Source organism: Struthio camelus, chromosome W (genome assembly GCF_040807025.1).
Source record: "Struthio camelus isolate bStrCam1 chromosome W, bStrCam1.hap1, whole genome shotgun sequence".
Lineage (NCBI taxonomy): Eukaryota > Metazoa > Chordata > Aves > Struthioniformes > Struthionidae > Struthio > Struthio camelus.
Window position 1 is genome coordinate 26310903 of NC_090981.1, and position 72089 is coordinate 26382991.

Genomic DNA, 72089 nt, shown 5'->3' on the forward strand with positions numbered 1-72089 from the left:
ACCAAGCGTTTTGCTGCCTGCGGTGTGCAGATAGGGAGTTAGAAAGGATATACAAGCATCTTGCTGGCATCCAGAGTATCGAGACGCCTCCTGGGCACTTATTTGCTGTGGGAGATTGGCCCACCACTGGCAGGTTGGTGTCCCCTCCATTTGCGAGCTGAGGGTCTCCTTGTCCCAGAGGCATGTGGGTGTGTGGAGGCAGCCGACTCTTTCAAGAAAAGCTCTGTGCCTTCTTGGGTGTACAATGGGTGGAAAAAATACTGTGTTTTACATGCTGTCACACAAAAGACCCATTAGGCGATCACGGATCAGAGAGTCAAGTCTGTGTCTGCTGTCAGTATCACGAGACCTCTTTTTACACTATAATAAACCGCATAGATGAGTGGTTTGAAATCCAATTTATAATCAACTCAAAACTAAAATACTACCAGATAAGGAAAAAGCCTTTTTAGCAATGTTAACGCTAACCATTAAACTCAGTTGTCATATTTACACCCACTGTTACTTACTCCAGTTTATGTGACTGCAACACCCAGACTCGATTAGTCACTTAATGGGTACGCATAGATCTTCTCAGCTTCCAAAATATGAGCATCTATGACCCTCTCACTCAATGCATCTTGGGCAGTAATCTTTGAAAAGAAAAACAAAGTTACTAAATATTTGAAGCCTGACATTCCAAAACTACTTACGTCGGTGATAAGTTCCTTGGTTAAACCCTGGAAACACCCCTTAAATCTCTAAAGCAGATATTAAACCCCATTTTATACAGAAATAAGACTACTATTTTCCACTACAGTGGGCTGAGCAGAGCTCATATGTGCCTTCCCCATCAAAACAACTCTTTTGCTAAAGAAGAAGGATTCTTTGCAGATGGCTAGGGAAATGCAGAGGCATAATCACAATATTGTTTGAATAACCATAGACTGTCCTTTGGCCTATTGTGGATGGAAAGTAGCCGACAAGAGCTAGTCATAGACTAAGCCAATTTTTCCCTTCATTGATTTACATATTCTTTGCAAATTGCTGTTTATCTGGGGGTTATAATTCTCCACCCCATGAAAATATTCAGGCAGGTTGCTTGTTGTGTGGTTCTCTTCCTCCTCCTCTTTTTTAGCCCTTCTTCTCTGTGGTAATACTCTAGCCGCTTCTCTCTGCTCAAAACACAAGTGTAACAAGGTTTATACATTCAGCCTTGATCTGTGTCTCTCTCTCTGTTCCTCTGTAAATGTGGTCTGTTTGTTCTGCAGGAATTTACCTTCTGTACTTCTCTTTGTTTAGCTGTACTATCACTCAGAGTGGTTTATAGTGGTCCTATGGGTTAAAAAAAAAAAATCCTGCCCCAAAACCCTCTCAATGAAACAAAACCCAAATACTTCCAATCTTTGACGGAAAGAGGAAAAACTGAATGAGAATGCGTAGGATTTCAACTGCGGCTTCACATCATTTTTCTGATTTTACATTAGTATCACTATTTACACCGAAACCAGTCTCACTATTTACACCTCACTATTTACAGTGAGATGCTAGACACCTCACACACAAACTTGTGCGGCCGAGAAAAAGTCACTAGGCTTTCTTAAAGGCACATAATGATTTTATGAAATGTTTTAATCAAGGAAATATCAAAATGAATCTGAACAAACTCTCAAAATTATAGCTGTCCTACAACTTCAAAGGAAGTCCCAAGGTTTACCTGGAATGTTTCTATAACAGAGTTTCAAATGAATAGGTGCATCCATCTCATGGATAAATCCTCCATTATAAGGCGAAGTTATCAGAAGACAGGTTTTTTTAAAAATAACCTCTTACAGTATTGAAAGAATATTTAAGTTATTGAAACAGAACATTGAACACTGAATTTCCTTTTCCCCTTTAAGCTATTCACACTTACTCTTCTGACATGTCTTCTGACATTTTTAAGTATTGTTTGTCATAGTGGGAGCACAGAGCACTCACTTTTGGAAAGGAATTTACACAGCCTACACTTGGTGTTGGATCCAGAAAAAACATGCACCCATGGACATCTTGACTGTTGTTGGTTTTGATCAGAACCTTAACATCTATTTTTTAATAAACGTTTGCGCCTTCAGGTTTTGTTCCCTTTAGCGTTCACTAAAATCAAATTTTAAGAGCTCTTTCTTGAATCACTACTAAAGGCATGTTGCTTTAAGGAGACAAAGGTTCTCACCAGAGATCATGAAGGGTGGCAACTTGTGCTGTTAGACACCTGCTCTTATCCCCGAGCTCTCACCAGCACAGCATAATTTCCTTCTTGAAAGTCGTTCATAGCTGCTCTTCGTTATGTAACTTTCTTTTCGGTGAGATCCAAACAGAAATCGTTGAGATGATACTAGCTTCTCACACAAAGCAGTGTGCAACCTTCTGACTGTTCACCAGTCCTCTACCACCCTAAAAAGGTTGCTAGGATGATTTTTTTAATCCTTGCCCAGGATTTTGCTAAAACTATTGAATAGCTTTGGATGAGGGAGAAAAAAGTGTGTACGGTCACTGAATAGACACATTCGATCAGGGTGATTCCAGCTTTTAACTTATTTAGCATCATCTGCATCAACCGATCTGGTGCTAACTTGGGAAGCGTGTCAGAGCGTTGGGAGGGGGGAGCAGAGCATGTCAAACGCCTTAGAAATTCAAAATTATTACACTGAGGAGTGAGTTCCACAGCATCTACATTTTAAATTTTGCCTTAGGAAACACATAAACTTGGCTGAGTAAGACACTTATTTTGACAAAATTGTATTGGATTACATTAACATGGACAACAGTTAATAGTGACTTGACATTTTTCTATCGGTCTGTTTACCGATAATATTATATTAATATTATTTGACTACAGTTTAATACACTGCTATGTTATTTGTTTTTCCAAGTTAAAAATTTATCTCACAAGCTTTTCCTGGAAAACTTGGACTGAATGTGCTGTAAATGGATGGAACCAGACAGAACCACTTTGAAAAAATAGACTTTAAAATTTTACAATTCAAAAATTACCCCCCTCTACTGAGGGAAAAAAAAAAATTATGGTTGCAACATGTTATCTACCATTTGCTGAGTCTTCTGCTCAGCAACACACAATTACCTGTAACAGAACAATCTTTGCAGACTACAGATCATCGATCAGCTGCTGTTCCTTTAATGGTAAGGAAAGACCTACAGCAAGCCATGGCTGCAAATATTTGACTGCCCATCCTGCTTTAGCATGAATAGCATTCGTATCATCAGCATGGTACCCATATGGCGTAGGGCCTACAGATTTGTTGAAGGTGCTAGGTATAAACAAGGAACAAAAAGAGACGAAGCTTCCATCCCGCCCCTTCTCATGAAGAAACCTTTAAGCTAGCATCTAACCAGCTTGTATTTTTACGGCTGTGCCGTACTCAGGGAAGGTATGTTGATAGCTCGGAAACTGAGTTGCGTTATACAGGGAAATGCATCTATTTTGAATGGAGATTAGCATGTACTGATCTCCTTGGGATCATGGTCAAGTGAGAGGTGGATCTGATTCTGGATGCAGAGGCTCATAATGAGGAGAGGAACGGCTGTAAGGAAAAGTGCTCCTAGCTAAGCTCTGATGCTGGTAAGGTTCTGCTAAAAGCAGCCGCACTCAAAGTAGGCACATCAGTCAGAAGAAGACAATGAAGCTATCCGCTCATCTGAGGGTAGCAGACTGACATTGGAAAACAGTTGTCTCAATTTCCTTTTAGAAAGCCACTACCAGGATATCAAGCAAACAAGAACACACGACTGTAACTACAACCTTGTCACAGTATATGAATTACTTCACTAGCAGCGAGGCAAACAGGAAGGTAAAACTTCGGGGTACACACCTTGACCTTGCTCGAATCCAAACCTAAGGCTGGATCTAGCAGCTGCACCAAGAAGTAGGCACCAGGAAAAACGCACCACCCATTGCACATAGAGCAATGGGAGGTGTTGCACACTGCCACTGTACACACCTTGCATCAGTTACTGTGTACATGCGTACCCCCACAGCAGTCTCCTTATTTTCGGCTGCAGAAAGGCTGACAGAACCTGTATTACGTTAGCTATCCTAGCTGTTGCATTGAACTCGTGGCACAAGCCCACTTGGGTCTTCAGATCATTAGGGAAGGTGCTACTTTCACACACACGCTCCACAAGGGCCTTTACCAATTGGCCAAGACTCCTAAGCCTACCCTCCAGGCTGCTGGAGCAAGCTCTGTGGCAAGAGCAATCATTGAGCACCCTTTCAGCCACCTATGGGCAACATTAGCTGGCTGGAGCTGCAGAATAAGTAATCTCCTAACAGATCAATATGTGTTTGAACGCCTTTAAACTGAGGCAGTTATACTACAAGCATGCATCCCTCTGAAAAGAGTATAGACCCTGGCAAACGGCTGGTAGATGTAAAGGTTGGTCTCTGCTCCTCGTCCCACTTTTGTCTCAGGCTCCATTTCAAGACAAATGCCTATGCTAGGCCCAAGCACCCTTCGAACAAACTAATAACACAGCAGTCTCTAAAATAGGCTACAGACCGCCTCCAAAAACATCTCACTCCCATGTCCTGCTCCACCCATATGGTTTACATGAGCTTCATATATTTGCTTTTATCTTTGCAAATGCTCTGTTCTTCTACTGTGAAGTACGCTCTTCTACTGTGAAGTAACATTGATGTTAATGTGGACCTCATGTGGCATATGTTCCGAGTAGGACAGTGTTTTGAGGCCCTCTCTGGAATTTGAAGTAGGGCTCAGGAAAGAAGCAGTCTTTGTACTGCAAGGAGAGACAGTTCAGCTCATCAGGGTTGGTCACAGTCATTTTGTGGCATTCCAGTAAGCTGACCAGGACTGAAAAATTACGTACTTACATGCTTCTCTGAACAGGGGCTTTGGCTTTTACAACAACGGAGGTTAGCTACACTGCCCAAATTATAGATCTGGGTGGGTTCGTAGAATTTTTTCATGGGAAGGGGCAAGAGGCAAGTGTAATTTCTGAGCAAGTCAAAAAAAGAGCCAAGCGTTGTGTTTTGATGCGTAGTGCAGTCTGCCTGCAGCCAGGCAGAGTGAATTATCTCAGTGTGCTCATGTGCCCTGAGGAAAGAAGCTGCCTGCAACCTACTCGAGAGAAAGCAGAGCTGATGGAACCAAAGAAGTTCTAGCAGATGCAGAGGTAAGGGTAAAAGTCCTTAAAAAGATGGAGTGGAAGACACTGCAGCTGGAGAAAACAAGATTGCATGAAACTCAGGAACAGGCATTAGAACAAGATGAAAAACTGTAGTAGCAAAATCTTGCTGATGCACCACTTTTAAACACTGGCAAAGTAGGCAGTTGCAAAGTTCAAGGTCACAGTGAAAAGAGAAAGCAGCTAGCAAACAGTGCTGGGTCTCCCAGAAGTAACTGCAGCTCTATGCTCGCACTATATTAATTCAGAAGCAGCAGCAGAGCGGCCCTTCAGACACGCTCTCCAAGCAGCTGAGAGCACAGAGACCATGTAAGGGATGGCCACAACACAGCTATCTGCATACTCATCCTTACTCTTCACTTTACTGTGAAGGACACCACTCTCCGTTCTGCCCACTGTGTTGTGAAGTTTTGAGACAGCTCTGACACACAGAAGTCAGCTTGCGCAGAAGGGACCATAGAGGAGCGACATGCCATGCCATGCCATTTCAGCAGACAGATAGATGCAGGTAAAGAAACGTTGACTATTAAGGAAACATTGCTGGTAAGAAGTCTTTCCATTTGATACAGATTTCTCTTCACAATCATGTTTCAGAGAGAACTATAATCAAGACGTGTGACCAGAAGCGACTGGATTGTTCAGTCCAAAAAGGAAAAGAATGAAAAGGGTCGTAAGCTTCCAATTTCCCATAAGCTTATCACGCTCACAACGGTGATCCTCAGGTCTGAGGATGTCAAAAAACAGCCCTCTTTGGAACAATTAAAATCTAGAGATTGGAAGAACTTTTCAGTGGATATAACTAAGCACTGGAACGGCCACGAAAGGAAGGTTTAGCTTCCCATCATTTGAGGAACAAAAAGAAAGGAACATAGAACATATCAGGGCTGAACTAATCAGTCTTGGATCTGTCTCAGATCTGAAGGGCAGACATTACGTCTTTTTCCAGTTCTACATTGTTTTTATTTCTGCATTTCTAGCACAACAAAAAATTAGACTTGAGGGACTCCTTATCTTCCATTCTTTTTTTACTCTTTATTTATTTTACATGATTGGTATTCAAGTAGCTAAGGGATAAGAAGTACTCAAAATCCTAAAGATTAGTTCTTTCTACACTGTTTTAAGGAGCTATGACATCCTATCATATGAAATAATCACCTGAATATAATGCTATCAAATACATACATGGAGGCAAGTGTTTGATGTTTTCTATTCAAAAAATACTTCAGTTAAAATTAAATTTTCTCCTGAAAAATGTAACACTGTTTATGAAAGCTCCCATAGAAAAAAAGATTGTTGATAGCCAAGCACATGCTGATTGTTTTTTTTTTAAAACTGAAATGGGAAGAATTCCAGCCCTGAAAACCTCTGCAATGCTGCCTAGATGTTGTTATAGGGATGCCAGAGCTCAGGCTAGCCAGGAGGAGCGGTCATTAGGCACTGGGTAAGAAGCGACCGAGAACTTTTGGGGCTTGAAGCTGCAGTTTTCCATGATAAAAAAAAAAAAAAAAAGGAAGGATAAAAGCAAGCAAAATACAACTGTGAGTCACCTTAGCATTCTCTGGCAGAAGTGACTAAAGAATGGAAAGTGAGTCTAAATTTTTCATAGCATACTCATTGATCTTCCACGTATTTCGGCTAAGCCTCTTAAGTCTAAACAAGTCTTGTCAGATTTGGATATAATGGTTTATTAAATCTGTTGTAAAAAACAAAGGCTCACAACATTAACAAATAGTAGTATTTCTAGACTTTTCATGACTTACTTGTCTTGACATGATTTGTCCACTTTTCTTCAGTAGAGAATGTTTTTTAACGTTCTCTTGAAAAGCCAGTGATATTTTGAACCAGCTCAGCACATTTGCCAAAGAAACTCTAACTGTACTGGTTTCTAGTTATTGCCTTGCTTGTTTCAAAGCTTCCAACCCAAAGGGACAGAATAAATGAAAGAAAATCAAATAGATGAAGCCTTACGAAGCCATATATATATATACATGTATATGGAGAAGTGAGCAAGTGGTACTATGCAAGTAGGGGATGGAAAGAAAACAACTTCATATAAATGTCACAATGCAGAGCACAGATGTATCTGAACAACATAACTTTTTTCTCATATTGCAAAAATCACCGTGTGGTATAGTCGTTGCATGTTTTTTTTTCTTGAAACGTATTTCATATTATTCAATTTTAGCACTCTTTTTTTTTTTTTTAAACCAGCTATGTAATCAATGACCAAGGCTATCATTTTTAAATCTAATTACTATGAGTCATGTCATAATTAACTAGAAACAGTTGCCAAAAAAGTTACCAGTGTGGCAACACTATGCAGTTGCTCTCCTTGGCCTAATTAGCTGATTTGCTTATACTATTATACTCCTCCTGGTAATTCTCCAGCAGTGATTTAATCTGGACAAAGTGCTGCGTTCATGGTGAAATATTGCTTCTGGTACCTGAAGCAGTCAGCTGCAAGGTGCTAAGCCAGAACTCCAGTGAGAAAAACAGAAATGGACATGGAAGACAAAGCACTGCCTCAGCAAGGCCAGGAGTGCAACATATCTACGGCCACACTGCAAGCAGTGATGAGCCAAAAAAGACTTGGTGCTAAATTCCAAGTTATTAACAAAGATACTCTTGCAGAAAAGTCATATCTCAATGCTAGACCTCAAAAATCAACCACAGACAAAAAAAAAAAAAAACACACCACCAAAAAAATCACCGCACTTAGTACTTCTTTCTACTGTGTGCTTGTTTTTCACAGGTGCAGTCACAAGAAGTAACTATTGATTTTATGAGCAAAATACAATTGTGATGCATCACAGTTGATGACACCACTATTACTTCTCTTAGTAACATCTATCCAGAATTTCACCAAGTGCAACAACTTCTGGCAAATCAGAACTTTTATCTTCATCACTGAGGGCACAGTAAATATTTATATGCCACAGCCACATTTTTGTAACCCCAGATGCAAATCCATTCCTACGATGGCTACATGCCAGCTCTTGGAACGCCTAATTCCCTCTCTAATCAGGAGTTCTTTATCAAAGCAAGAACCGTTGCAGACAAACACTGTTAATAAAGAAAGTTAGGGACCTTTTAGAAAATTGCCTCAAGAGCTACAAATAATGGGAAACAAAAACTTTCTAAGTTCCACCACCTGCACACGTATCCTTACACAGTTATGATACACACACACATATATAAAAGCAGATCAAGAACTGCCAACAGAATAAGAAATATTTCAAATTGGCTGATCTACCTGACTTTCAAGCTCATCCAACTGGACGATTAAGGGAAGATCCATTATCCTGTGAATTCACTGATGCAGAGTCTAAGCTACAGCCTCTTTAATGTAAAGTTCCATTTGTAACGTCTGGTGGGAAGAAAATCTCTGCCTGCACTCTGCTGCATGCACTGAGCAGCACTCCGCACGCTGCTGAGTACCCAGAGCGACCTTCAGTTACGTGCTCATGTAACACAGGTGTACCTTTGTATGGCTAAGAAAATACAGAAGAGAACATAACATGTGGAGTACAGGGGATGGAGGTTTCACGGGAGAGACATAACGGATAAAAAAAAAAGATGGAAAAGGCAGATAAAAAAAGCAAGGAGAAAGAAAAGAGAGGGTAGAAAAGAAGCAGGTGGAAGGTATGAACCAAATACAGAGTAGACAAGCTGTTAAGTAAAGAGGCACAGATATAAAACTAGGCGGAACATAACAGAGGAACCCTAGAAAAAAAGAGGAGTGCGAAACTCTACTTTCTTAAAAGCATCTCCTGTCAAGTGCTACCTCTAAAAGAAGGAATACTTGAGATCAGGAGTAGTTCAATAAATCTGCGGCTTACCACAAGGAGATTTTCCTGGGCTCTTAATTGCCAAGGTTCAGAATTAAGACAATTTGAAAGTTTTCTTTAAAAATTCAAGCAGTTGACAAAATACTATACTGAGCCATGGTCTGCAGAATCCCTGTACAAAGCCATCCTGTGCTTCCATGGAAAAAGGAAATAAAGTTCACTTCCACAGAGAAGAGCAGGTAGCACGTTACCAGTGAGCGTGTATGAGCAGTACGGAGAACACAGGGGAAAACATTTTCGACTACGGAGGGTACGCAGGAGACACAAGAGGAGGAAAATCTAGGATTTGTGCAAATTGGAGAAAAAGTACATTCTTGTTCCTCAGAAAGTTCTGCTGCACCAGGAAAGCAGTGTCAGCATCTCCCACCTCACCTCCCACATCACACAGCTTTGCAACACAATCAGGAAATGCCTCCTGCCTCGCACCATCATTCGCTCGGCGATTAGTAAACCTGGATAACTCTCCGTAGAACTTGCACACAACTCCTCAAGAGCTGAAAAGTAGCTATCGACGTTTTTATTTGGTAGCGAACAAACTTGCAGCTACAGAGAAGACCAAGGCAGGCACGCTTCCCACGCGGCGGCACAAGCGCCATGCTTTCTCAGTGTTCCCTCTTGCCTCCAGGATAGGGCCAAAGCGCTTGTGGTTGTTTCACTATGGAAATGGCAGCATTACTCTAGCCAGCACTGTCAGCTACAGGGCTCCCCAGTTAGCCCTTAGGTATATGACACTAGATTTTTATATCCCAACCCGTAAGTGTATACCAATACCGCATACTCCCTATTAGACCAAATTCACAGAGATCATTTTAGGAAGTTCAACAGCTTTTAACTTTTTTTAAACCTATCAGCACAATGCTTCCTTTGTGACCTAAAACGTCTGTAAGCATTTCCCTTGAGAAAAGTGCTGAAATTAGTTTAAAACATGCAATTATCTTCCCTTCTATAGCATAGAAAACGTCAGCCATTTTTCAGCAGCAGCACATTTTCGAAGACTGGGGAAACTCCATTATTAGAGAGTGTTTATCAGATACAAAGTAAAGTTACCAAGGGAAAAATATACACACAAGTTTCAGCAGAATATATGACGCTGACAAATCAGTGAAATCAAATGGCCAAATAGGATATGACACGTTCATTTTCTTCGTAATAGTAAAAGGCTTTAAAAAGGTGATGAGTAGCTGCTTTTTATTTACAAATTATACTAGGCAGCTGAATGTAATTCAGCACATTTCAAAACATGCCAGAACGATTATGCAACTGTATCAGAGCAGCCTGTTTGCTAGTTTTCTGTTTGCAATGGAAAGAAAACTGCCCTTAAAACAGAACACTGTAGGCATAGTTAAGTTTCTGAAACACTTGCAGCGACAGGAGAAGCTGCCTCCATCCCTCCACTATGCTCTAATAGCCGTTACAGCCACGTGCGCTTCCCTGTCCAAGTGCTCGCACTGCTAAGTGCAGACTTTAGTAGTTTCAAGCATTCTCTTACACACTGCTTTTTTCTGCCTCATTTTGCTTTACATAAAGTTAGGCCATGGGTAAGTGTCTCTGGAAATCCTGCCTCTGCTTGCATTTTTCTACAGGTTTAGACTGCTGCTTGTACCTGTAAAGACCACAAAAACATCCATCGTCCGTACAGACATCAAAGGCATCACACAGATTTTGAACGTCACTGAAGAGAGCTGTCATCAGCTCGGAGCCAGGAATTAAGGCATCTCTGCATACTGGTGCTTCTGGAACATGCCCTAGGGCAGTAGGGCACACATACTATGCCTGACGGCTCACATACCGCTTACATAAATTCAGGAGTCTGCTTCAGGAACCAAAGAGTTTAGTGTGTTATGTTCACTGTTGCAGGAATAGCAAATCTACTCATTCGCTTTTCTGGATGTGCCCTAGGATCAAGAATCAGGAACGTCCGTGTTTAAGCCAGTTGCCACTAGAAACTTAGTCTGGACAAAGACACAAGGCTCCTACTGAGAAGAGGATAAAGTCCAGGTGACAAGTCCTTTCGCTCAGAGAGCTTGCCTTAATGCCAAGCTCAAGACTGCAGAACGCAAGACTCAGAATTTCAGATAACAGCTAACTCACCTTTCCTGATTTTATTACTTTGCTGGGTGCAGGTCACATTCCTTCCCAACAGTTTGCACCAGTCTCCTCTCGTTTTTCAATACCTCACCCAAATCAAGCTGCCACAGGCAACACGCTCTGCAGCCAACTCATTTGCATTTTGAATTTAAAAAAATGCATCGACTGCAATATTAGCCTGCTATACTGTTGCATGATGGTGTTTACACCCATTGAAAAGGTGTGTTGATTTGAAGGTAAGATGCAGGATGCTTTTTTTCGTATTGAAACAGCAGTTAAAAGAGTGACTGGCTCTTCAGTTGAGTTAGTTTCCAAACGTTAGAAGAAAAAAAAAAAAAAGATATGTTGAGCTTAAAATGTTTTGTGACTTAAACTTATCTTCAGAATATTTTTTAAAGATAAAAACCTAAATAGACCTCCAAATGGAACCCTTCATGAATATAAACATGTGGGTGTTTCTACTTTTTTCCTTTATTAATTTGGTGAAATTGAAAACCTTAATCATTGACTGTCACAAATCTGCATTCTTGGGCAGTTTCTACATTCCATTGTTAACATTCCTTCTTTCTCACCCTCACATTTTGTTAAATCCATGGCGTTGACAATCCGTCAAACTTTCTGTGAAAAGGCTGGAGCGCTGAAGGTAAAGAGCAAGTGATCTTTATGCCATCCAAAAATCAGTCTTTAAAACACATAGTTTTATCCAACTCCTTCAAACCAGTAGATTTACTTTGTAAAACACAGACGCCACCAGTTCTTCATTAAATACAAATCTTACTTTCTTCCACCCTCACTGGAGATTTCTGTTACATCTTGTAGAACAAAATTAGGCAAATAGTTTATTCACTTTTTACTACCGCGCTCCCTTCCCTCACACGTGAAGGAACGCTGCCATTACATCCCACCCTCTAATCTCTTGTTAACGATCATTTAGTCCAAAAATTTAGTATGTGATCTCTCCTTCCTGGAGTTCACAGAAACGGCTATAATCATAAGCAGCCTGGAAGTGACCACTTTCAGCCCTGAGTTACACCAACAAATATCTTACAGAGTGCACCAAGAACTTGTACGCTAACGCAAAGACAGGCCTCTTTTCCACCAGGCTTACTGCTCACGTCAGTGCCTGAAGGACTGTATCCATCTGAACCACCTCAGATGGAACAAGCAGCAAAAAGGACATTAGCTGGCTTACTTGCCTTGCACTTTCCATTACATCGCGGTTAGATTCAGAAGGGCTAAGAAAAGCGTACTATCAGTTGCTATGCAGCGTTACTAATTCTGCACAAATCTGGAAGAACACACACAAGACAAACTTTACATCTCGAGTATTACAGACAGAAACCAGCGCTAGATCAGCCTAGATCAACTCATGTGAAACAAAGCAGAATTTTAAAAAGAAATAAAGTAGCTGAAACCTTGCTGAAGAATAGTTACTGCTGCCTGACTTAGACCTCTCACTTCACCACTGAGTCTTCTTCTAAAAGCTCTGTTCTGAGTCAAAAGTTAGAAGTCTGACCCACAGAGCACTTTGTGAGACAACCTGGCCAGATAATTGCAATGGATTGCAGCAGGCCTAACCTCAGCTTCCTGCCTGGCCTATTGCAAGGTACCTCACATCAAAGCTTGCCTTGAATTCTTTGCTGGGTAGGAACATCACACTGAGTCTTTCTTCAGTAACATTTATCTTCTTGAAATCAGCCTTTTAAAAAACAAAGAAAAAAACCCTCCCAAAACACAGTACAGATTAAGTTTGTATCAGGAAGAGTGGAGTACACAACAATTTTTCATATTCCAGAAACTTCTGCTTGACTTTCTACAGCAATGAAGAAGTTCTTGTCAGTGATATAGCCTGTTAAAATCACCTACTAATCACTCGTTTAAGATGAAGATTGTTGACCTTTTCCCTTAGATCTAGATTAAGATCGAAACGAAAATAGAAACGCATATGCAGAAGACTTGCAATTAAAAGGTGACCTTCCTCGCCCCCATTCCATTCCCCCCATCCATTTGCATGGGGAAAAATTGCAACTCTAGACACAGCAGAAAATTACTTTTTTTGATAAGCAGAACGAGTATACACAAAGACTCCAAACACATTCATTCTAACTGATGGGAAGACGACCAAAAACAATAGCCCGGAGCAAACTGCTTCCCCACCACAGCAGAGTTGCTGTAGACTGACAGCATTCTTCTTGCCACTGCTTAGCCTTGCCGAGGAGAATCGTGGCGCAGAGCAGAATTGGGAAACTCCTGGCAGTGAAAGCAGGAGTAAGCGTTTAATGCAAGTCAATAATCTAGCACAATATACAACACCATTCTGAGAACTCGTTATCTTTCACAGCGTATGTAAAAGGCAGGTTTTTATGTCCTCCATTTTGTATGACAAAATATCTTTTTTCCTTTGATTGCTAGAAAAATATTCTCGGCCGGTTTCACTGACACATCTGCAATCGCTCGCCTCTAATGTGCATGTAGTTAACTATTTTAAAGCAAGTACGATGAAATAGCTGGTTTCAGTTTACACCTTTGGGAAAAAAAAGGTGGGTTTATGTACTAAAAGATAGGATTAAAAGCCTGTCTGGACAACGTCCTGGACAATCTGGTCTGAAGTCCATGCTGACCTTGCTCAGAGCAGGAATTTGGACGAGACGACCCACCAAGGTTCCTTCCAACCTGGATGATCCTCTGATATGGATCGCTCTTCATACTCATAGAAACTTTTCATAGTCACGGAAATTTTAAAAATACAAACTAAAAATTGAATATTTTACCCCTGTTCTTGAATGTAGCTTAACTGGACATGCTGTAGTCTTTAGAAATTTCAAGACTTAAAAAAAAAAAGCCACTGGAAAATCTATACAACAAAATACCACGTGGATCAGGATGATCCCTCTAGAAGCCTCTTTAGTGAATTACTTCTTCAGAATATTTACCATGTATTTTCCACTTTATTTGATTGATTCCATTCTATACACTGAATTTGCAATTAACAATATTTCAAAATAAAACCAGTTCCCAAGTTCACTATACTTTCCAACACTTATGCATTTAAAATACACGAAAGTTCGTTTAATGATAGCAAAGCAGACCTTCAAATGATATCGTTGGAAGGTATGAACAGCAACACCTTTTCATTATTTTGCCATGACTGTTTTCCATAAATGGAGACTGCTATACAACGCTCAAAGATAGCTAAATGCACATCAATTTATAGTATTCACAGAGATAAAGACTTGCCACATAGAAGTGTGAAGATGACAACAGTCTTTCATATAATTTAAAAGTGATTCTCCACACACTTCTTGTACTTGCTAAGATCATTTTCCCTCCAAGCTTTCATTAAATTCACCGATGAAATCAAAAATTCTGTTACTGCTTGTAAGTTATTTAGAATGAGCAAAACTCATTTTCAGACGGAAAGTCTTGATCTACTGGGGAAAGAGGGCAAAGAGTAGTACATTTCAGTAGTCAGCTTACATGTTAACAGACTTAATTCGGCTTCACAAAGTATCCAATCCAATAGAGATTTTAAATAAGGGACATCAGTGCTAAATCATAAACAGACATTATATATATAGCTATTCAATACATGTGTACATACCTCTCCAATCTAACAAAAGAGAAACTTTAGAAAATGCCAATTAATCTTTTATGCTTTCAGTATACTTTGAACACTGATACTAAATCCATTTGCATGATTATTCTACTCTTATACAACGTGCCAGAGTAAAACTAAACTCTCAAGCTCTGAGTGGAAAGCTGACTAAAAATGATACTTATACATGCATGTAATCAGCTTCTAATTCTCTTTAGTCACGCACTTCAGTTACTGTCAGCCCTGCTAACAAACTGCAAGACAACCAAGCTCTGCATTCTGCTTAACTTTGTCCAAAACCAAGTTTTTGTTGCAGAGTATTTTGTTGAAAGCAAAGGACTTCACCTCATCTTCTCCTGCCACGCTGCAGCAGTGAATGCAAGAAAAATCTTCTGTGTATCTGGAAATTATGACATTTACATCTAGTCAAATTTTACGGTTTCCATTTTGCTCACAGCTCCCTCAACAGTGATGGTGAAAACATTTTTAAAATAAGATCAGTAAACCCATCGGTCTCCCACTTGCAAGTTCTACAACTTATGCAAACAAATCCTTTGAACCGCCTAGCAGTCCAAATTAAGTATCAGATACAATGTTTATAAAGCAGAGATGAAAAATTCCTATCCATTCCTCATGCCAGTTAACTGGTAAGAGGCAAGATAAAACCTCATTCCAACCAGAATCTGATTCCCTTCTGTATGACCACACATTGGTGTTAATCATTTTAAGTATTATTTTTTCAATGACATTTAGGAATTTAAATTCCAATTTTTAAAACAAGTTCTTTTACAGTGTAGATAGAATCCATAGAGTGTATTCTTCAGTGTCATTTCTAAGCCGCTTTTAACAATAATTAAGTCGGGAAATAACTAGACCACTGTGCTAAACCCACACTTGAACAAGTTAAGAAACATTTTGAAGCAGTGTAGAGTAAATAATTTTGGTGAGCTGTAAAACAGCTACATGCAAGGTATACTGTACTATAACAGCTCCAAATCCTTTATAAAAACCTAGCATTCCCTCTTCCCGTTTTATAGTATTTATGCAGTCTCTCATGCCTTCGTACTGAGTGTTGATGGGAAGCACTTCATAGCCAAGGTCTGTGTTGTCAATTATCGTGCGTGTCCCTTGAATATGAAGGCGATGTAAAACTGTCTCCAGAGGGTAAAGCATGACATCAGCACAAAGGCTAGCAGCAAAGCTAGCAATAAGTTCTGGAAAATATGCATCCAGCATGCTCTGCACAGAAGTGGAGCTCTCTGTTGGGAGGTTGTGGGCATTCGCCCTTTTCAGAACAAACAAAACAAGCTTCTGGACGATGGAACTGATGACGTAGTGAAGAACTCCGTGTAGAGCAGTTGGAAAAGTCAACACCATTAGAGGAAGGAGACGCTTGCTATGGGGTACTCCCATGCCTACAACTCTGCCGATCCCTTCTTTCACGCAGTCCAGAATTCCAGGATTATCTCGAATGATTTCACTCTACAAACACAAGGGAATAGTTACAACCTGTGCAGCTTGTTTCATAGCCACAGTGACATCCACTTCAACTTTCTGTTTACCTCAGCTCGATTTTTTTCACCTTCATAAGATAGTTACCTATTTATATGCTACTATATCTAAACAGCCATACTGATGTTACAAATTCATTGCTCTAATACTCTCAATAATGTTCAAGTAAACTTGCTTTTAAGAGTGAAGCTATGCTTAAGCATCTTTCATTTAATCTATACTCCAATTACTTGTGTTACTACCAAGATATTAAACTTTCAGCATATGACAAAAAGTAGCAGTTTCCACAACCACCATTATGTACCGAAATGCCTATTTCAGAATCCAAATGCTAGGAAGAATTTATCTAATTCAACAATCCTGTTCTTTAGGGATTATAACTGAAGTCTTTGAACTTTGATGGGCATAATATAAAGATTTCCATAACTAAATTTAAGATAAATGATCATTTTTACTTGGAATGGAATAGGTTCAGCTATAGATATTTTCATTCCATTCTTAGTGTCTAAAAATAGCACTCTTTGCTCATGCTGCTTCTTAGAAAAGATAACTATTTTTTAATGAAAAAAATCACATAGTAATTCTCTTGCTGTATTCTGCCTATGGCTATGGGACTAAGACATTTTTCCCTTTCTCATGCTTATACAGATTTAATGTTTCATCAGCACCGTTACATCCAAACTTAATGATTTGGGAGTTCTTCTCAGTGCCCAAGTCCTTCTGTTCATGTCAGCTGCGTCCGGACCACATGCCAGGATGAGACCGTAACATTCCCCATCCTTGGGAAAACGGCCTGCAAAGCCCTCGCAACTACTCTACACAGAACAGAAACTGGTTCAAATACTTGAAAATAATTTGCTCTTCCTGACTCCAGGCATAACTATTGCATTACAACTGCAACTGAGCCCTCATCTGCCTCATATCGTTACAGCTGCTGCACTTCAAAGCTACACTTAATTTTGTCAAACATGCCACCGTGTGGTTTGAAATATTAAAGATGAAAACAAAGTAATGTGACAGCTACATCCAAATAACTTAAGTGGTAGAAATTTGCAGTATACTTACTTGGAGAATATATATATACTTATAATATATACTTACTTGGAGATATATATGTGTGTGTGTGTGTATATATGAATTATATTATATACAAGAAGTATCAAATTAACAATGTTGAATAGTATATCTAATCAGAATTAAGATATTCAAATAAAGTTAATATAAAAAGCTATTAGTAACAAGACCCATAATCTTTAACACTACAGTTTTCAGTTGCTCATTGCCCTCTTGCAGTACAGGAATATAATGTAAACCTGTTAAGTCAAGTTGCTCCCTTGCACTGATTGATACGGCATAAATAAAGTCTTGACAAATGCTCATATTACTTCTGTTGTGTTTCTAATAAAATCTATGATGATGTTTTGAGGAGCTGGAGAATACATTTCATGTTATAGATTTACATTCCGTAAAGCACTCACACATAACTGAGCTCACTAAGCACCACGTCCACAACTAGTCTCTGTAGCCTAAAATCCTCTAAATTCTCACGGAGATTACTTTCATAAATAACTCTTTACAAACGTAATCACTTGTTTAAAAGGCTGGGGGAGAGGCTGTTGGGTTTGGTTTTTTTTTTTTTTGCTTGTTTTTTTAATTAAGATGCTATGTAGCACAAATAACTTACATATTTTGCAAATTAAGACTGGATTTAAATCATGTCTTCTTCTACCATTTAACGGTAAGTATGTTCCCATTTCCAACCACACATCCTTCCAGAAAAAAATATATGAAATGACAATACCTGAAACAAAACATCCCCTTCTGTGGCCACCTGACTGCCACGAACTCAAGAAACTACAACAGTTTTCTGTTACTGTTTCTAGTTCCAAGATCTTAATAACATGCTCAGCCCTGTCCCTAGGATATGACAGGGCTTCATAAGTCAGCTTTCTATCGTCAAACTGGTTAAATCTCTCCACCGCTTCCATGAACTCTCAGAGATCCACACAGGCTGGATTTCTGGAATGTTATTTTCAGAATAATTCAAATAGAGAGAAAGAGGAAAGGTTCTTAAAAACTTAAAGAATGTGAGCTTGTCACTAAGACTCTAACTATAGCCACCCACCTTTAATCTCACCCATTCCGTTAGTCCAAAATATGGCCGCTTCAGGCAGGACAGCCTTCGTACTGCCTTTTGGCTCCTTGGAATTTGGATCCTTTGCATAGAGCAGAATCCAGTCCCTGCCTCTAGAGTACATGCTGGAACTAAGAAGCTGTAGAAGTCAGCCTTGTTTGCCTCTTGCCCTTACAGGCTCTCATGCAGAAAACCCATCAACAGTTGAACTAGAAGTTTAAACAGTTGGCTCTAAATCAGGACTTACAACTTGTCTACACTGTGAATGAAAATGATTTTAAATGAGTGACAGACATGAGAACGACTGTTTTGCACTATCCTCCATGTAAGAGTTCACTTCACAGTAAGAGTTCCATTAGCTGCTCAAAGATGCTTTCACATTAATTAAGAGAAACTCATTATATGGAACTAGCTGGAAGAATAACCCTGGGCTACTTCCCCATAGTTACGCTCCCTCCGTCTGCTTCTTCACAAAGGGATGCAACAACTCACCTCACTGAAAGATAATCTGCAATACAGTGCTGTACGTTACTTTGTACAGTAACAGAGCAAGTTAAGCTATATCCTAGTGACATATCCAGTTTTTCCTGAAATTCATTTCCATGGCTAAGGAAGAACTACATTAAAATTTAAAAGCAGAAAGTTGACCAGATGAAAGTAGCCCTGGAATAGTTGAGTTCAATATTTTAACAAAACAGAGCTGAATTATTACAAAACCCTTACAGTTGGTATAGGGGTAGAGTCACTGCAATAACTATTCTAGGAGCCTTTTAAAGCCTTTACATGACAAAGACTTGTTTATCCAAAGATGGTTTATCTGCTACAGAACATCTAGCTGTAACTTGTTCTCATTTTACAGATAATGCATTCCAACTCTGTCAAATGTCCTCTCCTATCCTAGGTTACTACTTAAGATAGTACAACTAATATACCCATTGTAATAAATACTTTTCTTTTTATCTAAATTCATAAGCCATGCAGCCTCAAGCAAAACGAATATAACTGCTGCAACATACACCTGAATCCAAAGCCAAGGACTCACTTCTCCACTTAATCTAACCTATAAAGAAAAGGACTGTATCTTTTAAAATATTGTAAATATATGTAAATTACCTGCACAGTTTCAATCAGGCTTGCAGAATAAAAAGGCATCGCTATCACATGTGTTAAGCTGCAGAAATTAAAAAAAAAAAAAAAAGAATTAAGGCTTGACAATACTAGAGTATTAGCCAAATCTGTAACTGAAAGTTGACACAAGTCATCTATCAAATCGTGCCTGAGGGAAACTAACAAACCATAACTCAGTTACTAAAGCGTACATTAAAAAAGTCAAGATACGCTTCAGTCTGAACTTCAGTAAGCATTAAATTCTATTTCTATTTGACTGGATCAATTGGAGTTTCACAGAAATCAGAATTTAATCATTTAAAAAAAATGATCTTTTAAATCAGTGAGGCTCCACACAGACAAAGGGATCTAGTAACAAAAATAATTTGTGAAACTAGCACATACAATTAAGGTTGTTCACAAATCAAATTATGAAAATTAGCATTAGTACCCTGTCAAGTAAACATAGCTGCAGATTAAACTGCTACACGTTTGCTGCTTGTACTATGTGGTTTGTGATCACTCATACAATTTGAAGTTTAGATCTGCACGTCAGATTTTGAAAACAAAAAACTAGCATTAATGGTAAGTGGTAATAAGACATAAGGTAATAACACATGCTACACTTACCCTTTGAGAAGAAGGTGGCCACCTATCTGCTTCAGGTTCCATTTATGTGAAAGCTCTCTAAAAAAGAAAAGTAGTGTTTCCCTTAATATTGATAGAAACAGTTACTCTCATGCTTATAAATGCTTATTTATTTTATGGGTCTCTATATCCAGCTTTCACATTGGAGTTCTCCTAACAGTCTACATATAACTTATCTTTCTACTATGGGAAATTTTGCAGTCAGATACATGTATCTTAACAGCTCATGCTTAACTTTTAGAAGTTATTCAGGCCTGTTGGCTATTGTAACAAAAATACCTTTGCTGATTAGTAAGGTGGCTGTAGCTCTCATAGCTACCAGCTTTAGAGATTTGCATTTATTAGTAACCTTACATAACATCTCTTAAAGTCATTTTGGAGGGAACGCTGAAATTTTTCCATCTCAGTAGTCTTCCCTTACCAACACATATTTTTTATTATGTTTTGGTTTGGTTATACGCTTTCTGTTCTTTGAGGTTATGGTCATCCAGTTGCTGTTTCTTTTCTGAAAACCTAAACCACACTGTAATACAGTTACACAAGTCCAAAAAGTACAACAGGAAAAGGTGAGAGACTAGGAACTGCATAGTAACTTTGTACAGACTTAACTCAAGTGTTTTGGCTTATGACTAGTCTTTAGCATATCCTGTTAAAACAAACAAACAAGCCTGTGTTGTATACAAAGGTGGTTTAAAGAATCCCTTTATAGTAGTATTTTCCAGTTGCACACTTCTAAATACGAGCAATGGATGTTAACTACAGTACACTTGCCAGAAAACGTAATCCCACACTAACTCAAGATGACATCAAACAGCCATACATTTGGTAAATACTCCAGCTATAAGGAAAAGATGTTTCTCTCTGAGAACGTTGAACATACTAGACTCTGAATTTTTAATAATAAGCTTTAAAGTGTTCAGCTTCAATTCTTGCCCAAGAATCAAATTCACCCACGCTGCCTGTAGTTACAGCAACTCTAATCCAAGAAAGGAAACTCTTTTACTCTTTTCTGAAAACTTGTGTGTTACTAGGAGGTATCACTTTCCTAAATACATAGGTCAGCCACTAAAGAGGAAGGGAAGATCGTTAGACATTAGGTATTATGGATACTTGGATGACATCTGCTGAGCCATAACACTTAAAAACGTGGAAAAGGAAACCAGTCAAACAGCCAAACTAAGTGAACTGTGAAAGCCTGACCTGTCAATCCGCTAGGCCCAACTATTCTCGCATTAGAGGAACAAACGCAGAATGAGTTTGTCAACTTCTGTGGCAAGTTGGGGGTCATTCTGTAATCTTAATGAACGCTTCTGGCCCCCTCTCCTAAAACGAGGGATGCTTTTATTGTACTACAATAAGGAATTGGAATCAACATCTCAAGCCCCCTTCTTGTCTGCTTTGGAGCTTCATGAATCTTTTAAATCAGCTAAGCTAGCCCTGGCTGCTACAAGTAATAACCTTCATCTCCCTGTGCCAGCCCAAGGATGCATGCTGCCATTAATAAGAAAGGCAGTTGATCCAGTAGAAAACTGCACAGGCTGGTACATGTAAAGACAACCCTTTCAGCCAGATCATTTCCCCAACCCAGTTCATGATGTAACTACTCACATGCTGTGTTGGTGCAAGGATGGGGGTAACACTGAGGAAGGAATGAGCAACTACTAGCAGGTAGGATTGCTTCTTTCAGCAGAAGCATCAGCTTATTTTTCAAATTGCTAAACAACTGGCCTACAAGAAGAAAATCCTTGCTTACACTGGATAGAAAGCAGAACTGTGAAAACACACACACACTATATCACTACTCATGAATTAAAGCACCATCTTCAGCAGTATTTAGAAACATGACTATCCAGTCACGCTCAGAGGAAAGTGCATTCCCAAGAATTTCAGTTACCTATGAGACAAAGTTGATCAAAAAGCTTAAGTACATACCACGTATAGTTTAAGCATGAATACTGTAATGCTTATGACAGCTGCCAGAACCTGCGAGGACTTTCTTTCGTTAGTATGTACGCGTGCTCTGTTGTCTTCCTGATTCAGCCTGCCCAAACTTCTTATTTTTAAGGACAGGTCAATTTCCAGTTCCCCTAAGTACTTAGCGTCCACCCACACATTAAGAATTCAGTCACTTGTCTCCTCTCAAACCTGATCTGCTTCTCAGGCCCTCTGAGCCATTCAAATTTCAGCTCAGAAAACCAGCCTCAAAACCTAAACACTTGTCTGCCTTCCTAAAATCCTTTCCGAGAAAGGTCTTTACCAGCCTCAGTGTTTGCCTTGCAACTGTTAAGTATCTCCTCCTAACTTCGTGATTATCTCAGAATCAACTTGCATTTCACTAAAGTTTTTGTGACTTTATATAATAAAATCTCTCACATAAGTACGCTGTTTACACTTAAAATAGATATAACAAAACTGACAATATATATTACTACAGTATCAACCACTACTGTCAGCTCTTGACCATTATAAAATGAAACACTGAGGAAAGTCTTCAAACAAAAAGGCTCACACTTACGTCTAAAAGTAGAAAAACATCACAATGTTTTGCCAGAATCCTGGAATTATCGTTCAGCAAAGCGGAGTCACAAATCAAAATAAAATGATTATTACTAGACTGCTATAGCGTAAGATGGGCACAGTGAAGTAGAATGGTGAATTCCTCTTTAAATGTAGTCACTCATATTTTTAGTTGGACCCCCTTTATTATTATCAGACTACTAACAACGTACACATAGCTGTTGGTAAAGGAGGACAGAAGGCAAAGCTGACAGCCACATGGACTCATATTTAACATGTCTTTTAATTTAGTAACGCAGGCCATTTTATTTTCTCACCTTTCAAAGACAGTGAAAATGTTCAGCAAGATGACAGTGCTGGCTCGTTAACCAAGCTTTCTGTATTTAGAATAATGAAACCAGGACTTTTTACTTTAGATATGATATCTGTTAGTACCACACAACATAAACACAATATGGACAAAAACAAACTAATATACTTATGAGTTCTTTCACGCCAGTAGAATTGTACTGAATACTAACTTCCAACGTTATTTCTAACCTCAGACTGCTAGGTAGACATACCCAACATACAGGTTACTAGTTACAATTGCTAAGACAACCATACTGTTCTGAAACCACCTATTCAGCGCCCGACTGCTCTAAACAATTCAAGCTTTTCAAACAACCTCACATTTCTAATGCTTTGAACGTAAGTCAACAACTGATAAGTGTGTCAGAAGCCGTAAAAAAACCCAAAAACATGCAATACCTGGGCAAAGGTGTAAATTCACTGATGATGCCTTCTGTTCCAAGGGTTATGCCCTGAACAATAAAAGTGCTGCCCATTCCTTTCCAAAGAGCTCTTGGACCCTACGTTTTGAGATATGCAATTAGAATCTAGCAAAATGAAAACAATCTTTTCTTGTTTTTGTAAAATTTCAGCAAATCCCAGCTACCTAGGGTTACAAATATAACTTTAGATTTCAGTATTCCCAAATTCAGAAGACAATTAACTTCTCTCAACTCTGAGGACATTTTTATGTTATTACATAATTTCAAATAGTTGTCATTAATTTAGAGACCTGTATCTCTGTGTTGATACTTTGTACCATAAATCTAACACCATTTCCAACAGACAAAATGAGTTTGAGATATTAAAGTATGGCTGTAAGAAATCCAGAAGCTCTATTCCCACTATTTTCTTATCTTGAGTTTCAGGATTTTTTTTTGCCTCCAAGAACTATGCAGGGAATTGGAAATTCATGCACTACTGTCTTAGGAAGTAGTCATTTAACTCTGGATAATCTCTTTACCTGCAAAAAAAATTTTTTTTTTTTTAAAAGATCTTAATGAAAGATATTAATTTTTGAGAACTTTGTTTTCTAATATCTACAACCTTTCCTCAGTAGATATTAAGCTTGATAAAATAATTTTACAGTCATCTTTTTGAAACATTTCTATAATAAAAATAACACCCACTTATAATACCCATGCTTTTTAACTACCAATTGCATGAAGTTAAAGACACTGCAGTATACATGTGCTCTAGTAACCTCCACTGCACAGATACAGCCTGACACCAAATACTGACCTGTGTCTTATTGATGCTGTACATAATATTGACAATAGTGAATGGAGTGAGATGATAGTTCCGAGCATGATAATTCACCTGTTAAAAACATAAAATTATAGTGTTTTATACATCCTTGCAGATGGTACAACTCTGAAGGAAAAAGCATTTGCAAAATAAGGACTTTTTTTTTTAAGCTCTGTAAAGATCAGCCAAAGTGACCAAAACATTAATAAGTTCTCCACTGAAGTTTAAGCAAACACAGGCAGAACTTGTTTACATTTTAAGCATACAAACACGTACAACAAAAAAGCATTAAACAAAAAATATGAGAGAGAAAGCATCTGAAAGCTGTTCCACAGATCCCGAGGCACTTATTTGCCATAGTTTATTTTCCATTATCCACATGAAAAAGAAAAGAAGGCTGAAAGTAAATTAAAATTCAAAATGGAAAATGTGTATGCTACAAATAAAGACATACCACCTAGCTGTGTCTTTTTAAAAATCGTACAGCTTTCTTATGAAAGCACATAGAAATAGAACTGAACAGAGGAGATCTGTCGGGGAGAAGTAATATAAAAGATATACCTGACACTGACGACGCAGGACAATGCAAGGATGTGCCAACACATTTTCTGTAAATAGGCTTTAAAAGAAAAGTGTATTTAAAAGCACTGGAAGTAACTGTAAATTTTTTTTAAAATGCTTGTTACTTTTCTCTATCTAACAACATTAGATCAGTGTTTGGAAAAACTATACATTAGTTTTATACCTAATGAAAGAATGAAGCATCTGAGAGGCCTGCCACGTAGCCTGCCAATAATACAAATGGACAAGTATTAAAAAAAAAAAAAAAAAAAAAGACATACACATTCACTAAGAAAAAGCCCTTGGCTTTATATGCACTTTTTTCATAGGCAAAACAAAGTACTAAAATTCTTAAACCCTCTCTCCTCAAAATATGAGGAAACAAAACCAGGACAGAGCCAGGATTAGGAGGATTATTTTCCAGTTTTATGTTAATCCTACATACCACACATTATTAATCAAGACCTTCCCTAGTAAGACTAGAGGATTGGTACTAACAGCTGGTTTGAAATTTTTCAGCAATACAGATTTCATCAGAAAACGCTACTGGCTGAAACCAACTCCTCCCCTGGTCCCAAGAGTGTTTCAGTGAAACTTTCAGAGGAAAGTTATGTTAGTTCTAAAACAGGATTTGTGGTCACAGCCATGTAGAGAAACTCATTTCATCCCAAAGCATCCAAGTGAGCACTTATCTGAATGTGGTTCAAATCTGTGACCCGGATTAGAAAAAGCAAAACCTCCAGATTCTGTCTCAAGCATCCCAGGTAACAGTTCCGACTCCCAACCTACTGGGGCATCTGCGGTAGCTCTCTTACTGGAGAGATTTTACTCAGGATAAACAAATATTAATTGGAATAGAAAAAGTATTAAGGCTGCAGTTTCACAAACTGCTGAGCTAATTAGTAGTTTGCTGCTACAGAAAGGGGTGAAGCTTCCTCTGTATTCCAGCTCTCTTACCTAATAAGCTGTTCTTATAGCTAATTTCCCCCTTCAGCCCTGTTTTAATAAATACAGCATGCTCATCGGGAGGTCTGAACAAGCAGCAGAACCAGTGCAAGGGAAGCAGTAGGTACAGGGGGGTGGGCAGTTTCATGAGACGCGATGATCAAATTTAAGCAGCTCATTACTTGCTGAAAGCAGCCATTCCTATTCTTTATCCCTTCCCTCCCTGGCCTCCCACCCTTAGCTGGTCTCTGTTGCCTCGAACTGCTAGTCAACGCCCAGGTAAATTCACCTGACTCATTGAAACAGCAAAAAAACATCCAGCACCTTCACTGACTCTGCCTTCTGTTCTAGTGAGTCATATCGGTTCACAGACTCTCTGCTAGGCATCACGGGTGATGGCAATGGGATAAGGAGGAGGACAGTGTTATGGCTGCAGGCCAAGTAAGAGATCCTCCTCTTTAAACAGTAGTACACCTCAACTGTGCATGAAACTGAAGCTTTAGTTTCCCATGTTGTGCCAACTGGACAAATGCCACAAGTACTCTGATGTTCTGAAGGGAGAAGCACTTTTCTCCAAGAAGTCTCACATTCAGGTCAACAAGGAATAAAACGATAACAACAAAAAGCAGTCTACTGCTTTCTCAAAAAATAGTATCAGTAATTAGAATCATCATAAATAAAGAATAAAATAAACTACACCACCAAAAAACTATACCAATAAAAAAGCTCGACCACTTTGCCACATCAAGATTACTGTTCCAGAATACTTTGCTATAAAACTTAAAGTCTTTATTACCTTCTTAGGAAGATTCATATTACCCCAAAAGACTAGCTGCAGCAGCAAATGTGGAAGCAATTTTCTTATGCTATTTTCAGATTGCTGTGACAGGGAAACCTGTTTCTTATATTCACTGCTGATGGAGTAATTTTCAGAGAGAACACTTCAGTTAAAAAAAGAAGAACAGAAACCTACATTGCTTTTAGGTAGTAGGTTTCTACATGCACTTCAGCTGCATAGCCTACTGACATAAAAACACAAGATAAAAATGCATATAAAGTTCATAAAAGACAACTACAGCTTTACTGCCACAATCACTGAAAAATACTATACAACTCTTACCTTGCGAGGCCAATACCAAAGCCTGCAAATCTGTTCAATTGCTCTGAAAGAAATGAAAATAGATTATATAGCAGTGATAACCACAAAGGGCAGAAAAACGCTGTACAGACCATCTGAACAATCAATTTTATAGTGTACTTGCTTCAGAAAATTACAAGCGCTAAACCACAACATTTATGTCAACTCAGCAAGAGAAGATATTAAAAAAGTGTTCACTGAGGTATACTTGCAGTTTGGATCATATCCAAGTGTGTGCATACTTTTGCAAGTACATGAAACATTTTACTTACAATGAAATGTCAGCTATAGAAGAAGTGAGACAAAGCGAACAATTACAATAAAACACCATCTTTAGGTACCTAACAAAGCTAACCCAAATCAACAACTGAAAGACTAGTAGTTTGCAACAATTCTGAAAAGCAAACGCATGCATCTAAGGAGAAATTAATTTAAAGTCAAAGATGGCAAAAAGAGAGAAACTTAAGGGAGGGTAACACAAAACGCCATCAATGACATAACAGTGGGCATCAATATGATGCGAGTTTTAAAATCAGCTGTTTGCCTCCATTTCTTTGCAAAACCTTTACTAGAGAACCAAAAAAACGGCAACATGAAAATGGGTTCAGATCTCTATTATCTGTCACCAGATAGATAGATATTTGTATGTTAGGAATTACTCAGAAGACTTTTTTTAAGTGTCAAAATTATAAACTGAAAATTAAGGTTCAGTCCTGTAAGTGACTGGAGCAAGCGTACTGTGTACATGGAGAATCTCAGTAACTACAGTGGAGCTCCATGTGGACAGGACAGCTCTCCTCAGAGGGATGAAAACACACTTCCCTCCCCCCCCCCCACCAGCAGGGGACAGGACTCAATGATATAGGAAATCCTTATTAGCCCTCTAAAATGCAGAATCAACATCCTGCATGAGTAGTCAGGACAAAAAGAGTTAAAGCCTTAGCATCTAAGAACATTCTAGCAGTGCTTTGATGGATAAATTAAAGGTGGTACACAGGCTCCTGTAAGACAAAGACCTAAAAACAGTGTTACAGATTTAAAAAAAAAAAAAACCAAAACCCAATAACTATAAATGTAACTTAATTGGTCTTTTATAAAAGGTTGGTACACAAGTGTACATAAACTCAGGCCTCTATATTCTGCTTCAGTACTTCTGATGTAGTGAGTTTCTCTTAATTCATCTCAACTTCCCAGAGATCTAAAACAGTGCTGTGCCGAGCAGCGTTTCAGCTCCATTTCCCAACGGTAACTGGGGAAGAGCGGAACGTGGTTGCTTCCTCAGCTTCTACCAACTTGACGTTTCCTTCGCTGTCATGCGCCAAAGTTGTTTTTACTGTGGCAGCTCGTGCTCTAGCGACTACTTCAACAAGAGAGCCAACAGCCAGGAGGCACAAGGTCAGGAACATCAGCACTGACTACACCGCAAAAGAAAACGTTGCCTCTATAAAATACATTGTGACACCTGAAGGTATTTTTGACCTTGCAAAACACCAAGGGTGAAGTATTTCTCCAGGAGGTCAGAGTCTACAGGGGTGATAAGGAGCTGACCGTGCGCTGCTGGACAGACGGCGCAGGGTGCCTTCTGGCACCTTCGACCACCTCAGCGCCTTACTGTGCGGGCACGGAGGGAGCGGCTGCTTGAGCGCGACTGCCGAAGCCGCAGCTTCTCTTCTCCCTAAGGCACTTTCCCTTCCCCTAACGCTTCCGCACGCCCGACCCGCAGCCACCAAACACCCTCAGGCCCTGAACGGGGCTCGCAACGCCGGCGGTCCGGCCGGTACCGGGGGGGGGGGGAGGAGCGGGGGGAGGCGGCGGTACCGCACAAGCGGACGGACGGGTGAGAGGGCGGCTGCCCCGCCCGGCTCGGCCCGGCCCGGCCCGGCCCTGCCCCGCCTTACCGGCGCCGGGGCCGCCCGGCCCGAGGCAGGGCTCCTCGTTGAGGGCGGCGCCCCCCGGGGGCGTCCCCGCCCCGTACGGCGGCGTCTTCTCCCCCCAGTGCAGGTTGCGGCTGCCGGGGATGTCGGGCGGGCTCGTCACCCAGTGGCTCAGCTCCGCGGCGCTGCCCAAGGGCCTGCCGCCGGGGCCCAGCTCCTCCCGGCCGCCGCGGTAGCCGAGGCCGTCGAAGCCCTCGGGGCGCCGCGGGTGCATGGCGGCGGCGGTTGGGGGGGGCGGGGGGAGGGGCGCGGCGGCGGTAAGGGCGGCGGTAACGGCAGCCGGGCCCCGCACCGGCCTCCCCCGCGCCACTTCCGGCCGGAAGCGGTCGCCGCCGCAGCCGAGCGCGAGGCCACGTGATCAGGGAGCCAGGCGGGGCCGGCGGGTCGGTGGCCAATGGCGCTCCGCTCTCCGGCAGCGGCCGGCGGGCGCTGGGCGGGGGGGGTGGGGCGGGGAGCGGGCGGTGCTGCCCCCTGCTGCGCCGGCGGAGCGGCCAGCGGCGTCGGGCGGGGCTGAGGGGCGGAGCGGAACACGTTGCGGCCAATGGGAGTTGGTGCCAGCGGCACTGAAAGTAAAACCTCCCAGAGCTGACCTAAACACCTGGCTTAGGAGGTTTTAGGGTCGCAAGCCGAAGAAGCGCCGCGGCTCTGAGGCGGCGGCGGGGCCGGCGGCCGTTAGCGCCGCCGCAGGCCGTTGCCCGCGGCCGTTGCCCGCGGCCGTTGCCCGCCGCAGGCCCCGCCGGCGGCTGGTCGGGTGGGGAGCTGCCGTGCCCGCCGCCGTCGCCTTTCCCCCGCCTCGCTGTGAGGGAGGAGATCATTACTGCCGCCTGGCAGGTGCCCCCTCACAGGACAGCCACCATCTCGTGTCCGAAGTGCAACCGAGAGCAGCGCGGGGTGTCCCGCGTTAGCTTTTCGAACGGGACAGAAGCACTGCTGGCGGCTGGCATCTGTCCCAAATTGCCAGCCGTCTGCCTGCAGCCCCTAACACTGTCCTTCTCTGGGTCCCCTTGTTCAGGTAGCTCTATCCCATGCAAAGAGACCCTGCAGTAGGATACGCACAACTCAAACGTACAAAGCAATTAGTCGTTGACTAATACACGCAAAAGACAGCTAGGTCTAGCAAGTCAGAAGGTGAAGCATCAGTATGCTCACCACCTGGATAAGACACCCTGAGAGGCTCGCTGGCCAGATGGTCCTCAGTCAGATGTGGAAAGGTTGGCCGCCCTTGGCCCAGGCCAACCCCCAGTGTTGCTGAATTGCCATCTTCTAACTTCTCTTTTCCTTTACATCTTTATACCTTTTCACACCAATGTTTCTCCTTTTGAACCCCTGAGCTGCTGACTCTCCTTGTCTCAAAAGTCTTGCCTTTCATTTATTTAACCTTCCTTGCCTTGTATCACCCTACTCTGTGTACTTTTTCATGGCTCTTTCTCACAGCTTGCCAGTTTTCTCTGATGTTTCAGCCAAGGTTACAGAGTTGCGCCTTATCAAAAGCAGGTCTTGGATCACAGCCAGATGAACTAGAAGAAGGGTACCTCCCTTTTGTCTCACCGCAACTAAGGGTCTTGACCCATCATCTCTCCGAGAAGCATTAGGCTGCAGGGCTGAAACTCTCTTTGGAAAACAGACTTCTTGGGAATAGAGGTTTAGCTGGTGATGGGGAAGAGCTGCCCTAGATCAGCTGCCTGCTGATCTAGGGAGGAGCAGGTTTGGGACTAGCCTCTTTGTGCCCTCTGATCAAGACTGTGTGCCGGAGTTTGGGCCTGCTGATGTGGCTGAGATTCTCCCAAGAGCCAGTCCTGCCTAATGTGCTCCATAAATAAGGTGCTGTGGCCTGCTAAACGTTTGAGCTTTTGTGTGCCAAGATACTAGCCGAACCCTGATCCGCTTTCCGGCCCAGTGCCTCCCAAAGACACGTCCCACCAGTGTGGCCACTTGCCTAGCTCTCCCATTATAAACTAGGGTGCATCTTGACGTAGGCACCTTGTGAGTTGTCAAGCTGACTGTAACATTTACAAGTTTGGTGGCCTTCAAGCACAAGGGACAAAAGAGGTTAATGTGGATCACCACGTTCCACTGAAGCTTTCCTAGCACCATCGTCAGCCTGAGTTGTTTTTTCCTTCTCTCCTTCTTCAAGAGTCTGTGAGGCTGCCTCCCAGGGCTAGTGGGACTGACATGAAATCCTCTCTCCCCTTTCCAAGACCTGTGCAGCTTATTGCAGTTCATGCTGCTCAATCTACTTTCATGATAGACTCCCTGAAGCATTTCTGTCAGAGGAAGAGCCCCAGCAGAGAAGACCTGATAAAAGCTGAAAATTTGACCTTGGCTGGCAGAAGAACATGGAGAAACTTGCGTTCTCAGCCAATCACTCTGAAGATCCTTCTTCTGGGAAATGCCAGTTCCCCACATTTCCTTCAGCCCTTTTGCAAGGCTGCCTCTGGCAAGTAGCAGGACATGAAGTTACGTGGGTGTGGAATAATGGAAACATCTGTCATACAGAAGAGCGTGTAGAGCACAGAGAAATCTCTGAGCTTTGAGTAATGTTTAGGTGTGCTAATGTAGTTTCATTTTGCAATTTGGAGGGTGTGCTACCTAGTATTCTCTATGCAGGCTATACCTTAAATCTTGATTTGAGGCTTGACTTTACAGGGCAGAATAGATGGTGGGATTCTCTGACACATCTCTGTTGCGTGTAGGACCAAGTGCTCTTGCTATGGTAGCAGAGTTAATGTGGAGCTGTATCAGAGTCCTGATCACAAAACTTCTCTTCTTAGTTCCTGTCTTTTCAAGAGCCTTGGCTAAGACTCTGGTAAACACAGTCCCGTTTATCTGTAAGCTGACTGTTTTCAAAGTCATCAAGAAAGATCCTTCTATGTGAAATCGCCTGTGTAGATTTTAGATGACTTGTGGGTGAGTTGACTGAAGGCTTCATTCTTTCTTCTAGGATTTAAGTGAGGAGATTAAAGGTTGCTTTGTACTGAGCCACAGGAGAAGTTCTTGTGTGAGATAAGATAGACGAGCCTTTTCTCTAGACTGGGTGCCTTCCACAGCTGTCAGGTCACCCTATCTCTTCCCACAGCCAAAGCCAGAAATAGTGACTCCCACCACAGCTTTTTCTCCCAACAGCCAGAAACAATCAAGGCACTAGCCGGTTCATGTCTATGAATGGTGGATAGGATTGCTGATAAGCGTGTAGTGTGGGTAAGTAGGACTGGATAAAAACAGTAGGAGACCTTTGTTATGGGTGAAGTAAGGATTTGTGGGATAAAAGACACCCCTGAGAATCCTCCATGCTTGGTGCTATGTGGCCATAGCTAGCAATAACAATGCTTATATGCCCTGCTTATGGCTTTTGTGTATCGATATTTTCTTGTTAAGAAAATTCTGGAAAAAAGTAGTCCTTGCCAAGCAGAGTCTACAGTAATATAGAGAGATTACTGGAGGAAGGGTAGGAAGTGGTCTTTAGGGAACTGCACGCCATTAAAGGTTTGCTTTTAAGAAGCATGCAGTTGGACCTTAGAGGAGCCAGCTGTTTTGCAAGAAATACATAATTGGTTTTAAAACATTTATAGCTTCTATAGCTTCAGCTTCTTAGGCTGATAATATTAAGAAAATGCATCTCAGGGTGTGGTTTCGAATTACAGAGTGTTCAGTACCAGCACTGATGTAAGGTCTGCCTGTCTCCCCTATCCCCAGAGACTCATTTCAGTCTGCGGGCTAAGGCAGGATTTGTGCTGTTGCTCCGTTGTGCTGTTACAACTGTTTAGGTGACTGTGGTATGAACTAGATCAGTGAACTTCATGTGAAGTAGAATAGTCCTGAATTTTGGCAACACTAAAGGCACAGATACGGTTTTTTAGCATGGCTGAATACAAACATGCTCTGCACATCAGTAACAGAAGCGCCACTAAGGAACATGGGCGCTCTCTCTATCCCGTATGTACTCCCATTTCCAAACTCTCATTTAGGAAGCTGCAAGCCTAGTGAAAGAAGCACTAGTTTCTGCATATTCAGTGCAAAGGGGGAGGAAATCTGGATAACTTACATGCTAAAGATGTGCACACTGCTGTCCATGATGTGGTGTTCATGTGGCAAGAAGCTTTCTGTAGGTGTAAAATATCTCACATTTATTTACAGTGAGCACTGTACTGATTAGTATAGACTTTTGAATTCGGTCAACTAAAGTGCTAACACTATGCACAAGAAAAATGTCTTGCTTTACTTTAACAGCATTTCTGGTAGGGAAAAATCAATGCCAAACAAAGAAACTGTCTGTGTCAGCCTTATTTAAATTTGTTTGATCACTAAGTAAATGCATTTGGAAAGCACTTTTAAGTTGTAGAAGGAGAGTAAAGGTTAAATATCAATAACAATGGGCAAATGCAACTGGTAATGTCACACACAGTTAATAATACTATATGGGTGTCATGCTCTTCCAAAGTTATTTCTGCAGTTTTGTCTTCAAAACACTGCGGCGAATTTGTGATAGGCTTGACACAAAATGTCGCTCAAGATGAAAAAGAGAAATTATAATTCTGAATGTGATGACAGGACTGCTTGCAGCCTAGTATTGTCTGTCCAAATCAATAAAAGAGAGCAAATGATACATTTTTGCTGACTTTTCTTACTGAATTAGTCACAGGCAAGCTTGCAGCTAGAAAAAAAAAAATCCAGCACACCAGTGTCCAATAAAAGGACATGTACGGACAGCAGTCTCTGAGAGAGTGGTAGAGGAACCACTGGGAATTTCAAAATATCAGCCTACTCCTGTAGTGGTACTGCTGCTGAAATGGCAGATTAAGACTTGCTTTTTCTGGCCCAGATGAGGATGCTGAAGGCAGTGAAGCTCGCCACTCAGTCTGCCTAGAGCCTTTGTCATTGCCCCTTGTCACAACATGGATGAGATTACCATATGATCTGATTCATACATGATTGAGGATTCATTTTTAGTATAAGTACCTTCCAGATTTCCACAGTTTGCTATGAAACAGTCACAAATTATGAGAGATGAGAGCAGGTCCGAAGGGAGTAAGGGGCATCTTTTGCCCCTTTCTAAGGACTGCAGCCCATGAGGAGGGGTGAGTGAAAAAAGCCAAAACCCTTCAGAGGGTTTCCTCCCTCTCCCGAGGCTCTGTGCTGCCTCGGGGGGCCAGAGGAAGTTCCTGCTTCTATGGACACACTAACAGAGGAAGGTCACATGTGGCTCTTCTTAACGGGCAAACCAGCAGGAAGAAGAGCATGCATGGGTACGAAGGGGCACACCACACGTTTGCCGCACAGCCCCAGCCCTTCCAGCCTTCTCCCTTGACCCTTAAATGCCTCCCACCCCAATCTCGTTCTGCCTTCTCAACAAGCTTATTATTTCTTCACTTTCCCACCCATACTTCTTGCCTACCTTTCCCTCCCTCCTACTTTGCAGTGGTAGTGGAGAAGACACTGATAGAGAAGCACATTTCCACCTCCCTCCTGCTTGGGACACTGCCTCTGGCATCCATGTTGGGGGAAAGCCTTGATCTTCCTGCCTGCCCCCGTCATGGCGGGCCTTGTCCCCAGCCTGGCTGTGACTCTGGCAACTGCCTTGTCACGGTGGGCCTGGGTCCAGCACAGCCACAAGCAGACCACCAGCCCAGTTGTTCTCCCACGCCAGGGAGAAGAAGCGCATGGTGGTTGGGGGCTCTCCCACGGCTATGCACTTTGTCAGCTCCTTGACAAGGACCAGCAAAGGCTGGCTCTGGGTGGGCTTCACCTTGGAGAGGCTTAGTGAAATGTAATATAATTATAATATAATATAATTATAATATAATATAATATAATATGATACAATATATTATAATATAATATAATATCCAAATCCAGACCAGGCCCCTCCTGCCCCATTCTTTATGTAGGAGTTGGGGAAGGTCAAGTGTGAGACCAACTGCTTCAGCACACCTGCATCTGGTGTTTGGGATTTCTCACCTTCCTCATCCTGCCTGTGCTCCCCAGTAGGTAATTCCTGAGACAGTATTTGACTGGTTCCCCTTCCCTGCCTGTAGAGAAGTAGGCAGCCTCTCTCCTTTTGGAGATTTTGGAGGATAAGCCTCTTCATTTGCTTTTTCCCAGCTCTGGCATCAAGCTAAGCCCACCTAGGACCTTAGCTCCATGTTAGGCCTCCAGTCCCTGGGGAGCGTTTAAGCCTCATTGTCTCTATTTTTCCTGTCAATAATAATCTGATTTTTCTAATCAGTTTAGGACTGAACATTGTTTGCTTTGTATGTTAAACAGGTTTGAAATGCTACTATCATGGTAAGAAATTTGTTAAGTCTAGTGATTAAGGCAAATACATTCCTTTGGCAGTTGCTTTAACGTCACTAAGCCAAACTATGACAGAGCTATCATGGGAGGATATTTGCCCATTAATGGGGAATGACTTCAGAAGGAAGCTGCAGACATCACTAAAATTTCATCTGACAACTCCCTGCTCTTCTCACATCAATTACAAAGCTGTATAAATGCAACTTGTCATCACTCCCTGGCTCTGCTTAGCCAACAGACACCTGAACTCTTTCAGAAGTTGTTCTTCCAATGACAGTGTAGAATAAACTCGTGCTCTGTTACTTTCATAGACCTCTGATTCGGTAAATACATATTTGCATAACTTCACATTCGTTTGTTGTTTTTCTGAAGCCAAAGGAATCACCTATTCATGCATATAAAGCTATACACATGCTTAAATATTTGCAGAGTAGGGAATTCAAATTTGATCTGGAAAAGGGTCATGTAGTCAGTTGTCCCCTTCACTTCAACCTTATGGAGTCTTTCAGGATAACTGATCAGTCTGCAGATTTGTAGGCTTTCCGAAAGTGCCTAAGGACGTGCTTACTTTCATTATTGTGAATGATCCTTTTTAAATTAATGGAATTGTTCAGGGTAGTAAAATAAGTATGGGCATAAGGCCCTATAAGTCAGCAAGTAAAAAGTTAATTTAAAATACTTTTCTCAGTTTTCTGAGTTTTTTATAAGTGTCTGATTACCCATGTGTACAGTAAATTTTGTCTTCTGTTATTAGGTCTTTTCACCAGAAGTAATTGAAATAAAAGAGAGGAGAAATAGGGCACAAATGGTATGTGAAATTACCTTTATTCTTTCTGTAATGAAGTTTGCTTTAATGCATCTGCTTGCAAATACCAGCTTGCCATAGGATTATTATTATTAGCCAGGTTACAAGATATACATATATAAATGATTATAGGATCAAAATCTTTTTTTTTTTTTAGTTTCACTTCTAATGTAGAACATATAGACCTAACAACTTTATTTCCTTGCATTCAAGGCAGTCGGTGCACTTTGGAGAGAAATTATCTGCTTGGCTTTTTGAAAACTCTGTTAGAAATCGCAGATCAGGGAATACCCGGTTGTAATAGTAAACTGAGTTTATTTCAGTGGTGCTACATGGCCTGAGCTTTGGATGATTTAGACCAACTTTGCTTTGACTGAACATCAGCCTCGTTTGCTATATATCAGCAATTATTTAAATTTCTTTAATAGAGCCCGTTGTAACATTATAGCAGTACCATACTCACTACTGTGATTCTTTGGGTGCTTCTAGATAATTGGACGTACGCTTTGGCTGGAGCTGCTTTCCAAGGAGTCAGCTGGCAAACAAAGATGTATTTGGACTATTTTTAGAAAACTGAAGAGACTGAAGGGATTTAGGGAACTTGGAGGCATTTTTGGGAGAACCACACTTTCTAGAGAGCTGACTTCCTTTCCATTTTGCAGTGTGACAATTCTTTTCTCTCCTTCTAAAACAAAAAGATACAGAAGGAGTTTTGGTGGGTTTTCATTCATTTGACTTTTCCTATAGTATTTTTTTTTCCTGAAAAATTGAAACACGTGATCACCAGGAATCTTACTAAGTGCACAGTAGTATCCCAAGGACAGTTTAAAAGGAATATACAACACTGGAATATCTACAGTATGGAAGAATCCTAAACTGGCTGAGAAATAAATTCTCTAATAGCTATCTCCTGCTTCTAAGATATGCTCTGCTTTTCTTAACTTTTTGACAAATGTCATTGCTTTCATTTATTTCAAGGAGAGCTTTTTTATATAACAAAAGGCAAATTCTACACAGAAATTTACTAAGCCTAAATCTTACTAGCGTCACTGGAGATTAGCACGAATGCTTTCTTGAACCAAGAAAAATTATCTGCCTTTAAGAGTGTGACACAAACTAATAGAGCAAACAAAAAACTGAGTTAAAATCTGAAATCACTCTTTTCCATGCCTAGTTTTCCTTAGGCTTAGTGCATTTATCACTATAAATGAGACCGCTCACTGTTATATTATCTTTACATAATGTAGGCATGAAAGGGAGAAGACAAAGATTTCACATGGAGCATCCTAATCTATTTTATTAGTTTTTTCGCATCTTGTATTTGCAAAGATAATTTTGCTTACTAAGAATTTTTAAGAATCCTAGATAAAGCTTCTGAAAACTGAAATAGTGTAAGTTCATGTTTATATACTTTTCCATGTATTCAGGGACAAGCCATAAAGGCTTCACAGAGTTATTGTATAAGTACAGAGGTACAGAACTTGTTTTCCTTTTTTACTTCATTATAACAGTGAAGTCCTTAATTAACTGAAGACTGTACCAGAATTACTATATTACATCATGTACATTTCTCTATATAGAAAAATGCAGATAAGTACTATAAACTTAGGATATATAAATTTTTCAATAAGAGAAGGACAACATTGATTTTGTCAGATAGATCGAGATATATCTTTATGGTGTCTGAGCTAGAACAAAAGTACATTTAGTAATGTGTTATAGTATGATATGTTGTGGTATTTTGCAAGAGGAAAAAAATCTCTAATTTCTCTTGTTTTAGCACAGGTGATTTTGATTCCTCATCTGGACAATGAGAAAATCAGAAAATTCAGGTTAACTGCCCTTTCCTGTGGTAATAGTATTCCTCCTCTTTTTACTTCTAGTTGCTGCTGGCTACGTTAGATGGTATTTTATATCTCAAGAGATCTCTGCATGACAGTATCTTTATATTAAATTTGTTACCAATAATTCCTGTGAACTAGTGTGCAGCGCGCTTTCATGCACACAGCGCAGTGGCTGTGCAGTGCGTCAGTCAGCACTCTCCCTCTATTTGCTCCATTCCAGTTATTTATCATATCTGGGTTTGCTTTGTTGTGTAAAATACAGAAGGTAATAAAATGTTACTGGATAAACATGTCAGACCAAGGAACCTTGCACTGGAAAATATACCGCTGAGTCATTTTCATCTTCCCTGGCACTTAGGATTTTTATTGTGACACTGGTCACCTGCTTTATTCAGCTAGTACCTTCTTAGCCATTTTCTAACTTGTACCTTCTGATAATAGCTGTTTATTTCCACACTTCCGAAGCTGCATACTTAAATCCCCCCTGATTTCTGCTTTTACACTCTCCTGGAATTCCTTTGGCCTTTTACGATTTTCCTCTTTTAGCTTGTTGGAGGAATAGAGTCATTTAATTCTCTTTCTTTTGATGACTTTCAGTTTCACTCGTGTTTTTCTGCCTAAATTTTTCCTTTCAATCGATTCCACTCGCTATTTCCTCAGCAATCAGGTTTTTTTTTAAGGAACAATACAGCCATTATTGGTTGAGAGTCTCTTTATGTATTCCCACTGATGTAATGAATTCATAACTGCTCTTCTCTATACAACTGCCATCTAGCCCTAGCTATCACAGTGAAATCCAAAATGTTTGGAAGCAACATCTTTTTTTTCAGAAAACGTCATAATTTTTAGAAACTTCTGTCAAGTATAGTAGGCACTGGCTTAGGCTATCTCTGTAAATTACCATTTTAAGCATCCAACAGAGGAACTGGGATCAAGTTAAACAGCGATTTGGTTCACCCTTTTCCAAAGAAATCCTGCCATATCAGACAAAAGCCCCAACACAAACCCAAACAACACTTAATGCAGCTCTGCTTGATGACCATCAACTGTGTGCAAATACTCCTCATGTTAAGAAAAACACTTGCCCCCAGACCGCAGATGCATTTGTCAAGGGCGCACAATGCAGCAACGTATATTATCCATTTGCTTCTCCTAGCACACTCTGGTAACTTTGGAGTAAGTAATCTTACTTTGAGAAAGTCTTCAGAGTCTCTGACAGTAAAAGGCCAAATTTTTTCTCTCACAGCTGGCTACCCCATAGCTAGTGAACAAACAGGCTTTTGGATGGTGCAATTCATGTGCAGCCTCAAGCCAAAATAAGGATGGCTCTGGGATTCTGTGATAACCTTACCAGAATGTTTATTTGCTTGTTTATGCTACTTAAAGCTTTTGCAAGCATAAGTAATTTAAAACCTTTGAAGAGCTGAAAGCCTGAAATAGTGGTTATTTGTGCTACTATCTATTTCTGTTTCTTTTTTCTTTTTAAAAGGGTGATGTACTTTGACTCTTTTGCACTATAATGAGTTGCCTTGATGTTATTTCCCTTTATAATTAGCCATAATAAGTTGCCTCACTAGATGTGAACTGACAAATTCTCTGAGTTCCTGGTGTTGTTACACAAAGTCAGCCAAGTGCTTTAAGGCTATTTCATGAAGTTAAGATAGTATAGTTCTGAAAAGAAAAAGCACAACCAAAAACCAGACTGAAAAGTAGAGACTGCACTTGTAGTACAATAATTGCAACATTCCTCTTAACTGAAAATACTTAGCCATTGTCAAAAAGAAGGTTAACTTACCAGGAGTTCTGTGTTAAATGTCAGTTCTTGTTAAATTTTTAAAAAGACTTAACTTTTAAACAAGCCTCAGTCCCAAATGCTTTTCTATTCTGGAAAAGGACAACGTTACAGGGTAGTTCAAGGGTACTACTGTTTAGGAAGTGCTTTTTTAAGGGGCGAGAAGGAGGTGAGAGGCCTGCCCCAAGCCTCTCCTTACCGCTGCCTGGCGCGCTGCGTGCCTGTTCCTGAGCCAAGGCAGCAGCTGCTGGGCACCTTGCCCTTTCTGCCACAGCATTTCACTTAACCCCACCTATAGTTCTGTTGGAAAGACCCCGTTTCCTGTTCAGTTCTCCACATTGCGCTGGTGACACCCACAGACCAGGTATCACCTGCAAGCCCCTGATGTGGGTGAGTCACAGCAAGCGCAGAACTGTCGTAGCTGGCTCCTCCATCCTTATACGGGGAGTATCCAGAGCAGGTTATGTGTTTGCACTGCCATTCTTCAGAGAAACCTCAGTGGAGAATTTCCCACTTAAGGGCATCATGTCACTGCAGACATACATAGGTGTTACCCTATGGATGCCTGTCGGCTGTCCACCAATCTGGGGTGGCATGTCTGGCTCTGCCATAATCTCCCTGGTGCGCTCGTGCCTGGGAGCTAGCCACGGTGTATCAGGTATCAACCCAACCTGCAGAAGCAACAACATAACCAGCTGTGGCAGTGCTATGAACAGGTCATTTATCCAATGCTCTTCAGATGGCACTTACCATTATTAAAAATTGCAAAAGCTATCACACGATCATGCCACAAGGCTTGTTGGCAAATCACAAGAGGTTTCTAAGCGCAAATACCTATCACAAGGCCTGCATGTCTAGGAACTCAGGGAAGACTCTCCTGGACAAGACCTCATCTGCTTTCCAAACAGTATTATTGCCAATAACATTTACCTGTACAGCAGAGGCTGGTCTGTTGCCGTCTCCCCAGTGCATGCAGTTCTGCAAATATCATATTTACAGATAATTCAAGTAGGCCCTTGTCTTTTTGGTAGGAAGTACTAAAGAAACTTATCAGACCCTAACTAAGCTAAGCTTTAGCTTTATATGCAAAAAGTCTAAGAGTTTCCCAATGTGCCATAAGGAAGCCTAATACTTTTGTTACAATTTAATTCCAAAAGCCCCAAACTTCTATTAGTCTGGAAGGATCTCTCTTTAAGTATAATACAGTAATCATTATAATTCTGTACAATAATAAAGAAACGTCTGAGTCATTCTTTCAGTTCTGTTTAATACAGTACATTGTTACGCAGAAGGCATATCAAAGCCTACAGAAGTTCATGCTTTTTACTAATAAGAAACACAAGTGCCTCAGCCTGAGAGAGTATCACTGACTTTCTTGATACTGGTGCTTAAGACTATAGCTTAAACATAAGTGCCTTAAGCATAAGCATGTCAGGATAGTCAATTGACTTACTTTCTCAATTAAACCCACCACAGCATAATAGTAAATAATTATCTGATTTTTAAATGTGAGTGTTGACATTTTTCTTTGATTGACCAGAGCCGAAGGCAATCTTTAACCTACTCTTACAGTATCTCTGATGATATATTTGCAACGAGGCAAAGAGGTCTATGTAAGATGCATATATGGAATCTAAGACATTACGTAACGGCACCTGCTATTTTAGTTAGTGACCAGGCCTGAGTTATATATTTTGAGATACCTCTCCCTTCAGACTGCTTCTAGCTTTGCTGGTAGAGCCCTCATTTCTTCGAACTCAGTGTGATTTGAAAAATTTGTGTAAGATTGATTGTGGCCAAGCATAAAAATACACTGTAGTAAATTTCTGATTTGATATATGAGCTTTTCTGTTTCATCTATCAAACTCACTTTTAATTCCATGTATTAGTTTTAAATACGATATTGTCAGCTGCATGTTGTCAAAATCCGCCCCCCTCCGCAATTACAGTGTTAACAGATGTATGCAAAAAGACTGAGCCAATTTCACCAGGCTTCCACCATAAAGAGATACTCAGTCATGAGATCTAGGGGGTGGCATCAAAGCTTGAAGACTTCTCCTGCCAAAAAGACAGATGGACATATGAAGAGTTAGTAATTTTAGTGTAGTCATGGCAAAATCCTTCTGCATAAGTGAATTAGTGAGGCTGGTTTGAAGACAGTTAAGTTTTATTTATGATGCCTTTTGGCGGGGGGGGCAATGGCATAACAGGGAAATAAAGCAGTCCCTAGATTTTTGTGGTTATGCTGTAAACATTTTCTGTTCTTCAGAACATGCAATTAGTTTATAATTGCCAAAATTCACTAATAGTAGTAAACACTGACTAAACACTAGCAAGCCATAAAAATCCATGAAAAGAGCGAATGCTAAGCCAGAAGTTGTCTAGCAGCTTGCTCCTCACCTATTTAGTTCAAATTTGTTCTTTTTTCTACTGTTTGCCTTCGCAATTGTATATAAGAGCAGCTGACATTTAGCAATGGGCAGCCCTTAAACACAACCTCAAGACCTAGCCAAGTAAATTAGAGATCAGTCACTACCCGTATAAAGAATGATGGAATTTATGAGGATGCTTGAGCAGAAGTCTCTTGGCAAATCCAACAGAATTTCTGTTATTCTCTTGTCTAGGGTCTTTTTCCTTTGGACTTGTGCTCACAGATTTTGTTACAAATAGGGACTTCTGTTTCTGTCGAACCTGAACAGCACAGCCAATATTTTTGTCAATGTATAACACAAACTCAGTACAGAGTCTGTCCAAAAGAAGGCTGCGTTTTGCCTTCTTTTCTCCCCAAAGTTCATTTTATTCAACACAACTTAGTTTCAGAGTTTTGCTGCTTACTATCATTTTGATTCCTTACAAATAGGACTATCTTGTGAGTCATTTTCTTGCTCCTTTTTCTCCAAGTTACAGCCAGTGCTGAGCAATAACTGGCTACCAGCTGCATGTGGTCACAGCTAGAAAACTCCTCTGTCTCTAAGCCTGTTAGTCATTTTGTAAGGATGGTTCTCTTGAAGCAATCTTTCCTGAAGTTGTTTAGCCACACTTGTGTATGGACATCTTCAAAATGAACAAGACAAAGTAAGGTCAAAGAAAAAAGTATTTTAGATTACTTTTACTTGATTTTATTTAAACAGTGTAGTCCTAAGAAAGACAGAGCTAAATCTCTGGAGGGTATCTGTTGTAGAAAATACCTTTATCTCTGTGCTCAGTAGATGCTCTTTTTAGTAGGGGAATGGGTCAGTAAAACTTCTGCTCTCAAATTTCTGCATAATACAGAAATTGGATTCATTTTTGTTCATTCTGACTCAGATCACGGGCAGGTTTAGATCCTAGTTTCATAGTCAATTTTCTGTCCTCTCTTGATTCAGTACAGAACCATGGATTTAGGAAGTAATCATAATGTAGTCAGTCTAGGAGCTGAATATTAGATGACTCTTTATTATAGCTGTGTAAACGGAAGTCTGGTGTCTAAGATTGCACCTACAGTTGTCTGTGCATAATGATTTGCAACTGCAATGAGTTAGAAATATTTATGTGACTGTAATTTATCAGATATATGCACAGTTTTGGGCATAGACTCTGAGAAAGGACTCTGAGAGCAAGTATAGAAGTCAGAATAAAGACCTTTGTAAACATGGACCTTTAAAGTTATTCTGACATAGAGTTCCTGTTTTGCTCAAATATTCTGTAAGTAAATAACTGTGATTATATTCTAATGATTACAATAAGTTTCAATTACAACATATTTTAAATCTATAGAAGCATACTTTTTTACTCACAGCATTTTTCATCCAAGGTGCTCACAGTGATTTACAAAACCAAACTACCTACTACCTGCTTCCTCAGACCCTCCATCCCCATGCCATTAAAAAGGACATATATTTTATCTTGTCTTATGAAAGAAATAAACTATATACAATAGAGAGAAGAATAAACTATAGACAACAGAGAGGTGAAGTGACTTATTCAAAGTCACGCTTATATACTTTTTGTAATGCTTTTCAAAAGTGTAACCTTCTAAAAAGTATGGCAACGTTATAGCATACTTACGTTTTTAGAAGTCAGTTGTGAATGGAAATTTGCTATCAGAGTACATTTCAGAAAAACAAATTGGAAGACTCTATTATAGTCTATATTTCTGTTTGTTTTTTTAGATCGGCTATCAGTTCTTAAATTTCCAGTGGTATACAGATTTGCAATACTATCTAATAAGCAATATGAAGAAATTCGGAAGAGATTTTTGAAAGAGTATTTTCAAAGTTCTTTGCACAAAATCAAGAATGGAAAGCCTACGTGAGTGAAGTTTAAATAAATCCCTGTAACATCATTTTATTATGTTATGTAGAACAGCATATGGTTAAAATTTCAGTTCCTATAGGTCATTAACTTCCTGCATAGAGCTTCTGAGATAACTAATATATTACCTACTTAACCACTGCAGTCTGTGGTCCCTTAGGATTTGAAAAAAAGAGCGTGTCCATGCTAAAAGCAAAATTAGGCTACCCGTTAGGTACAAAAATGGAGAAATTTCCTAGGATGTCTGTTCCAAGTAATCCTTTTCTCTCCTGCCATTTTTTGGAGAATTCAGACACATGATTATAAAACTTAGAACTGATTGCATATACTGTTAGGTCTGATTTTTCTTATCAATTTGTAAAGTTAGTAGATTTTATTATTTTATTGAATATGCCATGTCTGGCATTCATTTGCATTACTTTGGTATGAAGGTATGACCTTCAGCTGTCTAAATCCTAAGGCCAATAAACCATTATAAATTTCATGTTAAAATAAAATGTAAGTCTCATGCTAACTTCTAAATGGCTTGAGGTCGCTTCGAATGAAACTACAAGATCTTTTGACTGTTAAGAGTCTTTTACTTACTTAGAAAGATCCTCTTGCTTTGGCTTAATTCTGGCACCCCAGGGTCAGCAGTCCATTTATTTTGCTTTGAATTCTTTTGCTCAGAACATACCTTGTTCCAGCAACATTAATTTTTCAGAAATCTAAGATCATAGATTACATCTGTAAACAGCCAAAAAGGAAATCAAATTACAGAGGATACAATCCCAAATCAGGCATCTGACATACAATTGAAAGTCAACTAACAAGAGAGAGCTATGAATTCTCTATGGAAACTCCTCAATATCTGCCAGTCCACTGGTCTAAATAATTTTTCTTCTATCAACACAGAAAAATAACAAATCAAAACAATTGCTTTAACATAGAATTGATATTAATGTGATATGCTTTTATTTTTTCCTTAAATCAAATTTACAGTGGTAGGAAGGCTCTCCATAGCAGCTCTATATCAGAAATGAACAAATTGGCAGCGCGTCTGCCTGGAAGCATATTGGCCAGATCACAGGGTTCCTCTATACTCCATTTACTGCCAGTAGGACAACTGGTCCTGGCAGTTAACTCAGAAATGGAGTAGTGCAGCAAGCCTTCAAAAAAGTGACGGGCCTGGGGTGGCATCAGTTTCACTGTCCAGCTGTGTCTGAGTGTGAGGCTTTCTGCGCCGAGTCGTGCCATCATGGCTCCGTCTCTTGGGAAGAAGGACCCACAGCTGAATCACAGAACTAGCGCTCTGGCTCTCTGCAGCTGCTTCTGGAAGTACAATACCTAGGGGAAACTCTTTCGCAACAACTTTTGAAAGAGTGAGCGAGATCTTGTGGAAAGTGTTTGTTGTGCTTTAATCTTGCATGGCAATCATCCCCAAATTCAGCAAAAAAAATAAAAGAATTGCTGGAAAGACAGAATAATCTCAATAAAATTAGTGCAGATTTTCAAGATAATCATAATAACAGATATTTAATAGAAGAATATAACGTCAAGTACAACATTATTTATATGTACATTTTTTATATAAAATAACCAAATGATATAAAATAATAATAAATATTATTATTAAAAGCACTAGAGATGGAATCTGAACATTTTACTTTAATGAGCTTTCTTTGAACTGCCATATACATAGCTTGAAACAAAAATAACACTGACATACAAAGACTAACCATCCCTATTGCTGTAGTTAAAAACCTTACCTTTGTAGTCTCAGATAATTGTTTCTGAACCATCACAGGACCGTGGAGGAAGAAGACCTACCAGCTATAATTACTGACTCAAAAAGTCTCCCATAAGATCCTATTCTGGAAACCAGATACTCATAGGGGCAGAGGTAAATGACTGTCCTGGATGGGAAATTCACTGAGAGATTGGAAACAAAGCACTGATGGCTAATGGACATTTTTCAGCACTGCAGAAGTCCTGTTGGGGCATACTGGAGGTGAACTTGCCTAATGAATTAATCAATCATTTGGTAAAAGTACACAAATGGTGAGGTGATAGATTTTGCAAGTAATACAGAATTCTGTCGGCTAGACAAAATCAAAGAAAAATGTGTAGCATTTCAGAAACCCAGTGGGGTTAGATGAACAGATAAGAGATGATAGCCAAAGAACACATATTGCGAGGAGCAATCTGAAAGAACAGGAAAATATGTTAAGATGCTAATGATAAAATTCTAAAACAGTTTGAGCTATATTTTCAAATGCTTTTATTGTTTAGAAGAAATATCCTTATAAACTCAACATGTGAAATAATTCTACTATTGTTCCACAGTCTTAGGTTTTAAATTAATTTAATTAATGAGGAAAAGGTACAGAGCTATTTATGAATGATTCAGTGGAACTACCCTCTCCGTATGCAGTAGAATGGATACAGACTTCCTCAGCTGGAATGCTGCATTCAGCTCTCATAGTCCTTTTTCAAAGCGATAATACAGGAGGGACTTCAGGTGATTCCCCTGTGTCGGGAAACAGAAAAAACTAGTCAGCTGACATAAGAAAAAAATGGAAGGGAAGAACATAAAGTAATAACTAAGACGGTATACTGTGCACTTTTAATTAGCATTTTTCATAATAGAGGGTAAAGAGAGATACAAAGGGATGTAAAGGAACTACATTTGAAATAAGAGGTTTTAAAACGTACAGAACACAGTTAATTCTGTGAAACTCACTGACAAATAATACCACTGTCAGAAAGATGTTAGTCTTGCGAGAACGTTCATCTTTGCATTAGAATAAATATATACAAGACACATTATGTCCATCACTAAAAATTAAGAGTTAGAAAAAAGCTGCCAGTGCATGAGTCATTCCCCAGTTGTCAGAATTTTTATCCTTCTGAAATATCTCATACAGTTTGCTGATAGAGATGTGACACGGGGTCACATGGGATAGTAGAGTAGGACAGCAATTCCTCTGCTCAGAAAAGACTTGCCAGACCCGACGCTAAACTATTTGCATCACTAGCTGAAGTGATTAGCAGGGAATTGGTTGCTTGACAACCGTGTTAGCCCCGGGTCATTTTCACGCTATTTATGAGCCTATGTTCTATTTGCATCAGATTTATTAGCTATCCCTTTCAAAGGGAGGAAAGATGAGGCGGGAAGCTGACTGCTGCAGATCTCCACAGATGAATGAGTCAGGGTTGGCCTTGAAAAAAAAAAAGTGTGTGGGAGAGGCACATGGAAGAATGGAGATACAAAAATGAAGCAAAGACATTTCATATCTGAGGGGTTAAAGAATGACTGTAAGCACAGACTGACCTCAGATCCACTCATTTCTCCACACCTGACCTCCTCATGGGTGAGCTGCAGCATATCTATCCAGATGTTACTTATGGTGTTTGGACTTGTGGGGTCCCATGTATCTGCACAAACAGCCTGGAGCTTTTCAATGGTCAGTTCTTCCAGGCCTGCTTTGAAAAGAGCAACAATCTTTAAGGAAAAGCAAATACAAAACAATGGGGAGAAGAAAATCAAACAAAAAGAATGTAAAAATAAGACTCTGCACGTTCTAATTTTGGTACCTGCATCACTTTTCTTTTAAAAATTACACAGATAATCAAATGTTGCAATGACATATATATGATAAAGCATTAAATCATCAAAGCACTAGTTCATAAATACGATGTGATTCTTAGTAATTCTTAATCTAAAATTGAGCTATTTATGCAATGCTTTGGTAGCATTAATATTCTTGTAGCTGGTCATCACACTGATGAGAATGTGTTCAGTAATATTTTTGAGATGACTTTTCTTGATTTGTAGATACTTGCTGGGGTTTCTGGTTTTGTACTTTTTTTTGGTTGCAGGGCACGGTTAGACTCCAATGCCTGTATTTGTGAAGCCTTCCTTTTTGCAGCAGTCAGCTATTGGTTAAGAATAGCTACATTATATTGTCATTAAAAATTCATTAAAATGAGTTGTGGCAGCCTGTGAGAAGCATCCAATTAAGCAGTTCAGTTTCTACACATAAGGCTACAAATGAGCAGTCTTCTTGCTTTTCAATAATGGATCACAGACTGCAGTTAGTAGCTGTAAAATAATTGATAAGGCAAAAGTTATTTGTAAAATACACACTAGAAGTAGAAAAGTAGATTAGAGAGGATGATTTTGCCTTGGGACCTTCCTCTGACTGTGGGAAAAGTACAGCGTTCTTTGATTTAATTTTTACATAGCCTGGGGAAAGCTGAAATGCCATATCTAATCATTCAATATTTTGTGTTTCTGACATGTATTATGTATCACTGAATCTTCAGAATCAGGGATGGAAAAAACATCTTAGACTTTATTCACCCAAAGCCATCACAGGACAGTAAATATGGCTCGACAGCGGAAAAGACTCATGAGTTTTTTTGATTTATCCAGTATATCTTATTTTGTTGCTAGCACGTTGATGGACTCGTAGACTTGTTTCACAGCGAGTGCCTACGCTGCAGTGAGAGGCACGGGGGCAGTCCGTGTGGGCGTAGCTGAGCTAGGCTCAGCAGCAATAGTGGTGGAGGTGTGTTGGCACAGGCTTGCCCATGGGACTATCCATCTTACTGATTTCCCAGGATTGGCCCATGCTGCTCACGGGCTCCCAGGCTAACGAAGTTAAAGCTAGTTCAGGTATGCTGCACGTTTTATCAAACTGCTTCTCCATCCGTGGTATAGACACACCTTACATTACAAACTGGTTCTGACACAGTGGTGAAGAATCACTGATAAGGAACCTCTTGGACCCAGGAGGTATTCCCTCAGAGCAACTAAGCTGCTCTCAGTATAAGACAATGATAAGGTAAGAGGACCAAGGCCAGCCTTGTGCCAGCCTTTTGTTTCTCCAGCCCTAGGGATGGCCAGGGACTAAGCTAGGCTTTTGTGTAAGTTGCTATATCCCAAGTTACGGATCACATGCCTTTTTTCCAGCAGATTTCAGATTCAGTTTTGCCTTGAATACATCTCACTTTCTGCCACTTGCTGATTATTTCCCGCCTGTCTTCACTTATTGATATTAGTTTTAATTTACTACTTTGTTTAATTGCCGATTCCAACGCGCTGTTTCTAAACGTACCTTCTGGTTAGCATCAAAGCCCTATGTACAAGCGGGGTCTAAATTCCATGGGACATTGGTGCAGCAGACTGGAAACTTTTTGGCCATTCCATTTATATTTAAAATGTAGACTTTAATTGAATTAAACATGAAGCAAAGCACTACAAGCTGAACAGTTTTCTTTTTTTCTTTAACCTGGGGGTGAAATTACAATTCATTTTGTCTCTACGGTGCAATATTTAATGAGATACAAAATTTGGTACTGAGTGTACTTTCATATCAAAGGAGGAAACCTATGGATGTGGCAGCTTGCAGAGGGCACCTGAGATGCTTGGAGCTTTTAAAGGCATAGAAAACAGGCTGACAAAGCCTATGCTGCAGGGACGGAGGGTGTACTTTGCAACACAGCTAAGGATCAGCTGCCACTGGAAAGAGTTTTGTGCTCTCTCGTTCTCCCCCTTCCACCTCCAGCCTTGTGTTCCTGCCACTTCCCTTGTGACGGCACTGGCATCCACCTAGCCCCATGGTGAGGCACAGTGGGGAGCTAAATCAGCGTGCGACTAAACTTACAAAACCGGGAAGAGTCTTCTACTAGTTTAAATCTGAGATATTCATAAGGCATGAGGGAAGAAGGCAGAGCACATTGCTGCAGCAGTGAGTGGACTCCTTTTTCATGGCACAGGCTGTAAGACTGGCTTAGCTGTACGGTGAATCTGCACTTGGAGCTGCGTAAGGACAAAGCTCTGCTTTTCAGGACACGGCCTGGGTTCTGCTGACTCCTGGCATTCAATATAGTAAATTGTATCGCTAGAATTTCAGCTAAGTTGGTTAGGTTACAGATTTGACACCGTAACGCAAGAAGAGCTACTCATGGGTCTGCCAGAGACATTGTTTCTGACTGGCTGCAGGCTCAGCAAGTCAGTACTTTGAACCAGGTTTTCAGTATTATTTGAATACTGCTGTGGTTTTAACGGCCCAACAAGGTACACCTCACTGTAACATGATCTTATGGTGGGAAGAGCCAATTTACAGGTTTGTATATGTTATTGATCTCCCAGCCACTACCATATCATGAAAAAAGAGCAAATCCTGACCTATGGAAAAATGGCAAAACTTCTTGAGGATCAGGATTTCCTATGCCATAGCAGTGAGTGGATATCTGCAAAACCTCAGCAACACACTAATTCTTTCTTAATTTTTTAGCTCTCCCTTGCAGTGGTTTTCAAATAAAGCATTTTATGAGGACTTACATTGTTTAGTACAACATCATTATAAAAGACGTATCTCAATTAAAATCTTATTTAAAAATAAGAGAATAAAAAGTGCTTTTGTAACAATGATGCAAAGTACTCTGCAATTAATTCAAAAAGAAATAAAAATTAGAACTGTATTTGTGCCGTATTTTCTGTATTTTCCAAGGTATACCTTGGAAATAACACACAAATTCATTCAGAAGGTCAATCAGGCAGAAAGCCCAGAGGATAAAGAACGCTTCCTAGAACTAGCTAGAAAAAAGCTTTGCCAGATGCAAGGTACGTACTGCAAGAAGAGCTCAACTTCTGTACTATCTACATACCATATACATTATTTATTTATTTTCCCATGTGGTTTTCAACATCCCTCAACTCTTTCTATACAAGTAGAAAAAAAAGTTTAAAGTTTTAATAATTAGAATACTGAGGCAGTAAAAGTAGTGACATAAATGAAATTAAATCATATGAGGCTGTGATCTTCTTTACAGGGAGGTAGGCAGTGACATTATTCCTTAAAAAAATTCTTTCACAGTGTTTATTATGTGAGGCATGCTATTGTTGTGCCTAGATATCAGAGGAAGTCTTTCTGCCAGGCATAATTAGAACTGTCTGCTTTTGAAGTTTATCTTAGTATTTACAGGGGATCTTCTAAAGCCCAGTCAAATCAGTCGGCAGGCTCCTGGGATATGCCTCCACTGTGCAAAGCACAACAATGTAAAGAGATGCCTGACTTGGTGCTAAGTGAGCCACACTGTGCAGAGCCCTGCAGAGACACTAACTAGAGGCCAGAAAGGAGCGTAACAGCCAAGCTAGTTAAGCCAGAAACAGCCTCCGGTTCCACAGGCAGCTCATTCTCAGCCAATGTGTCACCTTAGTGCAGCCGTACCATGCACAGCATGGACACCCAGCAATGGACCTTCCTACCCTATTATGGTAGGAATTCATGTGCAGTTTGGCCTCAAATTCAAACAAATTCAGACTGTGCCTGATTATCAGACATCCTTAGAGTTTATATGTTTCTCATCACATTATTTACCCAGCAATGTGCAATAATCTAACATCAGTAGCAAGCAGAGGATGATTTAAAATGCAATCTACTGCTTTGTCTCTAAGCTATCACATCATGCAAAATTTCTCCTGCCGAGTTCAATCAAGGCAGGACACTTCTTGCAGCCACCAAAAAGCAGGCAGAGACAGGGGTAAGACTGATGCCAGCAGGGCCAGGATTGTACTCCAGGTCTCAAAGGCTGTATTTCTCTCCAAGGGCATGAAGGACACTGCTTTGTGGTAGAGGTAGCCAATTTAAGCCTAGGCACATAGATTCCCACCTTCTCCTCTGCCCCTAGACATGTATTATACTCTTGCCTTCCCTCACCGTTTGTGAGACCGCGGGTTCAACTGGTGAAGGGAGCTGATCTGTGTGAGACGTAATCACTTTTATTTTCCCCTCTAGTAGAGTTAGTTTTCACATGAGCTTCCTCAACTGGTTTACCCTGTGGTCTCAGATGTTCAGTGCAGTGGTAGGGCTGGGAATACACGGCCTGTTCAGAAGATAATACTGTGGCAATGTGACCAGCTTAAGCTGCCATGAAACCACTGCTTGAGTGAGGTTTTACAAAAAACATAAGCTTTTTCAATCTTATTCTTAATGATCTGGGGTATAGGAGGGACTACCAGAAAATGTAAATGTAATTTAATAGTGTATATCTTATTTCAGCATAATAATGGGATGTTAAATCAGCAAATGGCTTACGTATAGTCAAATGGCTAATTTTGTATCTGAGGTCCCAGTCCTAGTGCTTCAATAAGACTCTAAATATAACAGAAAAAATATACAAATTTTAACTAGCTTATAGTTCTATAAATCAAAGTTTGTGCAAGAGAATTTTCAGCAGTATTATGAGAAACTGTTGAGCTGCAGTGCTGCTTTGATGAATTTTATGTTTCATTTTATTGTCTCCATTAAAATCTTTGCAACTGTTTTGAAAGGAGAAAACAGTAAACACTGCATTTTGAGACCCCAGATGATTCCTTGTGGGCTTCCCAAGCCAAAAATACATAATGTGTAGAAACAGAGTGGTCATTCAAGTTGAAAAGATATTAAAAAAGCAAAATACTTGGCATTTAATAAGCCCAAAAGAGAAAGTGGTGGTGCTAATGTAGTTTCTTCTACGTTCCAAATGGAAAATACAGACATTATGAAACACAATTAAGGTCCTATTTACAAGTCATGGCCTTTCGTGTTGAAAGTTCTCTCTTGTGCTGTAGTTCTTCAACTTGGCAGGAAAGCAGCTTTGGCTAAAAGAGCCCCCAGACCCCTCCTATAATTGGCACCACAGCACGGGCAACTTAGTGAGGTTTGGCAGCTTTTGTGCTTGAGCTTAGCAACCCTTTTTTGATCAAATTAACTCTAAATTCATTTCAGTACTAGAAGAATGCTTTACAAAATATTCTGTAGTAAAAAAGCAGCCTCCTTTAGTGAACAGGAATAGAGAGATGAAAATAACAGCCTCAGCACTGTACATTTACTGAAAATGCTAATTCTGACATCTCCAGTCGGAAGTGGCTCACCACTTTGTAGCGGTGTAGACCAAATTGAATTTTGCTACCTTAAGGATGGGAATAAAATAAGTCAGCCTTGGACAGCTATGCTTTCCTTTATGTAGAGAGGCTTGGGAATAGGATGTGCTGCTGTGAAACTTCTGCCCTCCTCCAGCAGTAGCCCTAACTCCACACAGTCAGATTACTTTCTTGCGACCATCAGCAGGACGAGCTTCTGGAGGGGCTGGCATAGACAAATCAGTAAGATCATGCCTGCCCCTTGCTGGCACAGTTTTACCTCAGGTTGTCAGCCTGCTGCTGTAGACAACTGTGTGCGTTTTTTTTTTTAAAGCCAACAGCTGGTCCTATCTTCTGTGTCCAGAATTGCTGCCATCTCCTCAATTGTGCCAATGTTAAGAGGGGAAAGGCTCATTTTAATTCCTTACTGGTGGAATTACTAGCGCATAAAAGCTGCCTGATAGTGTCAGTCCCTACCAGGTCCTCGAATGTGGATAATAAGAGAAAGGCAAGACTATTCAGATGCTTCTATTTTTCACAGGAATTGCTATATATGTGCAAAATGTTAACAGATCTGATTATTACATATTTTCCTCATTTAATGACCAAAAATGACCCAACATTTTGACTCTAAAACAGTCCATGTAGTAACAAAATACTCCATAAACAGGTGTCTATTAAGAAAAAATGTTTTGATCTAGAAAAATTTCAACAACAAAACCCTGAAGTAATGCAGAGTAATGCATTTTCAGATTTGCCAGCAACTTCATTGCTACATAGGCTGTCATAACATTCTGGCACTACCTTGGCTGGAGTCACAGATTCATTATCAGAGGTGGTAAATAAGTGTTTTTGTTGTAGATATTTAAAAAGGGTAATAAGGCTATAATTATAGGTATGAATGCCTGTTCTTACTTAAGTGTTAACTCTAGAGATTTAACACTGATGCCTCATTAACTCCTACTGTTGAGTTTTCCATCACCAAGCTCATCTCATGCTGTCTTTAAAATATGCACTTTCCCTTCACACAAAGTGGTTTTTGCTTGTGGGAAAGAGGTACCATCAGCTAAATGAACCAAAACATTTTAAAACTTTTCTTTACCCTTTTACCCTTTTCCTTTCAAAGAGAGAAAATTAGGTCTTAGCACGTTAGGTTCTGGGAAGCACGTGGATTTTCCAATAGGCTGGAATGAGGCAATTATGCTGTCTCGGTGCAAATGTGATATTCAAGAAGGTACAATTTTCTTAAATTATATTTCTGTTAATTACTTTGAGCCTTTCTAACTAAGCTGTGAAGGCTAACTTGATTGCTCTCAACTATGAAATTTGGAATAAAGCCAAGATGAAAATGGTTTCTATTTCCTACTTCAAGAACAAAACTTTAGAAAAATATACTGACATTATCAATGAAGTAGCTATATTTTTTATCTGAGCCTTCTCTTTTCAAGTTTAATTTGTTAAATTGCAAAATCATTTCCATTTAAGCACCTTTCATCTTACAGTTTTTTATGCAACATTTCTTTATAACCTGTCTCAGTAATAGCAGAGAATATTATTAAAATAGAATTTAATGATCTCAAATTGAAATGCTTTAAATAACGTCTTGTTGTTACTTTTTCTTAATTAGTCTTATTAATAAAAATGTAGAATTTTTATCTTACATTTGGCTTTTAAAATAAAGGTGTTAACTATTTTTTTGCTTGGTTTTCCAAGCAAAAAACGATTATGCAGTGATCCTGTCTATTAGTCTGTCCCCTCAAAAACTTCTGGATGCGCTGACCTACTGTAATCAAACTTGAGGTCTTATAACATGAAGCTCTTACTAGTTTTCTGAAAATCAGTGGCTGGCTGGAGAAGATGGACCTTACTACGGTATGCACTGAGGGAGAGTTATAATTCAGAGCCCTATTTGTTTTAAGAGGCGGGAGTCAGATGGCCAGTCACCATGTGCATACTAGCTAATTGGTCAGCTCTTCATTAACTCCAAACCAAAGCCAGCAAGTCCTGACCACTAGTCAGTCAAACAGCCAGGGACATGAGAAACAGCAGGGAAATACTGTGATGAAGAAGAAAACGCGACGGCAATAGGATTATCCTGAGGGTACTACAGGTGTAGGGGAAGTGGCTAGATGTCAAACATAAATCCATAAAAAGCAAGGTTTCCTGTTATGCTGTTCCTGGAACAACTCTCAGACAAACATTGTTTCAATCAGGTTTGATAAAATCAAGTAACGGAAAAAGGTATACACTTACCTGTGCACTAAAGCATCTTTACACATTGCACTTTACCTAGAAGATTTATGTAAGCAAGGTTTTATTAAGTAATTTAAAATAGCCTTCATATATACTTTTGCTTTTTTGGCAGCTGAAGTGCAATAGACAGACTAAAAAAAAGGTGATTTGTCCCTGCACATAGGAAACAGAAATGATGGATGAATGTGTATACAACGTCTATGATGTATAGTCCACAAGGCTGATGTGTAGGACAAAGCAAAGTCACTCTATTTTTATTCTGTAGGAGAAATAGTACTCTGCGTTATTTTAGTCTCAGATGTGGGGTCATTCCAAAGTAAAATGGAACTTCAAATAAGTCTGCATTTCGAACCACAGTTTGCCATCCTGTGATATGGTAGACCACAAACAAACGTTCTCCCCACTTACGACATTATGAAATCATAATCATAAAGTCTTTTCTTCTACAGGTTTAATTTTTCAGTGTACTTCAAGCAAATGAAAAAGCAAATGTATAAGGGAAAAGGAAATATAGCTGTAGTGCAATGGTGAAAGTAGTATCTAAACAGGGAGTTCTGTCCTCATGTTTTCTGTGTGTTCTTGTTTAGTGATACAGAGAAATCTCATATGTTGTTCTCCTAGTGATTTGCAGGGTTTGAGTAAGATGCTGAAATCTGAAGTGTAGAAATGCCTTTTTGTCTTTTAGCTTGACCTGTATTTGATTATGATAGTTTTGTTGTTTTAAGAAAATAGTAGTGTGCACAAAATTAAAGATGTGTTTACACCAAGTAATCAAATAATCAATAAGCCCCATTCAATAAATTGGAGTAAGCTAAGTCAGAGTGGCATTTTGTTTATATATGCTCTGCAGTAGTTACTGCCTTACAGGAAAGAGACATTTTAGGAAGAAGCTTTTAAAATATTCGATCACATTTAAAAAATACTGAAGTCGATAGCTGTAAAACTTCAGGATGAGAACCCTGAAACTGGGCTCCCATGTGAACAAAGGTCATATATATTATTGTTATTGATCTGTTGGTTTGGAATAAAACCTAAGAATTTCAAGGATTTCTTTTCTACTTATAATTCCACAGTAGTAATGGTAGAAAGTTTTGGACACTTCCATTATACTGCAAAATAAACTTTTGTAATTGGTCTCAGAAGTCTACTTTTAAAATCTTATTGGGGTGGAAAGGAATACTGTGTTAATAATATATGGATCTTGTTTCCTGTCAAGGCAGTTATCTACCCTTTTAAGTTCAAATTAATCCTGAAAACAAACTAAAGAGTGGATCTTATCATCTTTGTGGGCCTACAGAGATGTGTTATATATTTAAAAAATAACAGTACAGTTTCACTGAGCCATAAATCCCATTTTTGGTCACTTGTTTGTTGGGTGTAACCTGCATGAATGTCTCTTAGACCACATAACTACAAAGGAATACACAACTGTAAAAATCTTCTGCTCTTAAGAATCTTCTGAAGCAGAAAATGCCTGTTTGGAGATGCAGGAGCTTGATTCAGTTTTTCAGTAATAACGCTCCTTTCCCTGGCTGTGTGAGGTGAAAGCTTTAAGATAATTTGGAAATCAAAGATGAATTCTTTTTTCCATATGCATATTTTAGAGAGGAAATGAACCTAAGAAATTTATAGATCTTCTCCTAAGAGGTAATACAGAGTTCACAAAGCTGAAGCTTGGACTGTGGTTCTAACTCTGAGGGTGCAGTTCATCTGACTAAGAGCAGACAAATATATTTAGGCTAAAGGTCTCTCCTAAAAAAAGTACTTTTACAGAGTCACAGTTCATCTGTCCATTTATGCAGTAGGGGACAATCCAGACAACTGAGTTCTCCATACTGATTCAGCTTCACAGTGCTGTATCAAGGTACCTGCACATACACCCAACTGCTGGGAAGGAAATACATGTAGTTGACACCTGGTACCCAGCAGTAGCCAATTTGCTTTGCAGATCTGTTCCTATTGGGTCACAGTACTTGCTAACGTAGATATAGCCATGAATAGAGAGCTTACGTGTGGAAGGGGCCAAGAAATTTCAAGGGTGCAGGACAGAAGGGGACCTGGGTCAGGTAGCTAGGACTGTACCAGAAGTAAGAGCAGAACTACCTACCTATGCTTTCTCAGCTCCTCACTGTTTAAAGAGAAATGGGAAGATAAGAGATGGCGAGTCAGCAATTCTGCCAAAGCCTCCATCTCCAGCATACTTATGCATATCAAAAATGTCCCATACCTTTTACTAGAACGAGAGTGTGCATGATATTATGAAGCTCACCATCATTCACGTGACTTACTGGAAGAAGATCAGGGCCAATATTGACAGATTTCTGTAGTAATACAGACATTTTCTTGGACAGGACAGTGAAATCTTATCTCACACCAGAAAATAACAAAATCTCTCTGCTTCCTCAACTTCTATTTCCTTGTTGTCCCCCTTCTTCAGGCCCCAAATTGGATTTTGACCAATTGATGACATAGGCTAAATCCTAGTCCAGGTTATGTTCTGATGCAGGTAGCGCTGTGCCAATAACAGCAGCTGCCACAAAGTAGTCCTGTGCTAGATGGGAAGCCTCTTCCAGGTTCAAATGGAGGTACTTGGGAAACTTATGAGTGCCTTGTGCACTTCAAAATATTGGGCTTGTCATCCATCTTTCGTAGGACGGAGTGTGGAGAGGTCAGGTATCCTCACATCTGTTACGAATCCCTTTAACTCTCAGCATCTCAATCGTTGAAGCTATGCTGATATATGGGAATTCAGCATACCTGTATGCAGTTAACCCTGTTCTGTTCTCAGTCTAGGCAATTCCTTGAACTGAATTTCCTGAACAGTCCAGAGGTCGATAGGCACCCATGGCTGTACCAACCAAATGCTTCTCCCTCTGGTTCCATGTGTCATAAATGGAGCCCTGGGCACTAAATAGGAGCACAGGTGCAGAGCAGCTTTGGTGCTCTGCATTACCCAGGCCAAGTTATCAGCTTGGCAGGGGAAAATCTTCCATAGAGGTGATTCAACCTAAAGCTTGACATTTAATCTCTAGATGCTTGTGCCTGGCTGGACCATCTATCAATGTCTGCTACATTAAGTCTCCAGTACAGTGGTCACACTAGCAGGAACTCAAAGGTATGTCCAACCTCTTGCAGAGATGCATTTCCTGAGAGCTCATGATTTCTAGCAATTATTTAAAAAGGAGTGCTGGTCTACCATGTCTTCTGGTGTGGGCAAGTGGCCCTGTCTACCAGCAGTCAGGGACGAGCAAAGCTTTTTAGAGCTCCATCACACAAACCCAGTTCTGCTGGTGAGATTCCTATCATTGACACCAGTAGAACACTGGCACAAAGTGAAATTACAAACGTCACCTTTGAAGTAATTCTTGCTGCTGCTGCAGCAGCTCCCGATGATGTCACTAATGTCTCGGCTAATGTCAGGCATGCTTGTCAGGCAAAGGGAGATAAGGTGAGAAAGGAAAAGCCCTTCCCCACAGTATCCCTGAACAAAAGCCTGCTGAGACTGCATTGAAGTAGCTGAAATTGTGCTTGGCCTGTCATCTGGCTTTCTCCAGGAGAAGGACCACCCAAAAGATAGCATAACAAATGACCACAGAGATAAACAGGCAGCCCTAAATTCTAGGTTGTTTTTTTCTCTTTTTCTGTTTTGATCTTTCTTTACATTCTTCTTTACCTTTTCAGCCTATATTAAATTATTTTCTACTTTCATCATACTTACCTGTTTGTGTTTTCCTTTTCATCTGCTGAATCAGAGCTCCCTTGATTAGGGCAGTAGTATATGACAACAACTTGCACCTGATGAGCCCCAACAACACTGTAGCACCTGTCGTCTTTGATGTCTGCAGTGCTGGAAATCCACCACTCTGTCTCTTGGTATAACCATGGGTTAACAGGCCCCACTCCAGGGTCTTCCTCGAGCTGCAGAACAGTTGCTCTTCACCCCAGTCCAGTTTTTCCTCATCCTCCTTTAGGGTGGCTGCCATTCCTCAGCCTCTTGCCCTGCAGGATCAACAGACGGTACTTGAAGATCAAGCACAAGGAACACAGCCATATTTTCAAGCTACCAAAGGCAATCTACCATGGAGCAGATAAGCAATTGTGAATAGTTTTAGTGCTGCTTCACACTTCAGTGTGCCGGATGAGAGTGAGAAACTAGGGTTGCAGGATAAGTGCACTGTCTCCTGAGAAGGAAGGAAAAATAGGGAAGAGAAAAAAAAATTAAAGCCCACTTTCACTGTAACCACAGTCAGTCCATTATGCCTTGTGCTAGCAAAGACCAGGTCAGGATGACATCCCTGAGGCCTATCCTTGTAGCTAAACTGAAGGAGAAAGGTGTATGCATTGGCACAGGCATGCCAGGGCATCCTTACAGGAGCCATCTAACCTCTGCTATGCTGAACTGCAATATTTTGGCATTTTAAACAGACTGAGCAACTCAGCACGTGTATCTCTAGACAGCAGCTGGTTCCTAAAAGTAGCCATCAATTTGTATCAGAAGTTTTCTAATGGAAGAGATGGAACTCACAGAGTTATTTGTGGATATTGATATTTGTGTTGTCTATTGCTTTGAGTATCCTGGAGAGAAACGGTACATGGTCTGGTTCTGGGCCTCAGATCTACTGAAAAGTGAATGAAAAACACGGAGAGTTTTCTCAGAGCCTTGACAAAATTTCAGAGGATCTTGGAAACAATGCCAGGATGCTCACAATGCTTCTTGCTCACTTTCTTCTTGATGGAGGTGGCAATGTTGATGACATGCCGGGAGAAGAAATGGACCTATTTCAGAGGAGGGCAGAGGGAAAAACATATTGCAGGCTTTGTCAGTGGGTTTGAAAGCAGTGGATCATGGGCAGGACATCCTGCAGTGTTGTATCCATATAGTCTTTCTTTTCTTGCAAGTGGTATATGACAAGAGTGTATTGCCTGGCAAACACGGCGGCATGCTTTGGGTGGCTGACTCCAGTATTTCATTACCTGGTCTGTATTAGTCCACTTCTGCTCACTAGCCCAGGCTTTTTAAATTGAACCTCATGTCCTTCATGCTAGCCCAACTAAGTCCCTCTCTAAATGGAAATTTCCCCTTGCCCTGGAGTACTATCTCCCATCAAACCCTATATAACCTTTCTTGCTTTCTCTGTTTTTACACGACCTAGAGTTCCCACAAAAGTCTGCTTGCTTTCTCTCTTTTTCCTGCTGCTCACACTGTTGCTGATCCAGGCATCAAGCCAGGTGTGCCTGAATGAGTGTACTTTATAGATTGCTATCACCTTGACAGGCGCCTCATTCAAGAGATGTCCAGCTGGTGGGTAATGGTCCTTGCCTGATGAAAAATAATGGTTACGTAAAGAGCAAAAGCTTATTGTAGATGTTAGTAAGCAAGAGATGAATCATGACCGTTTTGGCCATGGTTTAAGTGCCTAGAATAACATGGGTGTGTATGGAGCGTCTATGCAAGGGAAGCACTCCAGACATGTTTCTTCATAGGCACATCCGAACGTAGCTGTTTATATGGGTGAAGACAGCATATGTTTCATGAATATAGAGGGGGCGTCCAGGTAAAACATCTCCAAACAACAAAACCTCTAAGGCAGTACGAGTAACCTACTTTTAGCAAGATAAATTGTACCCTGACTTCCCATCTCACTTGAAATCTCTAGGTGCTACTGTGCTATAAATAATAACAGCACTCTTATATTCTTTTGACAAGTGGAGGAGGTTGAGAAATTGACTGGGAGAAAGACTGATTCTTTCATCGTATAACATATGGATGAGCAAGATGGGGGACACAATGTGCTGAACTTGGAAGATTTGTGTGGAGCTGTGGTTCCACTCATCCTTGCAGAATTTGTATGATTTCTTTTCCTACAGAGAAGCTGGCGGATTAAACAGTTAAAGATTAAAGCACAGTGACAGGCAAATTTGGGGAAATTTGAGTAGTAACTGCCTGGCTAAATTTTGCCTGTGAGATTCATAAAACTGTCACTTTCATGAACATAAGATTCACACGAATTATTAGCCAAAAACTGAGAAAAGCTATCATTTATTTTCTCAGAAAAAATAGTTGAAAGAACAATTTAACTGTCTTTTCAACCATAAAAGGCAAACCTACCTTTTCAGCCATAAGTTAGTATGGCTGCTTTCACAGACATGGTAGAAAAATCAATACATCTAGCAGAAACTGATACTACATACACTTTCTGAAAGTTAATATTATCTTCAGAACAGATTTTATCATACCTTCTCAATAAACTCTTTGACATTAATTCAGAAAATTTTGTATAAAACACGTTAACACTTTACCATTAAAAATTTAGTAATTGTTCAATATAGCTTATCAGAGAGCGCGTCAGAAACCTGTTGTTTTACCTGTTCATAATTTAGCAAGCATTTGCTTTTTGTGGGACATGAATATAGTGTATATGTATTATTAGCCAAAAACTGAGAAAAGCTATCATTTATTTTCTCAGTCCAGTCATATTTGTTAGACTTCCATTTGAAGGACCCTGTGGTTTTTTGCTATTTTTAGCTCATGTTATAATATGTATTTATTATCTATACTACTACATGCTCAAATTTCTAGAATCCTAAGAAAGATACTGGAAAAATACAGTTTCCTCTTTGACAGAGTATTTAGCAGAGTAATATAAAATACATATGAAAGATACTTTAAAGCATGCTACTGCCTGTTTGGATTTTATCGTGGTTTAATGATGGCCCTTCTTGGTAAATTATTTGAACTCTTTATTCTTCCATCTGCACTATCCATAACCAAGATATGGAAAGTGAAGATATCTTTTTTAAAATTCAGCAGCAAGAATGATGCTAGGGCAATACACTTGGGATTAAGCAAGATGAGACCTTCATCCCCTAAAATCTGAGCAAATATTCCAGCACAATTTAAGATTTACTTTATACGTATCTCTTTATCTTTTCTTGAGTCTCAGAATCATTTCTCTTTCCATTTTTCCTGCTAAATCAGTCTCTACGATTCTTCTGGCAGGTAACTGCAATACAAAGAAACAATATAGTAAGGATTGCTTCAATGGCTTGTCTGAACAATTAAAAAATGCTCCCTTTTTTTTTTTTTTATAGGACATACCATCGATACAGTGTTTTTGCACCTTCTTTTTTGTGTACCTATTAAGCTTCCTAAAATTGAAACTATGCTCATAATTTAAATAACATTAAATTGTGAGTTATTGGGGAGTTTTAGGTAAGAGAAGTTCTGCTATTCTCTATTTGTCATCTAGAGTAAAAAGATTTACTGTCCCCGCCCATCTCTGGAAGAACAATTTTCAGATACGTCAAGTCTAGAGTTCAACCACTTCTGAGTTATCTATTTTGAGTACTAAAATATGGAGAGTGAAGTATCTCTCTCTATATATCTATAGATACAGAGAGAAAGTTCCATGTGAAGTATGTGTTTGTTCAAGCTGAATGGATTTTACCCAAACCTTTAAAAAGATACTCACTTTTCAGCATTGCTCAAGCATGGAAAATCCATCCCAAGAGAAGATTTTATATAGCAAATGGACAGCTACAGATAAACTGTTTTGCCGTCAAAATTATCAGCCACTGATTTATGGCAGCTAGATTTAAATTAGTGGGAAAATACCTTGAAATTTCCAGAATGCTGAATTAAATGGAAAATTTATTTTGCCAAGATAAAAATCTGTAAAAAATTCCAGTGGATTGTGAGGCTAGTAAACACTCCAGGAGCACACACCATTTTCTGGAATGTTGAGGGATCACTCAGTTCTCTTTATCTGTGATACAGAGCTCTTGTTTTTTTTTGTGAGATCTTAAGTTTCTTCCATATAGAAGTTGGTTCAGCCCTGCAAGATCAACACACACTTTTAGTAAATTTCTCCACTTTCTTAGGCTTTTTTTGGTTTTACTTCTGTAAGAGGGGCCCATCACAGTGAACAGCTCATCATTTGATAAATTTACATCTCTTCCTCCTATGAAAATCTTATTTACAATGAAAGGCATCTCTGCAAAAAGATTTACCCTCTCAAAATTTCTCTTTTTAGTAATTTGAAGAATTCTTCAAGCCAAACTAGTAGAATTTTTGAGCTCCTCAGGTATTTCTTGTTTTAGCATTAGACATGAGGTAGCCTCTTTGAAGTGGGAGGTACTCCCATTCTCCTATTTGAGGTATGAAAGCAGAAACTCCATTCATTTGCTGAATGCTTTGTGTCAAGCTTCTGGATGAACAGCAAGAAAAGGGACAGAAGAGCCTAGTCCTGATCATACTGAAACCAGGGAGAGATTTTGTCACTGACATGACGGTGAGCAAAATTGACATGAGCTATCTGTGACTAAGTGATGCTGCAAAATGTCTCCCGTTACAGGCTTGAATCTAATCTCATGTTCATTGCTGTAAATCTGAATAGAATGATGCGTGGAGTTACTTAGACAAAAAAAAAAGTTGAAGTGAAAGAGGAATCAAGTCTGCTGGATTAGTGCCTATGCAGGCATGAAACCTGCATAAAATCTGCAAGATTAAGCTTATCGCGCCTTTGGCGTTATAGCAACATTTACCCTCATAAAGCAACTTCAGTACTTTCAACCCTCAGAAGATAACAGATATCTTCAGAAAATAACCTGTGGAAAAATGACAGCCCTTTCACCTTATACAGACACACTATTACTATAATCAAAAAATTATCATTGCGCTATCCATAATAGAAAAAAAAAAAGGAGGGGAAAGTAGCCACATTATAGGAGAAGTTAGTCTCAGACACCATCTTCTGCCTTACCTATGGCTCTTCATCTTGCCTTGCAATAGTTGTCCAAGCTGCCAGGTGCTAATCGCTGCATCCCAAGAAGAGGCTGAAGAAGTTCAGTGGATGGCTCAGGGCTGTCACAGCAGCTGGTGACTTAATGTTCTTGAATTTAGGGCTGGAAGTAGCTTCAAGCTGAAAATACAGCCTACAGGAGAAGAGAGGCAGGTAGGAAGATAAGAGTTCATACTGAAATTTGCTGGAGAGATCCAGGCAATGCCGAGAGGTGTAATAGGAGTAAGATTGTTACTGAAGAAAAGGAAGGAGGTGGAAAGAGATGTACCCCAGTAAGAACTTCATAATTTTGAAGGATACATAAAGTGCTACTATTCACGGATAACAGCCCAATGAATTAAAAAATATCAAAGAGAAAAAAAAGTTCACTTAAAATGCTTTGTATATATGCCGTTTTTTAATGCAAAACAGCTTTTTTCCCATTCCTGTCTGGCTAGAAGTTGGTGAATAGGGAGTCAGAACTTTTCCTATAAGAACAAATTCTCTCACTTTGCCTGTGTTCATAAGCTCAGATCTGGGACCAAAAAATAATCTCTCAAGATGTTTATAATGGCATATATACATTACTTTCCTAGTTACTGCCAGCATACTCTCTGTCGCATACATCTGTCACAGTGAATTTTATTGCTCTTTCTGCATCTTGCTCAGGGGTCTTAAGTCCTTCAACATTCTCTATATTGTATCTTTAGCTAAATTCAACTGCAACACATTTACAACCTACTGTTCCGAAAAAGCAATACAGTTTTTTCCTCCATTTGCTTGAGGGAGTCCAATTATTCTGACATTTTAAATTCTGATTGATTTTCAGAGATTTTCAAACTCACGTTAAAGATTTGTGTTTCCTTAACAATGCCTGTATAGAGGCTATTATTTCTCTTGTTCCTTTTCACATGCTCTACAGCTTTTAACACATCTATTAGTTTGACCTGCCTGTTAGTAAAGCTGCCTTCCGGGTCTGTAAGCCATCAAATGCAGCATCTGATTCTAGTGCTTCAGAATAGACATGATTAAAATGCATGAGCATTTCACATAATTTTGATGAGGTGTTTGGGTCCAGAAACTCCCATTTCGTAGCCTAATCTCCTTTCACCGAGATGGAGGACACCCACATTTCTCTCACTAGCGTTTTAGCCAATCATGTTGCCTTCTTTATTTTAGTTTTATCTGTTTCTTCAAGTAAGTTTGACTTCATGAGTTGTGGGATTTTAATTCACAGAGATGTATTGGTTCCTTCAGCAAGAAAACTCTGGGGATTTTAATTTTTATCTTTGTCCATATGGCTTGGGAATACCCCTCCTCCCCCCCCCCCCCTTACAGGCCAAAGTATTTCTATTAATTTACTACATATCATTAATGAGCGCTGAAGGATTCAGTGCAGAATTATTTTGTTCATAATTGCACCATATGTGTAAAATGTAACTAGATTCAGGGCTCCCTTACTCTAGCTTTATACTGCTACAGTGCTGGGGTAGTATTTTTGCAAAATGGGAGTAGGACAATAGTGAGTAAAATGTATACTCCCAAGGTGTTACTTATACCTGCACAGCAGATGGTTTGATGTATAAGCAAAGTGCCTACAGTTTTTCATTTGGGGTCTGTTTGCTTTTTTGACCGGTTGGATTCTTTCTAAGGCTTCTTGCTTTCCACCTGTCTGGTCTTCTGAAATCTGAAGAACATACATTCAAGCTTTACATAGAATTAAAACATAAAGCACTGTACATTACCAGTACAATCAGCATGTCTTTTTAAAAGTCCTTTTAACTAAATTCAGGAAACAAAAACAACATAGGAAAGCTAACATAGGAAACACTTACACATATTAAACTAGGTGCAATAGAAAAGAAAATGCAGATGTATAGATGAAACAGAAAAAAAATCAAAACTACTCTACATCACTGAATTATTACATTGAGAGATACTGGAATATAAGTAGAAAAGCTGAATATTTTTAAAAGTTTAATCAAATTAACATATTTAAATTCTGTTTGCAATTTAGTTAATGTTAATTACTTGTCAAGCCATTTCTGAAAGTGATCTTATACATCACGATGTAGTTCAGGTGATGATAGGGCACTGCTACAAATAGAAAAAAATGACATTGCAGTAGCCTTAAGCTTCTGCTAGCTATAGAAATGGCTATAGACTAATCTTCTGAGGTGCTAGATAGAGCAGCTTGGACTACATTACAGACCAAAATGAAGTTGTTTCTGGTTTCAGCTCCAATGTATTTATTAAGCTAGCATTTCGGGAACAGACACCTAACGGCAGGTGCTCACATAATTTTTCAGGACTTGCATCCTTCATGTACGCTGCGTGCAGCGCATCAGTAGGCTGCTGCTGTGATAAGACTGCAGAGGCATTGCAGTCTTGCTACTATCATTGGTTGTCATGGCCACAAGTAGTATACAATACAAGGCACAAAGATCCAGGCAATTTTTAAACATGATACTACTACTTCCTGACATGCCTTTTTTGAAAAAAAAAAAACAAAAAAAAACCCACAAGCCTTACGCATGGTGGTTAATTATAGAAACCACCTATGTACAATAACAATACCTTCACAACTTCCTGTACTACTTAAAGAATGACAGTACTTACATTGATATAACATCTAGTGACTAATTTTACAGACAGTTGAATTTCTTTTATCCTGCCACTACTGGCATGCATGTATTTCCCTGTCAAAGATCCCTTATGCATGCAAGCAAATGCAAGAGAGACTTGTTAATTACTTTATTTCTTCAGTGCCAAACATCGTTAATGACAGGAATGAAGCTACATTTTCAGGATCAGCATCTGTATATTACTGCTGAATATGGAATTTTAAGTCTTATCAAAAATAAGCATGTTTAGGGATAACTTTAGTTCATGACAATTAAATCTGGCTAGCAAGTATGTTATCCACAGTAAATGCACTCACTGGATGACTGACCTGAAGGGAGATTTTTACAGTGTAATTCAGTGTTAAGTGAGAGTTTCATAGCTATCAGCCTTTAGTTAACAGAAATCCATCTATCAAGGCAGATGGGCTGTAAGTAGATTGCAGGTTACATGAACTGTGTTATCCGTGGACCATACGTGTAGTATTTTGTTATACCACAAGAGGTCACACAATATTTATAAATCTATGCAGGAGAAAAATGGATAATGGTTCTATCTGCAAAACAGTGAAGTTAAGTTTCATGCAATAAGTAAAAGGCAAACAGAACAAATTGTAAAACAACAATAAAATAATTTTCACAGACTTATTTTTCCTGTTACAGCACTCTCACAGCCTATGTGATCTGCTATGAGCCACATCTAAACATCCTCTCAGCTGTCCGTTTCCTGCCGAAGGCAGAGGAAGCCATATGCAGTGTTGTGGTACCTTCCGAGTCACTGTCAGGGTCTGATGTAAGCTTGGAAGAAGGACAAGATCAGACTCTCCTTGGCAGGGTGGGTAACATAATCAGATGATATATGATGCATCAGATAGGATTACTATGATCACATAAGTGCACTTGGCAGTTCAGTGGAAAGTATTAAAGCTGCGTTTAGCTCGACAAATTGCCAGCAGTTCAGCAAAATGATAGACACAAAAGAGACTTTAATTTTGGAGAGATTGCAGCCTGAATTTGTGAAACAAGATCATTTCATAAACGTATCGTTCTGTATTTTCAAAGAATTCTCAGTGTCACATAACGATACAATTCCTGGTAGCTCACGTGGCAGTAATACTCCCAGGCAATTTCCGTTTGCTCTCACTAACTCTGAAGTAAGTAGATGAGAGTGAGCCAAAGTATGGAAGAAAGACGTGGGTAGAGGAAGGTGCAGAACTGATGCAGTGCCGCGTCGTGGCAGTGCAGGACTGGAGCAGCTTTGCTGCCGTGGGCAGTACCTGGGAAGAACGCAGGTTTGGGAGGAAGTATAAAGGAACTGATTATTTAGTGTCTGCCCTAAGATCTGCAAGTCCTCGGTAGGTACTGGCATATGCACGCTGTTTGATGCCTGCCTTTCCCACCTCCTTCCATTGCTGCCCCAAGCCCTTTGGAGGAATGATACATCACATGAAGATTATTCCTGAATAATTGTTGTCCTTTCCTTGCTTTACCTGTAGCAGGAGAATCGTAAGGCCATAATTACTTGATACACAATAGCCTATCATTTATATCATTAAAAACTGCCTAATAATGTGCCTAGCTCACAGGCTGTTATGGCTTCAAAGGAATGCTGTAGCGTCCCTTGGGTAAACAGTTCTTCTTACACTTAGGTAAACATGTAATTACAGAGAAAGGAATAACACCATGCAAGAAATGACCAGAATCACTTAAGTTTTCTTCTCAGAGTTTAAGTACCAATGCTGTATATCATCTTAATAATTTTTTTAGTACTTGTGGTTTTTCTCCTAGGATCTCACAGAACTACAAAAAAAGGGCAAGTATGATTATTTCAACTTTATGCACAGAAAAATGGAGAATTAAAAGTTTAAATTTTCATGAAGAATAAGGAACCCCAAAAGACAAAGCCTATTTCAAACATATAGCCTCAAATAGCTTACCAAGCTTATTTTTTAAGTGCAGTCCTATATATCTTAAGGAAGGTCACGGAGTTAACCTCAGATGTACTATCTTTTATATAGTTAGTTATGTTAGTTTTCACTTAAATTTGTGTTGGTTGTAGAGCTACATAAGCCATACAGATTGGTCTGTTTTACTCTTCAAAAGAGCACTGACGGAGGACAATAATTAAATGTTTTCCATTTCATTTTCTAAAATACCTTCTCAGGACTGTAGACTCTTATGCATTAATTTCTTACAGAAAAAGGATGATCTTCTCTGCAAGTACCTGATATTCAGGAAATGTTAGTTTTATTGAAAAAAATCTCTTTGTGACCTTGAAAAAGTTATTTATACCTGTATACCTATATTTCCAACACAGAACAGACTTATAATGCTCCTGTAATAGTCAGGAGCAGGGAGACTGATTAATAAAAATATGAAAAAACAAATAACCAGTGACAAAATTAACAATCCTCTCCAAAGCCAATGCATTCCAAAATGTTAAAAAAGGGAAGGCAGGATAAGATGCCTGAGGAGGAGGATTATTTTTTAAGAAGAGCAAGGGGGTGAAACAGATGGGAAGAGGGAGAATGTGGCACATCCTACAAGCCTTATGTCAGGACAAGGCTGTAGAAGGAGATCTTGAATATTCCTCACTGTAGGGATCTTTTCAGACCATTTAGAACAATTTAAAGTTAATCCTTCACTTAAATGGAAACCAATATAATGAAGAAAGGGCATTGCAATATAATCACTATGGCTTAAGCCGTCAGGCAAATGCTGTGCTTTGTTTTAAATAATTTTCATGCAATTGAGATGCTTTTGTAGGAAGGAATGATAATAACTGAAGTGTGTAGGTAGGAGGCTGTACCCAGGGTGTCTGGAAGGCTCTTATGTTAGAAATAAAGGTATAGCATAAACAAATTGCACACCAAGGAAATGAGTTCAGTTTTTACACGGCATCACTGGGAAACACGTGATAAAACCTGGGGTTCCCAGACAGACAGAAATAGAAAGGACTTCAGTCCTTACTCTATGCTGCTTCAGGGCCTAAAAAAAGCTAGACGTACCGTGAACTTCGGGGGTTTACAGCAGTCTGAGCCAGCAACGTCGTTTTGAGTCACGTTAGCGGTAGCCACTGTAGCCTGGTGTTTTGTCTCACTGCAGTGCACCAGCTTTGCCGGAGCTCACCAAGTGTTCTGGTGCCAGGAGAGTCTCACCTGACTAGGGAAACACAGCAGGGCTGTATGGTACCTCTTTGCTGGCTGCAGCAGCAGCGTGAAAGGAAACACCCTTCACCTCCTTTGTGACCAAATCCAACATATGAAAAGGCTGCAAGTGGAAGTGAAAAAAATCACATCTAATTAGGCTAATTCATTCTGAACAATTTTCCCCAGTGAATATGGAGACAAAGGAACAGAGAACTGCTCTCATAACAGTGACTTCTGTTCATTAATAAGCATGTCTTGAATACATGGATCGTTAGAGAAAGAAATCAAGGGAGAAATGAGCGGTCTGACACCAGCACCTTCTTGACATCCTCTTAAATCCTTTCTTTGAGTCACAGAAAATGATGGGAATTTATACTGTATAGCACAGTGTAGGGATAATCCATTCCCAACCTGTACTGAGACATGTAACAATTTAAAAAAATAAAACAACATCAGTACCTGGTACTTAAGGGAATCTCCTCTTAAATTCAGATATGTCTAAGGTTTTTGAATGCAACCAATTCTCCAGACGCTGCTGCTAATAAATTATAGATACACACCTACACTTTTCAACAGCAGACTGCAGCAGCTTCTTCTGTGCCTATTTTTATTTTCCTTATTTCAAGGTCTACTGTTCTTTGTCATAGTTACGAATCCCTAAGTAAAAGTAACAGAGCTGAGCAGAATTTAGAGTATTAAACAAGTTCAGGGCAGACAGATAAAAGATATCATGAAGGTGAATCAATTAATGAAGCTTTGTTTCTGTAACATTTAGAAGCATGCTGCATAACAGATTATTAGTGTATCGAGGAGTAGGATCTTTTGGCATGCTAGAATGAGTGATAGCTGAATCACACTGGGTAATTCAAAAAACAATTTCAGTCCAATTCAGTTCTCTGAATTTGCTAAGTATCTGATTCCTGCATACAGCCACACAGGAGACGTGTTAATACAAGACGTTCTCCCTCTGCGTGAACTTGAGTGCCAGCAAAGTGAAGAGCAATAGAGTTCATGGGGCCGTTTACCTATTTGCATGACCTTTATGCTCCTTCAGCTCTCTGCTTAGGAAGTATTTTGAATGGGAAGCTTAAGACAGCTGACTTTTCCCATGAATAGGGTCAGCTGGCAGCAGAGCAGCTCTTTGAGACTATGGCCATAAAAGTATTTTGTTGCCTTATTTGTCTATGCATAGTGATTGCAAATGTATATCTATTCGGAATGTATATTTGAGTTCAAAGCCATTTTCATCGATATTCCGAAGCTGTAATCACTGATGATACTTTTCTGTAAAAAGAATATTCAGTCCCATGTTTCAGGGTTTAAACTAATCTTCAGCTCCTGGAGTGAAGCTCGTGGAAAACTTCCACATATTTGCCACCAAAGGGCTCTAGCACTGTGGTCCAAAGGACTGAGTGATAAATATAGTCAGAAACAAAACACTAGGCTAGCAGGACTTCATAAGCCCGGTCTGGGAGATCATCTAATGCATATCAATAACCCTAGAGAGCAGGTAGTTACACAGTAACACAGACATGAATTTAATTAGTTTTTAAATGCAGTTTTTCTCCCATTGATTCAGTCCAACCATTTCTAAGGTGCTTGGAAGCTTAGCATTTGGACATGTAAATCCTTGTGCACTGATGAACTTGGTTTGATACCCTTTATTTAATTAATTATTACAAATTCTCCACCAAGATTATTGCTTGTATGCAGTCCCAGTGAAGTTAGCAGGCCTCTCCTGAACTGCTGCAGATCCTTGGAGAGTAAGTGAGTGCTAAAAAAATTCTGACACAAGAAATAATAATTCTGGCACTTGAGTTACACAGCTGTAAATAAAAGCATTTTGGGCTTCTGCCGACTCACAAATGGAATCTCACAAGCACACATTTACCACAGAGGAGGGCTCTGCGTGAACACAGCGATGTGAGAATGAAGATCTGAATCCAAATATTGAGGCCTAAGTCTTATCAGCAGGTTGCCAATCTACATTACTGATGCCTAACTACACTATGTCATCACATTAAACAGCAGCAGCACTTCTGTTATGGTTAATAGTTAAGAATCGATAACAATCCTAGCTTAGGACTTTAGTTTCTTAAAGTTCCTTTCTCAGACTAAAGGAAGATCCTGTACTGGCTAGACTAGTAAGACTTGCTCTCAAACAAAAACCTGTCTGTGGTTGGATAAAACTTATGGTAGACAGAGGAGGAAGAGAACAATCCCAAAGAAACAAACTGTATAGGCCTTTTTTGAGACACAGCGTGAAAGACATTACATTCATTTACAGCACTGAATTCAAAAACAAAAAGCTTCGTGCAGATAGAATGCTACAGTGAGTAAAATCCTAATCTGAAGACTAAATAAAGACAAAGATCTTACCAATGAGTTTCATTTACCTTTTGTTTTAGTTCTCTTTGAGTCAGAAGCCATCAATATCATCAGAGCTTAAGCAGAAAGAATCTGAGACTCAATAGTTTCTGCGGCACAGCCTCGTTGTTTGGGTTTCCAGGCACAGCAGTTCTCCTCAAGTAAATGAAGTGCTCCAGCATCTTCTGCTCCACAGGGAAGATCTCCATCAGAAA

General features: G+C 39.8%; 1 protein-coding gene across 1 annotated transcript; it reads right to left on the reverse strand.

Moving 5' to 3' along the window:
- Window positions 1–14045: 14045 nt before the first annotated feature.
- On the reverse strand, window positions 14046–29104 carry LOC104150973 (mitochondrial outer membrane protein SLC25A46). The gene is made up of 8 exons (XM_068925411.1): window positions 28751–29104; window positions 26835–26877; window positions 24770–24827; window positions 24203–24280; window positions 23381–23481; window positions 20096–20152; window positions 19472–19529; window positions 14046–16194 (listed from the first exon to the last, which is right to left on the reverse strand). The coding sequence occupies exons 1-8, from the start codon at window positions 28998–29000 to the stop codon at window positions 15616–15618; spliced, it is 1224 nt and encodes a 407-aa protein (XP_068781512.1). The 5' UTR covers window positions 29001–29104; the 3' UTR covers window positions 14046–15615.
- Between the last annotated feature and the right edge of the window lie 42985 nt (window positions 29105–72089).

What these genes read in the sequence shown, in the direction of transcription:
- LOC104150973 (XM_068925411.1), bottom strand. Translation starts at nt 29,000, where the DNA reads ATGCACCCGCGGCGCCCCGAGGGCTTCGACGGCCTCGGCTACCGCGGC. An exon ending in TTTGGTATTGGCCTCGCAAG is followed by an intron (nt 24,828 to 26,834) that starts GTAAGAGTTGTA and finishes TTTCTTTTAAAG; the next exon opens with CCTATTTACAGAAAATGTGT. An exon ending in GGCCACCTTCTTCTCAAAGG is followed by an intron (nt 19,530 to 20,095) that starts GTAAGTGTAGCA and finishes TAATTTCTGCAG; the next exon opens with CTTAACACATGTGATAGCGA.